This window comes from Lissotriton vulgaris, chromosome 3_1 (assembly GCF_964263255.1).
Source record: "Lissotriton vulgaris chromosome 3_1, aLisVul1.2, whole genome shotgun sequence".
Classification (NCBI taxonomy): domain Eukaryota; kingdom Metazoa; phylum Chordata; class Amphibia; order Caudata; family Salamandridae; genus Lissotriton; species Lissotriton vulgaris.
This window is the reverse complement of record NC_141689.1, coordinates 1,541,896,588-1,541,966,266: the sequence shown is the minus strand read 5'-3', so window position 1 is coordinate 1,541,966,266 and position 69,679 is coordinate 1,541,896,588. Positions and strand designations below refer to the sequence as shown.

Here is a 69,679-nt window from a genome sequence, read left to right as displayed (position 1 = left end):
GAAAACTAGATAAACTCACCAAAGATATCCGCAATTACGACAAAAAAGTTACTTGCCCCTACTTAGCTGACGAGTACTACCAGCAAGACGACCAAGGTTTCTTCACAAACAGAAACAGACAAGGACCAAGAAGGTTTACAACTTTCTCTGACTCATCAGCAGGGAGCTGCTCCGAGTCTGAACAAGAAGGAGCTTCCACCAGCAGGCAAACACCTCAGGCCCAACAACATTTTTTAGATCAGGGCTACCGCCAACCCAACCGAGGTGGTACTGCCAATCAAGGTTGGTCACCAAGAAGACCATGGAACAAGCCCAGAGGAGCAAAGAGGGGGAACACGAGAGTAAGGTTCTACCAACCGGAAGTACATGGCGAAATCTCCACCAGGAAACAAACATACAGATGGTAACACAAACAAGAGAAGAAAACACCATCAATACAGTGGTGGATGGGACACCCCCAGGAGAAAGACAGGATGGGGTCCTTCCAACGATATCAGTAAGCGAAATCGGAGAAGAACCAGCTCTAGTGGCCACTGCACTCCCAACCCTGACGGGAGAAGTCGAACAAGCCAACAGTCTCCCTGCAGACCCCATTATCAACCTCTCCAATCACTCCATGACGGCGGCTGAAAGGAGTGTTCTAAGCAAGGAACTGTCATTTGTTCCCACCAGCAGACCAGATGCCTTCACGACCAAATTAGAACTACAGAAATTCTTCCGAAAAATAAGGTTGAAATATTACTTTGGCAAAAATGACTATACCCCGAAAATGAAGATACGAACAAAAAAGGGGAGAGAGAGAGTCAGTGGATTCAGTCTCCCTTGGTAATGCGAATAAACAAAATGGAATCCACTCAAGGTGGTGGTGGTCCCTAAAGTGATGGGGAACACACAGTGTTGTTTAAATGCCCCTCACACACCAACAGGCCCCTTGGTGTCATGCTTCATCATCGGGGCCTTCGCAACCCTCTACGGGATGCGGCGTGCTGCGACTCACGACTACGTAGGAGCACTAAGTAGTGAACTATGTGAGGGGGTGTGTTTCTAAAGGAAAGTGTGAGTGAGGTGAGGTGGAGGTGAATTACTTAAAAAATACCTGGCATTTAGGGAAAAAAAATATATATATATTTTATTAAATCCTCGGCTGGTATTGTTAAAAAGGTGCAGAGTAGGGTTGTAAGTATACGTGTTAGAGTATTACAACCACTTCAAAGTGTCAACATGTTTCGGAGCGCAGGGGCTCCCTCTTCAGGACAAGGATAAGCACATATCCTCACCTTACTCACATGCAGATGTAAAAGTGTTAAAAAAGAAGAAATTACAACAATGTGTAATGTACCTAACAATGTTTATGTGTAGGTGAGTTCAGTTGCGCCCAATTGGCGTTGAAGAAAACCTGTAAAAAGAAGACACAATAAACACAATGGTCTAAAGTTCAAGAACTAAGGAAAAAACTGTTTCTCTTAGTATATACGGGTAATAGGTAGAACCCAAAAAGAGGTTCAACAAACCCTGTAAAAAAGACATTTAAAAAAAGATTTTTTGAAAATATTATAAGGACAAACACAGCAACATAGAGACATACAATCACAGTGTAGAAACTCTCCCTACTTGGGTGGAAAGAGAGGGAGAGGATGACAAGTTTTTTGGCTTCCTTATTGTTCTCAATCTCATAACCTCATGAGCCTATGCGTGGTATTGGGGGGATCCTTCCATACTGCTCAGTAAAGCAACCTAAAAAGTATTAATTAGTGGGATTTAGTTTGTTTAAGGCATAAACTATCTAAAGCACCAAAGTAGTACTAGTTGTTATAGCCCTACTCACGGTTACTGCAAAGCTAGTCGCCTGCCTTCAACGCTGCTCCGGTGAAGTGAGCGTTTGGTTGTGCCGATGCCCTATTTATACTATCCTAATTGGTAATTAGTGAACGCAATTGAATAATGAGACTCGGAAAGCTGCCCAAATACGGAGTTTTTTGGCCTTTGGATCCGAAATTGCGCACCCGACTGAGTTGGGAGTCGGTAAGAGTCGCGCATGCCTGCATCGAACGGTGTCTTCGATGTTACTGCGCATGCGCGAAGACGGATGTGAACGCGCATGCGCGAGGTTCTTAAACTGATCGGATATGGAGCAAGCGCGAAGCACAATCTGAATGCGCATGTGCAAAAGCTCTTATGCTGATCGAAAGCGATGTTCATAACAAATAGTTGCTTAGAATAAAGAAAACATGAGGAATACTCGCAAGATAGGCACTATGATAAATAAGCAATATTGCGGGCAGGAATGCTTGATGAGTGTGGTTCTCGTAAGTCATATGTAGACACTCGATACAGGGAATTAAATAGACAGATAAGCCTATTAGTTAGTAGGATAATTCTTGAAAAGGGCGATGTCACTAAGGGCAAATGTTGGGGGTTCAGGGTCCCAATGGTAACAGTAATAGGAGGTTTATCAGTGATTACTTCAAAGACATATAGCTAGGACCTTCTCATATATTACAGAAATTCAGTGTTAATAAGAGATGGCCTGGTGATATTCATCTTAACAGGTTCCATGGAATGGAGTCATTGAGGCCTGCGGTATCGGTCCCAAGACGGAACACCCACCGTTGTTCTTTTTCCAGAAGTCCTACCTCTGAAGGCAACTGTTCGATCACCGTCCACTGTAACTCATTGACACAGTGTTGATGTTCAAGAAAGTGGGCTGACATTTTTGTTGTTAACTTTTTGCACCTAATGTTACTCTTGTGCTCGTTAATTCTTACTTTCACTGGTCTTGTTGTCATTCCCACATACTCTTTTGCACATGGACATGTGATCAAATATACAACATTCTTGCTGTTGCAGTTCGTAAATGTGCATTGTTCCCAATTTGTACCAGTGGAAAAAGTAAGAGTTTGGCTTTTTTTGGTAAGATGACAGTTATTGCAGTTGCCACAAGGATGGTGGCCCTGTATCCCTTGTAATCTTGGCTGTTTTTCTCTGATTGGAGGGGGTCTTGTATGAACAAGCATGTCTTTCAAGTTCCTACCCCGTCTGTGTGCAAACAGTGGTTTCTCCAGTGATAGAGTACCACTTGTAAGTATACGCCAATGTTTGTTGACCAGTTTTGCAACCTGGTTGGTTTTTATACCCCGAAAATAGCAGCAACGCCATTTAAGCCACCTTCCACCTTTACCCCTGGTGCTTACTGTATGAGCCAACGCATACTGGCGTTTGAACAAATAGTCATGTACGAAGTGATGAAGAGCCTAGAAGAAAGACACTACATCAAATTTAATATCACGAAGGAAGAGAACCTTGCATTGAAGAACCTCAGCCTCAACACCTCCATCATTGTCAAAGCGGCTGACAAAGGCGGAGCAGTGGTACTACAAAACACTGAGAATTATGTGGCTGAAATCAGACGTCAGCTGGATGTAAAAGAAAGCTACCAACCGACAGCGAGGGATCCGACACCAGGCATCAGAACCCTAATTGAGACCTTGGCAGAAGATGGTGTCAACAAGGGTTTTTTGAGTCCTCCTGAAAGAGATTTCCTGATTAAAAAGGAACCCTGTATTCCCACAATTTACACCTTGCCAAAGGTACACAAGGAGTTAGACAATCCACCAGGAAGACCTATCATTTCTGGATATGGATCCATATTGGAACCTGTGAATCAATTTATTGACCACTTTCTCCAGCCATTGGTAGCGGAAACCAAATCCTATGTGAGAGATTCAATGCACATAATCCAATTACTTGAAAATCAACCCTACGATGAAGCCACCCAACGCATGGTAACACTCGATGTTGCATCTTTATACACATCCATACCCCAAGACGAGGCAATTAACATCATACAGGGTGTACTGGAAAAACGACCATCACCGCTTTGGATACCAACTGACTTCCTCACCAACCTCCTTGAGATTGCGATGAAACGCAATTACTTTGTCTTTCAACAACAATTCTATATTCAATGCAAGGGAGTGGCGATGGGGGCCACGTATGCCCCTAGTCCGGCGAATCTATACATGGACCAATATGAGGAACAACATCTATACTCAGAAGGAAATCCATACATCAATTCAATATCAATATGTAAAAGATATATTGATGACGTGATGATGATATGGACAGGCACAGAAGATGATCTAAAAGACTTCTTCCTCTGGCTGAATTCCAGATGCAATGACATCCAGTTCACAATGAGCTATGATAAAACAAACATTGCTTTCCTTGACCTTCGATTCAAGGCTGAAGATGGCCTAATCATCTGTGATCTTTACAGAAAACCTACAGAGATAAACACCCTCTTAAAATATGACTCTCACCACCCACGTAATTTACGTGACAACTTGCCCTTCGGGCAATACCTACGGATGAGACGCAACTGCACCAAAAAAGCAGACTTCTTCAAGGAGTGTGAGACACTTACCAACCGCCTACGGGAACAAGGCTACCCAATGGGCCTACTCAAACGTGCCAAAAAAAGAGCCTGGTACAGTCCGAGAGAGGAGTTACTTGCCCCAAAAGAGAAGAGAGATACTTGCCCGAATCTGGTCTGTGTCACTATGTTCCATTCCAGGAGCACCATCATGAAGAAGACTATAAAGAAGTACTGGAACCTGGTTGCCTCAGAGCTCAACACCAATGAAAGTCCACTATTTGCCTTCAAAAGAGGACGGAACATAAAGGATACTGTGGTAAAGGCATTCCTAGAACCTCCAAAACCGGTCACCCTCCGTGACCACTTAGGCTTGCCCCCAGTGAAAGGACACTTCAAATGCAGCACATGCAAAGCTTGCCCGTTATCCATTGATGGGCCATCTTTCTCACACAACAATAAAACATATACATTACCTTCCCTGACAAATTGTAACACCTCAAATGTCATATACATCATCCTGTGCCCATGCGACAAACCATATGTGGGCCAAACAACACAGAAAGTTAAGGCACGCATACTACAGCACATGAGCAGAATCCGCTGCAAGGTCCAGGGAGCCCCCATGGTGGATCATTTTGTTTGCCAGAATCATGACCCAAACAGTTTGCGCTGGCGCATACTGGAAAAAATCAACACCAACCCTCGTGGTCGCTCCATTACCTCTGGACTCAATAGAAAGGAGCGTAAATGGATCCACATTCTTAACTCTGTGAGCCAAGGTCTAAATGAACATGAGGAGATATCAAGGCAGATGGGTCTTTTATGAATATGATGCATTTCTCTAACTATGACCCTCTTCCATTCTGTATGACGCTTGTGAATTGTATGTTTAATTAGGCTCACCCATGAAATGCTGGACTTGCCATCTCTTTCCCGCCTCATTATATGAAGCCTTACAATTACATGTTGTAATTTACTTATCTGTGACATGTTGTATGTTTAATTAGGCTCACCCATGAAATGCTGGACTTGCCATCTCTTTCCCACCTCATGATATGAAGCCTTACAATTACATGTTTTAATTTACCTATCTGTGACATGCTGAACTTGACTATTAATATGCTGTTTAATTTAACCACATGACTGCATTAACTTTTTTCAAACATAAGGTTTAATATTATGCTCTTGACTTTGTCTGTACTCTCATGCCAGAAGATTCTTACTATGCCGCCAAATTATCCACCAAGCTGTAGGCGGCCCCAAGCGCATTGCGCCGTCTGTGTAAACCGTCATTTGACGCTGTCCCGAATACTCCACGTGTTGCCTAGCTACCCAGGGGCTCGCCTTTGCTAGCCAATGAGGGTTTAGCACATGGCATCACGCTGTAAGCTACGGCGTTGCCAGGCGACCGACGTGTACAACGTCCTCGCGCCCCGCTCCTCCCGCAATCGAGCCTCCGTGATGCATGCCAGACGGGACTTGGATGTTCGAGAGTGAGCAGCGTGATACTCTCGTTTATTTGACTTGGGATAAGCCATTAAAGTGCACAGAGCCTCACGGTGTGCGGTCTTCGCCCGATCGGTGCCGTTCCTCAATCACGCTCCGGCACCCGTTTTAAACTGCACAACTTCGGCACTACGAGCCCCCATTTTATAACGAGCACCAAGTCTTTTTAAATGCCACACACGCCTGGTGGTCACCTGGGGCAACTCGCCCCCGGGTTCAGCCTTAACCACGAGCGCTGCCCAGGTGGTGTCCATTTTTGCCTTTAAAGTTGTCTAGTCACACCACTTATTTTGTGATCACTTGAGTTCCCAGGTGCATCTGGTATACATTTAGCCACTTAATAACATTCTATTAACTAACTCCCATGATACATGTAGGTAATGCATGACCTATCCCTCTGAGTCATGGCTATATCAACATACTTTTACTAAGGGACTCATTGTACTTCTTTCTCAGATTGACCTCCGGATTTCCATACCAGGGTGTGACTTATTTGCCTCCTGCGAATCCTGAACCCCCCCCGTAAGTATAATGCACTCACCTGATTTTACCAAAAAACTGATGGTTCATCATCCATACCTCTCTGAAACCCACTCTTATTCACTTCCAGGTCCCCCCACCCCCCCTTGTCTTGATAAAGACCCACCGTGACCACCAATTGGGGCACAACAGGGTCGAAACGTCGACGCATAACACTGGTCAAGATACCTCCAGGAACGATCATAGTAACCATCTGTTTCCTTGGAGTTTTAATTAAGAACACTGACCGCCAATTTAAAATTGTTTTTCCTCCCCTTTCCCCATGTATAGTACTGTATATAATTGTAAATAAGTGTCACTCAATATATTGCACTATTCACTTTGTTCACTTACAGTCACTTTTTCACATGTTCTTAGAATTTGTATAAACTGAAATGGAATGAAGTAATTCCTGTGTTTTACAAATGTGACTTTGTTTCCTATATAAATACCTTGAACTATATTTGTTTTCAGAGAGGTTTTATTCAATTTAATTGCACTTGAATTATTACATTGTGTTCCTGAGCTATCCCAGCCTCTTCTTCAAAGCAATTTATCCGGTCACCCGACAGAACCACTTTTGTTGTTAACCACGCCTACCCAGGTTCTGAGGGACACAGGGTTACCCCGTTTTTGTTAAAACATCAATTACATATAGGCAGGTGCATCAAGAAGACCATGGGAAAGGGTGCAGAAGACCTCAGAAAAGTAACAAATCTACTACAGTTTTAGATGAGTATGCGAAATTCTAAAATAATCACTTTGGGTACCAAGTTGCTTCATATCTTGCCTCAGAGACATGCACATTTGGTGATCAGAGTTAGCATGACCAGAAAAAAATCAAAGTTACAGGGCAACTACAGCTGAGCATTTTTTATTTCCTCCTATGCTTTGTTATGTGGTCACATTAGACCCGGGTGAGTTCACCACCATTTTATGGTATTCACCTGTTACAACGCATTTTTTACTCCGCACTACCACTACAACGCAGGCATTACAACGCATACCGTTACAACGCATTGCGCTGGGGGGCGCTCTAGGATAAGAGGTAAGTTTAATTTACTATCCAACACCTTCCCTAGGGTCCACGGGGACTGGAGTTAGAATAGTAAATTATACTTACCACTATCCAGCACCCCAAAGCGCTATGCGTTGTAGCGGTATGCGTTGTAAATACCGCGTTGTAATGGTACGCGGAGTAAAAGTATGCGTTGTAACGACATACATCCCCATTTTATATGTTCACAGTTTAAAGATGATTTTTTTTTCTTCAACATTCCTTTATGGATAATATTGACTTTTGCTTACTTATACATTTCTTCGTAGGCATATAATCAGAGCCTTGACCATTCTATATGAAAGCTAAATTTCACTATGTAAAATGTTGATGTTTGGTATTGTTCGCTCGGTGACAGCTTTATCAGGATAGAATAAATAATGACGGCCTGACTGGAACTTCGGCATGACAACAATGGTGAAGTTTATTATATTAACAACATCACTCCTTCGTTAAGTTAGAGGAGCATTTCGATGACACTGCCGAGGTCGCCTTATGCCGGATTTCCAACCCAGAGGAATCCTGTTTACCTCCTGTCAAGGACGGTGCCCAGTTCTACACCAAGACGGGCTCCTAGATGAAACATACCCACTGGGGAGTTATATCACCTGTGGGGATTCTGGCAGATTCACCCACCCTAGGCACACTAGGATAGGGAGCGCTAAGTGAGAGCACAAATATAATTGTACTTGTATGCAAGCATATAATCTATGTAACAGCACAATGGTTGTATTGTTTATTTTCTTTACCATTCTTGTGATGCTGATTACTCTGTTTGGTTTCCTTCTGTAGATAATTGCAGCACATGTTTTTTACATAAGAATCTTATTGCTTCAATAAATATTTGAAATGCCAATTCGAGTATTTCTTGTGATTCCCTATGGGCATGAATGAGTAACAAAGTGAAAGGGCTTTAGATCTGTTTCCACAATTTCCTTGGGGAGTCACAGTTGTCATACCACCTGTTACCTTGCTAGTTTAAGGGTACAGATGGTACACTATGAGCTAGCCAGGACTAAAGCCAACATATCCTGATGGTGTGCGTGGACTCAGTCTTGCACTGTTTGTTTTGACATTTATGTTGTCCAACAAATGCACAGTTTTATTGAGAAAGTATGACCTGGACAACAGCCTGTCCTTCCTTTTCTACTAAAGCATCATCAACATCATTTGCATTATCATCATTATCCGTTAACGGATAACAAGAGGAAGCTCCCTTGCCTCTTGTATGTCCCTTTATACAGGCGATGCAAACTCAGATAAGAGCATAAATTACTAAAAGGACAAAAACAATGAGGAAGATAACCTTCAGAATCTTCACCTCTCAATTCCCAAGTGCACTTTATATTTTGCCCAAAATGTTCTATCCCTCTATTGATGTTCTATCCCTCTATTTCATCATCAACAGCATGCAAGTCTTTAAAAGCTTCTCATATATTTTTAATCTGCTCTTATATCTTCACCAATGTATCAGGGCTTTCTTTTTTGTATCAACTTTTATAGAGTCAACATTTTCTTACTTTAGCCATTTGGTGCCTGCTGCCTGTATCTGGTCATGTCTAGGGTGGGTGACAGGCTGTCCAAGCCACATGCAATAGGAGCTTATGTGTGGCCTGATGGGCCTTCCTGAGAGGATGGGAGGGAGGAGCTGGACCCAGCCTCACTTACGCCTGAATAGGCTGTGTCCTATCCCCACACAAGGGGTTTCCTAACCCTCCCCTGTAGTGAGTCTAGAGTCAGAGAAGGAAGGGAGGTCCGCTCTGCACTTTAAAGGCATTTCTTTGACGTCTACCCCACTTCAAAGGCAGAGCTGGATATGAGTATTGGAACTCTGACACCACCACTTCAGTGCACTTCTGGACCTGTGAAGACTCTGTCAGGATGACGGACTGCTGTGCTGCTGAAGAACTGCCACTCCGCTGGACTGCTGCTACACTGGACCACTGCCTTGCTTTTTTGCCCTGCTGCATGCTATTCCCTTGGTTGGGTGATAAAGACTGGACCTGCATCAGTTGAACCCATCATGACTCCAAGGGCTAGCTAGGTGGCCTACTGATCTGAAGTCTCAGGGACATAAAAGACTTCCAACCACCCTGCTTCTGCACCTGGACTCTGCCATCTGTAAGTCTGCCCTGCCAAGTGGTGGGCCCAGTCCTGGACCTTTGTAAGTGGGCCTTGGGTGTTTCCTGCAGCAGAACCCATGCATCTTCTGTTGAAATGGTGCATCACCACTGCTGCACAGATCAGATCTGGCCCATTGCCTCTGTTGCTTCGATCAGAGCCCGTGCATCTCCTTTGTTGCATGGCTCAGTACCAATGCATGGCTGCCGTTGCATAGACCAGAACCAGCACATCACCTCTACTACATAGATCGGACTCAATGAATTGCCTTTGGAATCTCCCCTGTGCGATGCTCCTCCCAGTGCAAGGTCTTTGCATGCCTGATAATAGCCGCCTTGACGACGAACCTCTGCATCGCAGCTCACCCTTCATCAGAGCAGAATCATCGCCGCTGCTGGGTGGATCAGAACCGGCGCATCGCCCCGCTATGTGGATTAGGACCTGCAAAATGCCACTGCTGCATGGATCAGCACTGACGCATCTGCGATGTCGACGCAACCAGGATTAAGGTACTTTTGTTCAGCGTGCTTTACTAGGTCCCTGTATCCAGCCTGTGCTCCATCGCGATTGGCCTGAACTTTTTGCTTTGTCCTGGTCCAGTGCGACCAGATATCGCAAATAGGCACTTATTTCTTCAAAGTGCTATTTTACAGTTTATTCTTTACAAATACATATCGCAAATTCTACTTATTGGATTTTTGTTGTTTTGGTCTTATTTCATTTATGAAGCCAAGTTATTTTTTTCTAACCTGGTGTTGAATCTCTTTCTGTGGTCTTTTTACTGTTGTACTGTTTGAAGTGTTGCACAAATACTTTACACATTGCCTTTAAGTTAAGTTTCGCAGCTCTGTGCCAAGCTGACATAGGATGAGCGCTGGTTAATTTAGGGTTTGCCTGTGTCCTACACTGACTAGGATTCTGGCTGCTGCTTGACTAGGGCTCATACTGCAGTCAATCTACAACCCAATTTCTAGCACAGCTCAAGGGATGGGACTTGGCGAAGATCAAAGGGATGCTGTCTAGATACAAAGAGCAGAGGCTGAGATGGACTGATCCGTCTGTTCATAGAATTTTGGAATGCCTAGCTTAAGGATCTCTTTGCTGCTGGCGCGGTGTTTGCGGCTGACAATGTGAATCTTTTGTTATAATTATACTTGGTCAGTTTAGTCAAATCTTGAGTAGATAGATAATGCGTGCTAGTTTGTAAGCACATCCAGATCCCAACACCGGAATATGTCACGTGCTTCACTGAAAGGAATCAGCCAATGGATGGTTGTGGAAGTGAGACTGACGTTGTCCAATCAGCAAATTGAGGCAGGCAGAGAGTATGCCAATGCCTGTTGACAGCTCACTGTAATCAGTTTTGAACCCTTCCAGGGTGTCCATGTGTGCATGTGTACACGAGTGTCATGTGGGCAGCGGATGTGGTGTGAGCAGGATTAACCCCACTGACAGACATGTGCCCACCTCAGTGCAGATGATTCTATCTGATGCTCAGGGCTACTCCTTCACATTGATTAGTATCTACGTATGATAGAAGGCTGCACCATGACGTGTGTATCCGTAGCTCTTGATTGCACGCAGCTGGCATCCCCTCCACTGTAAGTCACTGGCATGGCGATGATGCCTTACATTCAGGGTCAATGTAGGAAAATGGCATAGTAATGTGTATTTCACACTCTTGGGTATCATGGCATTATCAGCATGCGGGCCAGTTATGACTAGGAGACCCCTGGCACTCTGAGAGCGCCCCAGCCTAGCTGAGCATTGGATCTCATCCCTGGCAGACGTGTGTTTGAGCAGAACTCTGGCACCGCAGAGCAGCACCACAGGATGGCTGGCACATTGAGTATCATTTGAGCATCGCCCTAACACTGAGCACAGACCGCTGGAGCTCTGAGAAAGCCTCAGCCTTCCTCAGCATTGGCTCTCCTCCCCGCGAAATTATACTATAAACTTAGGTGACAGAGCTGGGCAGCATCACATGTATGCTGGCACACTGAGTGCGATAGTACCAGCATGTGGGAACTTTTAGCAGACCCCTAGCACCAGGCCTCTGGAACTCTGAGAGCGCCCTGGCCTATCTGAGCATCAGAGCTCATCCCTGGCAGTCTCGTGTTTGTAGCAGAACTCTGGCACCGCAGAGCAGCGCCACAGGACGGCTGGCACATTGAGCATCATTTGAGCATCACCATTGCAGGTTGGGCAGACATCTGGCGCTCTGAGAAAGCCTCAGCCTTCCTCAGCATTGGATCTCCTCACTGGCGGAATCGTACTACGAGCACAGGTGAGAGAGCTGGGCAGCATCACAGGCATGCTGGCACACTGATTGCCATATTAGCAACATCCGAGCACGGTTAGCAGACCCCTAGCTTTGTGAGCAGGCCTCTGGCACTCTAAGAAAGCCCCAGCCTATCTGAGCATCAGTGCTGCTCCCATCATACCATAAACATAGCTGGCACGGCTGGGCAGCATCACATTCATGCTGGCACATGGACCAACATAGTACCAGCATCTGGACACTTTTAGCAGACCCCTAGCATAATGACCAGGCCTTTGGAACTCTGAAAAAACATCAGCTTATCTGAGCACCAGCACTCCTCCCTGGCAGACTTGTGTTTAAGCAGAGCTCCGCACAACTGGCTGGGTGGCATATTGGGCACCATATTAGCAAGACAAAGGGCTATATAATTGGGAGAATAGACTCATTTCTGGTAGAAGGTTTAATGAACAATTACCTGGCAGAGGATCAGTAATGAGCATTCAAAATTGGCGTCATTTCCCAATGGATTTTAAATGGGTATTTTCCAGCAGACACTTTATATCAGATGGATGTATGACGTTACAACGCATACTTTTACTCCGCATACCATTACAACGCGGTATTCACAACGCATACCACTACAACGCATAGCGCTTTGGGGTGCTGGATAGTGGTAAGTATAATTTACTATTCTAACTCCAGTCCCCGTGGACCCTAGGGAAGGTGTTGGATAGTAAATTAAACTTACCTCTTATCCTAGAGCGCCCCCCAGCGCTATGCGTTGTAATGGTATGCGTTGTAATGCCTGCGTTGTAGTGGTAGTGCGTTGTAAAAAATGCGTTGTAACAGGTGAATACCTATCAGATAGTTGTTGCTTCTCTCTTGGTACCAACGAATTTGCCGGTTGGGTGTCCAGTGTTTGCAAATCATATTTCTGACTCATTTATTTTTCAACAGTCTTCTGCCAGGAAACACCCCCTTCCTCAAAATCATAGTCTTGTGGTAGAGACTTGTACAGCTTGACCCAGCACTGGCCAGACACAAGGACCAGATTACGGTTATCTTCAAGTCACTCCATTGGCTCCTGGTCAAAGAGAGATCCCAATTTGATAGCCTTAGTCCTGTCCATATATCTGTCCATGGACAGGCTCCTAGCTATATAACCAAAGTATCCTGAGTAGACATCTGAGATCTGCTAACCAGAAGAGTCCAACCACCCGCTCTCCAAGTTTCAAGGATGTGGCAAAAGATCCGGACACGTGCCAGGCCTGACGCTCTCTAGGCCTCCTACGCCCAAGAAACCCAAGGCATTGACTTCTAATTAGAACTGTTGTCCACCACCCGGCCCAAGCATCTGTCCTATCTTTCTGTTTACCTTTTATCTCATAGCGCCCTGACGCAGCACTAATGGGCTATGTTTAGCTCTTCGAAAACCTAAGTAGTTGTGTTGTCAGTGCTCAGTAATGTGACATGTTCATGCGTCTGCTGACCAGTTATACCGCTTGTTAGAGGGGGGGGGGGGTGTTGAGGTACAGCAGCCCCTGCTCTGAAGTCTCTGCCATCAATGAACATCCCAGACTGCCTCTTTAGACCGAGGTGCTGTCACTTGGGGTTCCAGGTGCTTCATAGACCTGTGGAACCAGCTCTGTGGGAGAGACAGGGAGGAGCTGGTATGATGAAACGTACCCTACACAAGGACACCCCTGAGAGGTGTTTATTGTCTGTAACTACCGGGATTTCTTACCTTCGGAAACAGAGGCAGTGAGTGGAGCTCCCTGCAGGGCTCAGTGGGGGGTTCTACTTGAAGACTGCGCCCACCTCCAGCGCCCCCAAAAGAGATGGAACTTCCTGTCCGGATTCTTAAGGTTATTATAGGGAATTAAAGTTGCAACTTCCTCTCCCAAACTGCTACCCTTACGTTTCTGAGATATGACATCACAGGTTTCTAATGAGAAATTATTTCCTTTTACTGTTAAAAGTCTATTATTAAGAATACATTCCAACCATGGAAAGCACAGAGGAAATATCCGTTTTTTAGTTATTCCTTATAAAAATGATATATCATGCCCTTAAATTATGAGAACGAGGTTTGAGAGAGTTATTTAAAGTCGGGTTGAATGTGTGAATGTAACTGTTCTTTTGTAAACTAAAATCGCCGGTATATTCTAACATGAGAGATGCTTAGAATTGTAGGCACAGAGTCATATAGAGACAGAGATAAAGAATTGCCTACAAACACTTGCACTCACGTAGAGAAATGGCAAATATAAATAACGTATTAAACGGGTGTTCGCATTAACTATTTACTATGTTGGATCCAAATGTGTGAAAGTAAATATTTTATTGTAAATACAAATGGGTGTTTTAAATACATACATGCGCAGATGTATAGGCATACAGTGATACAGAGAAAGATACAGATGCGCCTCGAGACCCTCACCAGTGATTTGCCGCGCTTTTCAAATCCCTTCAATTGATCTGCGCGCGCTCACAAACACTCTTAATGTTACGATTACTAGTATAATCCCAGTTCATCCTTCATTTTAGGAAGAAAGGTACGGGCGACACAGCCACTGGATCAGCCTGGGGTCTCTTCCACGGATTTCCCACGGGCCCCTCTCTCTTTGGTCTGCTCTACGGTATTTCCTCCAGGAATTTCCCAGATGTCTAGGGGTCTTTCCCAGAGGATGACACCTGGCGCTGGTCACTCCTCGCCCGCCCCTTTTAGTGACGTCACTCTCCACCGGGCTCGATCTCATGCGCCTCTTCAGGGTATATAACCTCTGTCAGGAGAGAGACACATCAGCCAGCACCAGAAGCTCACCTGCCCTCAGCACCGGAGAGAGCGGGGCCGAGCGAACCACTGTCGCAGGACAGAGACAAAAGAGACCCCTCTCAGGTCGACAGAGATAGACTGCGGGGCACAGGAGATCCACCTCGAAAGACAGAGACTGCTTGCAGAGACGGGAAACTTCTCTCAGGACAGAGGCAGACACCAGCGCAGAGCATGCTTCAATGCGCCTTCCAGGTGAGCCCACGCTACAGACATCAGGTTTTGGCAGCTTTGATGGTTGGATTTGTTTATTTTTCGTCTGCTTGGGGGGCATAATTTGTTTTCATAGTCCACTTAGATTGGCTGAAAGCCTTTCTCTCTATCTCACTTCGTTTTTATAGAGGGATATCTTCTAAAATACAATAGACAGCGCATTTACTTATTAGAACATGTATGTGGCTATATTACTGCTTTCACGTTTATTTGCTTTTTTCACCTTGGCATTCTGATGCTTTTTATGTACTTTTTATATTCTCATACTTCTCTAGTATTTGTTTGGTTTCTCAATATATGTTTGTGAATAGGAGAGCCCCTTTTATTCTTACCTTGCCACGTGTTTTAATATCACCAGTTCTGAGAACCATTCGCCATGTGTTTCTGTGATGTTCATAATATGGGCGTCTCTGTCTTCCGTGAACATTGCAGAAGCATCCTGGGTAGTTAAGGTCTGTTGTTATAAGATGTTCGCCAATAGAGGCTGTTATCATACAGCATAATCCTCAGAAATACGACAGTAATATTTAAAAGCGTCTTGGGGTTTTGCTGCAGTCCTGTTGTTTGTAGCGCTGCTGCTGTTAACAAGCACAGCCAGTGAAGCATAAACTGCTGGTTAAAATGCAGAATTAGCAGCAAGAGATTGAACCGAAAGGAGTTTGGGACGTTATTGTAAGTATTTGCTTCCCAGAGTAGGAGTAAAAATGCACAAAGCTTGATACATAGTGCCTCGGTGGTGCACTGTGGCCCAAGAGACATTGGGCCTTATTTATGAAGACCTTGCGCTGCCGGTGCGTCACTTTTAAAATGGGAAAAAGTGACGCACCGGTGGCGCAAGGCCTTCATAAATAAGACCCATTGTCTTTCTCGCATCTACGGCAGGAGCAAAGTAAAGTTTTATACTGTGCCAGCTGATATCATGCTTCACACCGCTTCTCTGCCAACATCCAATCAGAATGCTTGCACCATAACAGATACCCCTGTTGTATGTGGTAAGGCGCTGGCATCATATGACAGTCTGTTGGCATCACAGGCCAAAAGACCAGCATCATTGGACATGGTGCTGCGATCAGATGTATGCCAATTTAAGGTGCTGGCATAATACACCAGAATTGTTCCTATAATGCCGGGGTACTTTCATCATATGTCAGTTCCCTGACTTCATATGCCAAGGTGCTGGCATCATTTATCAGAGTCCTACCATCATACGTGTTGCCATGTGCAAGCATCATATGTTAGGGTGGTGCCTATCATACCTGGGCGCTGCCCTGCTTTTGCTCCCCCCCCCTGTGATGGAGTGGCTGTAGTGCCAGTCCTGCAGCTCATATGCGAGTCTATGGCTGTTTATACTCCATGCTCTACCTGCTGATATGTCAGGATATGTGCCATGCTAGGACAGCTCATGTTCCAACCTTGAATTGCTTATATGCCAGGCTGAGAATGCTCATGTGCCAGGCACCAGTCACTCGTTTGCTAGGGTGACCAGATTCTCAAAACAAAAAACGGGGACAGGTCATAGACATAGAAGTAGGACTACTGTTTGCAGTAACCATCGACATAAAAGTAGGACAAGTTCAAAACTGTCATAGACATAGAAAAAGGACTACAATGACAGCTCCCTCCACCGACGGAGATGAAGCATTACAGACGACAAATCAGAGGTCTTTTATTACTACTTGCAAGTCCCTTTGTGACTACCAAAATTCATAAACTTTTGGCCTAAGGTTACATTGTGAATCATGCCCAAAGTACTGACGCTGTTCAGACCAAGTACAAATCAGCTTGAAGTGCATATTGTCACTGCACTCTAGCACTAAGCAGTGAGCCCGCTCGTGTGGACCTCCCCATTCTGCTTGCTTACAAGGCCAAACTCAAGTTGAATTTGGGCAGGAGAGGTGTGGCGAGGCAAACGGAAGGGCTGCCTGTAGATCTTAAGAATGTACAGAATGAGTGATTCCATTGTATTGCCTCTTGGCCACACACACACACACGAGTCACACCCACGCACAGACTTGCACATAGCGGCCATCAGTGAAACGTGCACACAACATGCATGGCACAGCACCTTTCACAGGCCGGCTGATGTAACCTGATTTCTCTGTGCTGGTTAGATACTCACTTGACACTGCTTACTAATGCCACTATACATGATCAATCTTCTCCCACATAATTTCTTATTAGTAGCGTAAGGCTGTCGGCCGCGCGGGATCTGACCAAGTAAGTGTGTGCATAAGCATCACAGGGCCCGAGGCTGGCTTGCCCAAAATGCTAGGGGAGGCGTGCTCCAGTCTGCCCCGGTCAGTTTTCACTTCACTTCACTGTGGCGCGCCAACAGCCCAACTGGGCTTTAGTTGGATGATAGGTAATTAAATTAAGAGCTTACAAGATGCTTGTAGGTGTCTCGCGAAGGTGGTGCCCGTGTATGTGAAGGCGGCTGATACCCAGATGTATACCTGTGGTACATGACTGCTAGCTAAACTGAAGATGAAGTGCATTAAAAACACACTAATTATTGGAGCGTGTGGGTGGGAAATAGAGCAGGACGTTTATTTTGTATATTAACTCATTTGTGCTGAGCGGCCTCAAGTTAAACAGGCCATTCCTTAAAGAACTTTGAAACAAATGTCTAAGTGTTGCGAGAGACTCGTTTTTAAAATTATAAAAACTACAGCGCACTAGCAGTTTGCTATACTTGAGACTTCCCTGCGCCTCCAGGTGCGTTGCTTCAGCTGAAACTTTTTTTGTTTCTCAAATGTAATTTATTGTAATATATTTCCCTCTCTTCATTGCTTGATTTTGCTCACTAAAAAGTGTCACTCATAATTACATTGAAAATATGAAAATGTTACACATAGCAATATAAAACCTTGGCTGCCATGGCTGCTTAGTCCTGCTCGCAAAGGACTACCGTCCGATTTTCGGAAAATTAGTGTTTGCAAAGTCTAATTCGGCCGGGACATTTCAGATGAAGATATTAAACAACATTAGGGCAAGCATTTAACCCTGGTTCAAGTCATTTATACCTTCCTGGATATGCACTTTCCATCACCAAGGTTGATCCTAACACGTAGGTGGCGCTGCGTTGTACAAAGAGAAGGGAAATCCTGGGAGAAAGGCTCTCTCTTCAAAGGATTTCCCTTCCTGCTACAACGCTCAGCTCACCTACGTGACATCACGTTAAGAAAAGAGAGCATGCGAGCGTCTGCTCAACCGAAACACCAATAAAAAACCGGGACATTTCTATGTTTACCCCGGACACGGTTTAAAAACCCGGACATTTCACTGACTTGGAGAAAAGTGTCGGGACACCGGGACATTTCTCCAAAAACGGGGACCGTCCGGGGAAAACCGGGACGTCTGGTCACCCTATCGTTTGCCAGTCGTGGACTGCAGTTTGACAGATTGCACTTGCTAGCTGTGAAAACCCTCAGATCGCTCCTCTGTTATTCCCCCTTCTCTGTCCTCTTCTCCTTCTTGACTCTGTTGCCTTGTGTTCCTCTCTTTTAGCCCCGTCCACTCGCTTCCATGTTCTTAGACAATGAAACAACTTGGCTAATATTGCTTTCTCCCTTCTTCCAGAAACCACACGCCATCCTCAGGCTGTCCAGGCAGGTGCACACAGCGGCGGTGGAAGGTAAGTGTCTGTGTGCGCTCACTGCTCTTGGTTTGAGTTCCCGCTGTATTTTTTGTGCGCAGTTAGTGGTTCTGGTGTCCCTTCTTCTGGTCTGAGACCTCTCTCTATATCTTGGTCCCAGTTACTGGTTCTGGAGTCACTCTCCCTGCTCTGATGCCGCTCAGTATACCCCGGGCCCAGTTACTGGTTCTGATGCCACTCTCCTTGTACCCGGACTGCTCTGTATCCCATGGGCCCAGTTACTGGTTCTGGTATCACTTACTTTGACCTGGGTCCCTAATGCCACTGGTTTGAGTCTGCTATCAGTCTAGAACTCCAAGAGTCCTGGGTAATGATTGTCCCATGTAAACATCATCTGGTTCTGGTCCGGATCAGCTGGATTTGTGCCTGATGCCAGCCCAGAATGCCTGTAGTTCTGATCCTGTCTCTTCTCTTCATTCAGTGCTGGAGGGGAGCCCCCTGGAAAAGGCGGTCACTAGCAGCTTTGCTTCCTTCATACATGGAGTCCAGACAGATCACCTGTCCCAAACCGTGCGGCACCGAAGTAAGCGTATGATCCTGGACAGCGTCGGCGTTGGACTGGTGGGAAGCACGACCCATGTGTTCAACATCGCCCTGGGATACTGCCAGGTAAGAGAAGACATTGAACTCACTAAGCAACGCACCATGCAGAACAATTAAAAACCCTTTTTACGCCAAGAGTGTGACTATACTCCTGTGGTTGTGCCATGCAAAACTGCTTACAGACTTTAGTGGTTCAGGATCACCATAAGATTTTACCAGGATATTCAAATCTTGGATCGAACCAAGCAAATCACCATGAACCCCTTGGCTATTAAATAACCCTCTAGAATAATAGGGTTAAATAACCCTCCAGAATAATAGGTAAGAAGAGAGAAAGACCAAGTCACACCATGAATTACTCATCCACCATGAAATACTCATCCACTAATCACAGCCCAGGCTGCCTTCAGATGCAAAGCAGCTAATGTCTTGAGACACTGGCAGGACTGCGAGCATGGACTAGGGTACCCAAATAAACATTAGGAACTCTGGTCCCCTAAACAACTGTCCTTCAGAAACACTGCATCTACTCGCAGAGACCCCTTGTCTGCTCATGTGTTTCTTCTAATAGATCCCACCACCTGTCAGGTGAATCATCCTGTCTTTAGAGTTGAATAATCCACATTCCCCAAATCTCCGCTGTTTCTTTATTAGGTTTCTAGGTGAACTTTCTATTCCTAACTTAATTCTATTTCCAACAGGACATGTACTCCTTGTCTGCCATCAGCTCTGTGTATGGAAGGAAAGGATTGAGACTCCCACCTACGCTGGCTGCATATGTCAATGGAGTAGCGGTAAGGATTTTGAGAGCGGGCTATCACTTTATCCCTCAAGCATACACTAAGAACAATGAGTTTATGAGAATTTTACTTAAATGCTGTCTCCTCCAATGTTCAATTCTGTCTGTTTCCACTTCTGTAAAGAGTCTGTATTGGGCAATGGCTCAGTCACTCAACCAAATCTTAGAATGTGGATCCTACACTTCTGTAAATTGTTTCCATAGGTCGATGACACAAGCTCTCTGCTTAACATCACTTCTGACACACCCTTCTTTAAGTACCTTCTAATCCTCTACTCCTCTTTTAACAGAGTCACTCCATGGACTTCGATGACACTTGGCACCCTGCCACCCACCCGTCAGGTGCTGTGCTGCCAGCTCTAATGGCTGCCTCCCAGATGTTGCCCGTGGGATTCCGACCCAGCGGCTCAGACTTCCTGTTAGCATTCAACGTGGGCATTGAGGTGCAAGGAAGACTCATGCGTTTCTCCAATGAAGCCAGCAATATCCCTAAAAGGTTTGTATGATACCCACAAAGGGCAGAAACATCCCATGACCAACACTCGATGCCCACAGGGGGCGCAGTATCTCCCGGGCATGGTTATGATGTACGATGTATGAAAAGGGTAGAAATATTCCATGTGTAATGTATGAGAACCCTAAAGAGGGGGTGTGCTATGATATGTGCCGATTGGCACATAGGGCAGAAATATCCCTAAGAGGAACCTATCATGCAAACAAAATCATGTATGTGGATAGCACACAATACAAAGTAAATATGGTAAAGTACATTTTTCTGCTCACTGTAACTAGATTATTTATATCTGTCAAATGATTGATTAGATCCTATTATAGTTTCTCTGTTTCCTTGTACTACATAATAGCATTAATGGCTGATATGCTTTTAGTATATTTCCGTAGTTCGCACTTATTGTTAGAATTTCCCCTCTTTTAAATCAATTTTGGTATTATCCTTATTCCATGTCTGACACCGATCTTTCTATTTCCTTCAGGTTCCACCCTCCTTCTGTTGTTGGCACCATGGGCAGCGCTGCTGCTACAGCAAAACTCCTTTCACTGAATGCAAAACAATGTGCCCATGCTTTGGCGATCGCTGTCTCTCTGGCGGGAGCACCTATGGCCAATGCTGCAACTCTTGCCAAGCCTCTCCATATTGGCAATGCGACCCGCTTTGGGATGGAAGCAGCACTTCTGGCCGCCCGTGGGATGGAAGCCAACCCACTTATCTTGGACGATGTGCCAGGCTGCTCAGGGTTCAGTGCTTTTTATGGTGACTACCAGCCCTCGTCCCTGGCAATGCCAGATCAAGATTACAGCTTTCTCTTGGAGAAGCAAGACATCGCCTTCAAGAGGTTCCCAGCTCACTTGGGCATGCACTGGGTGGCAGACGCTGCCATCTCAGTCAGAAACCGAGTCACCAATATAACGGGCTCCTTTAACCCTGCTTCCATCCGCGCTGTCCTTCTGAGGGTCCCAGTCTCCAAGTATATCAACAGGCCCTTCCCAGAGTCTGAGCACGAGGCACGACACTCCTTCCAGTTCAACGCCTGCACTGCCCTTCTGGATGGCAAGGTGGGCATTTCTTCCTTCAGTGAGGACAGCCTTAGTAGACCAGATCTGATCAACCTGTTGAGGAAGGTGGTGGTGGAGCACCCTGAAGACAATGTGGCCAACTTTGACAAGATGTATGGGGAAGTGGTGCTGCTCCTGGAGAGCGGAGAGATCGTGACTGGCAGATGTGATACCTTCTATGGACACTGGAGGAAGCCCCTCAGCCAAGAATCGCTCCATGAGAAGTTCCTCTCCAATGCTACCCATGTGCTCCACCAGGACCAGGCACAAGAAATTATTGAGGTGGTGAAGGAGATAGAAAGCCTTACAGACTGTTCACAACTGGCATCCTCTCTGCAGTAAACATGTTCAATTAAAATTAATCCCTCTCACAAAGTGGTAGTAAAACTTTAAATGAACTACAGGTGCAATCAACTTTATTGTAACTAGTTTTACAAATATTGAAAATTTACTCAGGGAGAGGGACTTTAGCGATACACTGTATAAAACGACGAGAGTCAATAATGTCCTCTCCTATCATGAAAGGAACTGTTATGTCTCACAGTACAGTGAGGTCCCCTTTTAACCAAAACAATACAGAAGCATCTGGCTGGCAAGAAACAGTATGCTTACGTTTCCCATAACCTCATTAGTACTTTGCAAGAGCTGTAAAATGCAAGTTGTATTTATTGTTATTTAATTTTTGTTTATTTAATATTCAGTGAAATATCATGTCTCTTTTTCCAGTGGCCAAATATAGGAAGAGCGGGATCTGCAGGTTTACTCTAGTACTGAATTGTCCCTCTGCTGCGCTCTCTCATGTGTACTTTTATGTAAAAAAAAGCACAGGACAAAATAAGTCACTCCAAGAACTTTTTATTTCAATCTCTCATGTTTTGTCAGTGAAAAGTATTTTGTGCTTTCTGTGGTTATTTATTTAATTTTGAATAAAGTCTCTGAATTCATTGTACAGTGACTGTAATTTTTGATGTGTGCAGAAGCTGACATTTTAGATGCTGACTTACTGGGTGGCCACGGCTTGATGACAGTGAGACTGGATTCTCTCACATACAGACCTTACATATGAAACTCTATTTTTCAGCTGATGCTCAACATGCTGGCCCTCCTACTAGAGTTTTACAATCTTCCCTGTTTTAGAAACTTCCCTTACATGCGCAAATACTCACATAACAGTCAGAATATACATATTTGGACAAGTACCAAAGAGTGATCCGATCATCGGCACACCTTTTAAATGTTCACATTTTTCATCTGTTGCCATCCAGTTTGCACCACTGTGGAAGTTCTCAATCTCCAGTGTTCAAACTCTGGTGCCATGTGCGCTGGAAGGTGGGGCATATTGTTAATAAACATGTGGGAAATACACAGAAAATCATACATTTTGCCAACCAACTGCGTGACCCACTCCACTCAGTGAAACATACTGACCAATGTTTAGAAACACCATTTTGTAAAAACCTACTTTTGACAAAGAGAGGTGGGAGGTGGAGTTTGTTGCTCCTCTCCCACATGTATTTCTGATGAGATTGCCGCCTTTTTTCTGTATTTAATTCTTCATCTCTATTGAGCTATGTTGGGAAAATACAGGAAGAATTTGGATCCTAAACTGCAGGTGACTCTAGTCAGACAATTATACGTTCTCCTGTATGTGGATGATTTGTTAATTTATTTCTTGTAAGCCAGCATCTCTAATACTACTTTAACTTAAGAAGCATAACATTCTGGGCATTTTATTTACAGGATGTGAAATTTTGAGATGAGTATTATTTGGTGTTTAGCTTGTGGTGAAACTACGGATTATTATTGGAGATCTTCTCAAGCTTTGAATTAAATACTTTAATTTTAAAATATCTGGATATTTGGCATAGACTGATGGTGGATCTACACCCTTACTGCCTCCTATTACAAAGTTTTGCTGTATGTATAAAGGAATAACAAAAGTTAAAACCCTTTTAATTAGTACATAGAGGGCCAGATGTACAACTGTTTTTAGCAGTCGCAAACAGGTAATACGGGCTATGTATTTTACTAACCCTGTTTTGTGAGTCGGTAAACTATTTCCGACTCACAAAATATGGTTTGGAATTTGCTATTTAGGAAGGGGCTTTTGGAGGGTGTCACTTCCTAATAGCTAGTCACCGGGGGATGTACAATTGTTTTGCGACTGGAATGCGGACGCAAAACAATTGTAGTTTACCACCTGCTTCAAGTAAGTGGTTAGCCAGTCTCAAACAGGAAGGGGTCCTCAGGGGACCCCTTCCCCTTTGAAGGTGATTGGTTCCCTGTACCACAGGGATTGCAGAATTACTCCAGCTTTTTGCTCAAGTAAAACTGTGACCATATCTATTGTGGGAAGGGTCAGATTTGAGTTTGTGAATTCTAACAATCTCAGTTGTTAGAAGGGGTTTAAAACGTTTCAAGGCAAACAATGCCGTGGCCCACTTACTCCCACCCTTAGCTTGTGGTTGACTAATGCAGGTTTTTCTGCACTCTTGGTGGAGAAATCTGCAGTAGTAAAAGCTTTTTTCTCTGTCAGGATTCCTTCTGAATCTGAGTAAATTCTTGACAGGTGTAAATAACTTTCTGCCATAAACAAATGTTTACAAAAGAAACAGTCTATGTGCTCATCCTTGTGTACCTATTTAGGTGTCCTGATGAAGGTTGCAGTCATGAGGAGTCTGGGACTGAAACAATATTGTTGTCATCTTTTGAACATACTTTGACAATTTACAACTGTGTAAGCAGCTGTGTGTTAGGATAGATTATAACAATCACTAAATACATTGGGGAACTAGCTAAGAAAACATTAGCTATTTTGAATATGGCTGGTGTGCACCTTAAACGTATCAGAGTTAATGAGGATATTGGATGCAAGTTATTTTCACATTTTGAAATGACTGACATTTTATAATGTAATTTTTCAGAAGTTTATTTTTTGGAAAATGTCTTGAAAAACATGTATATTGTCATTAAATATTGTGAGCTTTGGTAGATTTTACTATTTTTCACACTGGTATTGTGTTTTTGACAATGCTTAATTTACAGTAGTGGTTGCAGGTGGCCCACACCAGCATTCATTTTTGGGGAGTCACACTTACTTTTTCCTCAACATACTTTAACCTATAGCAAGAGAGAGAGATACACAAGGAGGAAAGAAAGAAGATATGAAAGGCTGAAAAACAGTGACAAAAGAAGGAAAGAGGGATAAAAAAGAACTGCAAAAGTGAGATAAAAAGGCAGGAAGTGTCTGGTGGTAGATTAAAGAGATATGATAAGGAATCAAAACAAGACAGCCTTGGTATTTAGCGCCCCAAACGTCTATAGTGCAGATCAAGGCCTTCAGAAAAAAACGTAGGGCTCTAGCACTTATTCTTATACAAATTAACCATTGCTTTTTGGGCTTTCTAAATAGTTACTATATTCCATTCAGAATGAACCCAGAATTGTTATGTAACTTCATTATTTTTTGACCCTAAACATTTGGGATGAATTTTATTTTTTAAGCATTTATAGGTAAGGCTGCCCAAATATGCTACAATCACAAATACATTCAATTATATCAAACCACTGAAGTAGTAGTAAAAACTTTATGCAGCCACGAGACCATAAAAGATGCTTAACACAAAAATCATTTAAAACCTATTACAATGTACAGTACAAACATTTAATGGACTCATTGTCGCACATCTTTCCTGATCTAAAAAGCAGCATAAATATAACATGACAGCATTGCAAACAAATTCCTACGTTAAATACTGTAAAAGTTTGAGGCTCATTTTAGTGGAACAACAAACAAGCAAACGTAAAATTAGGCATACAAATATTTTCCTAGGGACAGAATAAAAACTACACAAAACATAAAATGTAAACACGATTGCTGGCTAGTGCGGTACAGGAGCAGCACAATTGGGATGGGAACCAACTTCCCTGAGAGGGAGGAGCTACCAAAAAATAGACAAGGTTTAACCTAAAACGTGTTAAATAAAAACGGTGCTCAGGGTTAGGTATCCATTCCAGGTAAGATCCTGATCCAACCGGGAGGGCGATCTCCATGTGGTAGCTCACCGTTGCCATACCTGATTACTTTTTTAGAGCGGTTTAAATAACTATTGTAAAAAAAAAAGATTGAGTCAAGGCTTTTGAGTTACTATTAATTTCATTTGGTTAGTAAAAAAGCTGTGGCGCACCCAAGTCTATGAAAGATTTTCTAACATAGGTGAGCCTGGGGATAGTTTGGCCTTGATCTAAGGTAATACAACCAGAAGGGACAAGACAGGAAACATTAGCGTGGGTTGAGCTCCAGATATGAACCCAAAGTAGAAATAGGGCTAATTTAACTGTATACTCAATGTATGGCAAATTTACCTCAGCATGGGTGATATATTTAGAAGTACACATAGGAACTTCAGTTCTAATATTCTGGAAATAAATGTATTTTCTACAATTTGTAGATGGGTAGAATTTGTATACTCCCACCCCATAGGTGCCCAAAGAGAGACACTTGGCTTTATATAAAGTAATTAGGTCTCTTATTGGTTTGTGTTTGAGCTTTCAGGCAAACAAGAAAAGTGCACCAACCACATTACTCATTTTGAGCACCCTTTGAGTCAGTAGCATGTCCCAGTCCAAACTTACATTCATTAGGATCCCTAAGTAACTAAAATGTAGAACTTTTGCAATAGGAATCTCATCCATTATAAATGTGCGTGAGTGTCATGAATCTGCCTACCCCTTCTAATCTGTTCATGCCCCTACACATGACCTCCCCTTCAAATCTGTTCATGCCCCTACACATGACCTCCAAGACACATGTTATACACATGCCCTCTAGGCACATGTAGAATTCCCCATGTTGAAACCGGCCCCTGTCCCGTGCGCCCCGCACGCTTCATAGTCAGTGTGGTTTGGTGTATTTTACATTTATGCTTCGTGCCTTTTTATATTTGTTTTATGTTCAAACATGCCTTCAACTGTTCTTCAAATGTGAACCTTACGCTGGTCTTATGGCCGGGTCTCATTGTGTGCCTTTTATTTCAGGAGTTTTGGACATAGCACTAGTATTAACCTGAGACCTTGTGCTTGAAGGTCTTATCATTCTCTCCCCGCATCCCTCACACGCACCTTTTGGTGCGCATCCAAGGAGATTGAAGTCTCCGTCTTCACGCACGTTCTTGTGCGTAGCAGGGAGCGGCTGGGTGCGGTCCTGTATTTAAACCGCACCCAGCCTTCTGGAAGGCGCTTTGCCTTCAGTTTTCCTCCGGTGAAGGTCGCGTCTAGAGGCAGCTCAGCTGGAACTTACCTGATGGCATTTCGGTATCGGCAGGACTTCACATCTGCTAATCTTCAAGACGGTTCTTCCCTTCACCTCGGAACAAGAATCCTGAAAGACAAAAAGTTGAAAAGCTAAGTACTATAAATATTTAAAGGCGCCCTTCGCAAGAAAGGTCAACTATAATTTTTGGGAACTCTTAAACTTGCAGAAGAGGATGCAAAGAAGAGACTTTGGACATTTCTGATTAATGTAGATTATAGCATTTCGGATTTTGGTTTACAAAAGAATTGTGTGAGTTTGCTGTGAATAATCTTGATTTCTAGGGAAAGAGTGAATCTAGTTTTTGAGCCTAAAGTAAGGTGATGTGAAGAAAGGCATTTAGGATATTGTGCTTTTTGGTTTGTGCTTCTCTTTTATTTTATCACAAGAAAAGACAAGAACCCCCAGGATAAAGAAACAAGAAGTTATGTTCAAGTAAGTGATAGATACTAGTTAGGATAGTTTGCGAAGAGACAGTTAAAGATTTATAGTAATCCTTCCTTTTATTTTTTAGCTTACAACAACAACCTGACTTCACAAGCTGACCAACAATCCTAGAGGACGTCTGACGACTTCATTATCGCTACTTCAAAAAGAAATACTGGACGAAAGCCAACATTACACTGATCGCAGGTAGGGGAATATCCAAACACCCAGACAGACTAAGGTTTCAAGGAAAGTTAGTTAGAATAGTTAAATCATCCAAGAATAGTTAGGAGGATTCCTCTTTGATTAGATAATTAAAGTCTTTTGTGCTTGTTGCTTCGCAGGTCGACAGCAAGAGCAAAATTCTACATCTCAACGTCCAGTACAGGCCCTCCTCCCTAATCCCTAGTTTAAACCTTGCTGTTAAGAAATAGAACCAGTAAGATTTAGTTAGTGGTTTGGGAAGTTGGTCCCTTGCGTCTCTGCGGAATCATCTGCGTCATCCAAGAGGGCTTCTATCAAGGACAAGGTAAGGGACGACGTGGATTGGTCTGACAGAAGGCAAAGCCCACGTTGATAATTTCGCCCAGACGCAATGGACCAAGTCATCCTGCAGGAGTTAGCCACAGTGTTAGACTTAATTAGACAAGATAATGCTGCTTTACACAGAGACTTGTCCGCTCTTCAAGACTCTGTTCAACAGAAGTCAGTTCTGAAACCAGCCACTTTCCAGGGTTCATCCTCCAGTTCTGGTTCTCAAACACAGATCCAAGTTGTAACTCCGGTTCCAACCCCTTTAGCCCCACCTGAGAGATTTTATGGGGATTGTAACAAATTCTCAGTGTTCCTACAACAATGTCATTTACACTTTATAGCTAAAACTTCAGCCTTTCCTGATGATTCCTCCAGAGTAGCGTTTATGTTATCCTACATGGGTGGGGACGCAGCTCTTTGGTCAGTCCCCTTAGTGGAAAACGATGATCAGATTCTGTATAACTTTAAAAACTTTGAAAGGGCTTTGAAAAAGATATTTGCAAAACATCTTTTTGTTCAGTCAGCTGACAATGAGCTTTTAGGATTGAAGCAAGGAACATCAGATTTAGTACATTATATTTCAACTTTTAACCGTTTGGTTTTGGAAGCTGGATGGCCTTACCATAAAAGAGTCTCAATCTTCTACAGAGGATTGAAGGACGAGTTAAAGGATATGATAACTCAAATATTAGAGCCGCCTGAAGACATAAGTGAATTCATCGATTTAGTGGTTAAGTTGAATCATCGTATTTCTGAGAGAAAGGGAGAAAGAGGGAAGTCAGAGCATAAGTTAGTTTTCCTCAAGGAAAGGTCAGTATCAAACCGAGAAACAAGCTCTAAGACTGATACTGTAGAACCTATGCAAATAGGTTCTATCTGTGGTCCTTTATCAAAGGAGGAAAAAGAAATGAGACGGCGTTTAAATCAGTGCCTGTATTGTGGAAAGACAGGACACTTTGTAAAGGAATGCCCCACACGACCAAATAAGTTCAAGACTAAATCATCTGATTTAGCAATCACACAAGAAAAGACGGAAAACTAGAAAACTCGGTAAAGGAAGAGGTCAGTTTATCGGGTTTATTCTCTAGTTTGGCCTCAACTCTTCCTCCCATAGGTTGTAGACACTTTTCTATCCTAATAGAACTTCGAGGTTTGCTCCCTGATTCTCCCACTAGAAAGGTAGAAGCCATAATTGATTCAGGAGCTACAGGAAATTTTATTGATTCTCATTTCTTCCTCCAGTTAGGTTTTCAGTCTCTATTGAAGGACCACCCAGAAACCGTTAGAGCTGTTGATGGCAAGGAATTGACTTCCGGCCCTGTAAATAGACAGACTGAAATATTGGAGATGGATTGTTCTCCTATACATAGAGAAATGATACAATTCGACATCATTGATGCTCCTCAATTTAAAATGATACTAGAAATAGATTGGGTAACCAAGTCAATTACTTTCAAATCTTCTACTTGTACAGATCATTGTTTCCTTCTTAAGAAATCCCAAGATGTGATTCAAGGTTTTCACTTTGGAATTGAGTCACCCAATATTCTAATTTTGGATGGGGTTCCTTCAGTGTATAATGATTTAACTGACGTATTTGACAAAAAGAAAGCTAACACCCTCCCGCCTCATAGAGATTTTGACTGTAGGATTGATTTAGTGTCTGGAGCAACCTTACCCTGCAGTAGGATATATGCCCTTACGAAGACTGAAAATGTTCATCTGAGGGAATACTTAGATGAGTACCTTGCCAACGGATTTATAAGACACTCTAAATCCCCTGTTTCATCAGCTCTTTTTTTCATTCCAAAAAAGGGAGGGGAGTTGCGCACGTGCATTGATTATAGAGCTTTAAACAATGTTACCATTAAGAATAGGTACCCCTACCCTTGATCCCTACACTTTTGGACCAAATGAAGAAGGCTAAGATTTATACTAAACTGGACCTACGAGGAGCTTATCATTTAGTCAGGGTAAGAAAAGGGAACGAATGGAAAACAGCATTCCGTACTAAATTTGGTCTCTTTGAATACCAAGTGATGCCATTTGGTCTTTGTAACGCTCCTGCCGCCTTCCAGTTTTTTATAAACGAGGTGTTACATGAGTTCATTGACATCTGTTGTGTAGTCTATATAGATGATATCCTCATCTATTCCGATTCTGAAGAAGAACATGTACAACAGGTCCGCGCCATTCTTCAAAAACTACTTTCGAACTCTCTCTTTGTGAAATTGGAAAAAAGTCTGTTTCATGTCTCTAAGGTGGACTTTCTGGGCTATATTATCAGTCCAAATGGAATAGAAATGGACCCAAAAAAGGTTGAAGCTGTGACTACTTGGCCAAGCCCCACTTCTGTGAAACAAATTCAAAGTTTCCTTGGATTTGCAAATTTCTATCGCAGATTTATTCAGGACTTTTCTCAAATTATAACACCCATTACCAAGTTATTGAGAAAAGGAGTAAAATTGTTATGGTCCCCAGCTGCTGACGATGCTTTTCAGGAACTAAAGAGGAGATTTACTATGGCCCCAATTTTATGTCATCCAGACCCCAGTCAACCATTTATAGTAGAAGCAGATGCATCTCAATTTGCCTTGGGCGGAATCCTTTCGCAACGAAATTCTGATACCGGCCAAATGCATCCTATTGCTTACTATTCAAGAAAGTTGTCTGAAGCAGAACAAAATTATGCGATTGCCGATAAAGAGTTATTGGCAATAAAAGCTGTGTTTGAAGAATGGCATCACTACTTGTTAGGGGCTCGTTATCCGGTAACGATCTACACTGATCACAGAAATCTTCAAGCTCTAAGATCGGTGAAAGCTCTATGTGCTAGGCAATTACGTTGGTCTATGTTCTTCAATGATTACAATTTTGTAATTACATATCGTCCTGGAAAAGAGAACCTAAAAGCGGATGCTTTATCTAGGATAGGAGATAAGGGCCCAGATCAACCTGAAATTATTCATCCAGTAATCCCTACTTCTTGTTTTCAGGGAAGTTTATCTGTTTGTGACATTATTGAAGACATCAAAGAGGTCTTAAGAGAAAAGGATTCTGAGCAGTGGAAAAAAGATCATCCTTTTCTACAAGAAAAAGACAATTTAATGATGGTTCATGATTTACTTTTTGTTCCTAATGAAAAGATTTGAAAATCCATAATTCATCTTCATCATGATACTATGTTGTCGGCTCACCCTAGCATTTTGAAAACCACGGACCTTATTAAAAGGAGCTTTTGGTGGCCTTCTATGTACAAAGACACTCAACAATTTGTAGAGACTTGCAGCATTTGTATTCAGCACAAAACTTCTCATCAAGCTCCTAGTGGTTTGTTAATGCCACTGCCAATTCCACCTCAATCCTGGCATACTATATCGTTGGATTTTATTGTCGAACTACCTGAAACCAAGAAGGGATTCAATACTATTTTGACAGTTGTAGATCAGTTCACCCGAATGGCCCATTTTATTCCATTAAAAAAGCTTCCTTCAGCTTTGGAACTCGCTCATTTAATCATGACTCATGTAATAAGACTACATGGAATTCCTTCGGTAGTGATTTCAGATAGAGGTTCCCAATTTATCTCAAAGGTTTGGCGAAATCTGAGTTCTTTGCTACATATGGAGGTTCGTTTATCTTCTAGTTATCATCCCCAAACTGATGGTTTAACTGAACGAACTAATCAAACTATTGAACAATATCTCCGTTGTATGTTGCCAAATGTTTCTGAAGAATGGTCTGATCTTTTAAGTCCTTTAGAATTTGCCTACAATAACTCTGAACATTCTTCCATAAAAATGTCTCCTTTCTTTTGTAATTTCGGTTATCATCCAAAAAGTATTCCTAAGGATTCTAACAACAGTGAGTCTGTACCTGCAGTTTCTGACTATGTATCTAAGGTATTCTCCATTCAGGAAGAAGCTAAATTCAACTTGGCTAAAGCCAATGAATCCCAAAAAAAAGCCAAGGATAAACATCGAACTGAACAACCTCAATATGAAGCTGGGGATAAAGTATGGTTGAGTACTAAAAATTTGAGGTTAAAAGGAAACAGGAAATTTAATCCAAGGTTTATTGGCCCCTTTTCTATTGAAAAAGTAATTAACCCAGTTTGTGTAAGGTTGATTCTTCCTCGCAAGTATCTGATACACCCTGTTTTTCATGTCTCTCTGATTAAACCTTTCCATTCTCAAACTCGTATTCCTAAAACTCCAACTCCCATCTTAATTGAAGGTCATCCTGAGTTTGAAGTCAAGACGATTCTTGATTCTAAGAGAATTAGGGGAAGGCTGTTTTACCTCGTAGATTGGAAAGGTTATGGCCCTGAAGAAAGATCGTGGGAACCTTTAGATCATCTTAAAAATGCCCCAAGATTTGTCCGATCTTTCCATTTGAGATATCCTGATAAACCAAAACCCATTTCCACTGTTCTTGGGGGGATCTTGAGGAGGGAGTACTGTCATGAATCTGCCTACCCCTTCTAATCTGTTCATGCCCCTACACATGACCTCCCCTTCTAATCTGTTCATGCCCCTACACATGACCTCCAAGACACATGTTATACACATGCCCTCTAGGCACATGTAGAATTCCCCATGTTGAAACCCGCCCCTGTCCCGTGCGCCCCGCACGCTTCATAGTCAGTGTGGTTTGGTGTATTTTACATTTATGCTTCGTGGCTTTTTATATTTGTTTTATGTTCAAACATGCCTTCAACTGTTCTTCAAATGTGAACCTTACGCTGGTCTTATGGCCGGGTCTCATTGTGTGCCTTTTATTTCAGGAGTTTTGGACATAGCACTAGTATTAACCTGGGACCTTGTGCTTGAAGGTCTTATCATTCTCTCCCCGCATCCCTCGCACGCACCTTTTGGTGCGCATCCAAGGAGATTGAAGTCTCCGTCTTCACGCACGTTCTTGTGCGTAGCAGGGAGCGGCTGGGTGCGGTCCTGTATTTAAACCGCACGCAGCCTTCTGGAAGGCGCTTTGCCTTCAGTTTTCCTCCGGTGAAGGTCGCGTCTAGAGGCAGCTCAGCTGGGAACTTACCTGATGGCATTTCGGTATCGGCAGGACTTCACATCTGCTAATCTTCAAGGCGGTTCTTCCCTTCACCTCGGAACAAGAATCCTGAAAGACAAAAAGTTGAAAAGCTAAGTACTATAAATATTTAAAGGCGCCCTTCGCAAGAAAGGTCAACTATAATTTTTAGGAACTCTTAAACTTGCAGAAGAGGATGCAAAGAAGAGACTTTGGACATTTCTGATTAATGTAGATTGTAGCATTTCGGATTTTGGTTTACAAAAGAATTGTGTGAGTTTGCTGTGAATAATCTTGATTTCTAGGGAAAGAGTGAATCTAGTTTTTGAGCCTAAAGTAAGGTGATGTGAAGAAAGACATTTAGGATATTGTGCTTTTTGGTTTGTGCTTCTCTTTTATTTTATCACAAGAAAAGACAAGAACCCCCACGATAAAGAAACAAGAAGTTATGTTCAAGTAAGTGATAGGAACTAGTTAGGATAGTTTGCGAAGAGACAGTTAAAGATTTATAGTAATCCTTCCTTTTATTTTTTAGCTTACAACAACAACCTGACTTCACAAGCTGACCAACAATCCTAGAGGACGTCTGACGACTTCATTATAGCTACTTCAAAAAGAAATACTGGACGAAAGCCAACATTAAACTGATCGCAGGTAGGGGAATATCCGAACACCCAGACTGACTAAGGTTTCAAGGAAAGTTAGTTAGAATAGTTAAATCATCCAAGAATAGTTAGGAGGATTCCTCTTTGATTAGATAATTAAAGTCTTTTGTGCTTGTTGCTTCGCAGGTCGACCGCAAGAGCAAAATTCTACATCTCAACGTCCAGTACCGGCCCTCCTCCCTAATCCCTAGTTTAAACCTTGCTGTTAAGAAATAGAACCAGTAAGATTTAGTTAGTGGTTTGGGAAGTTGGTCCCTTGCGTCTCTGCAGAATCATCTGCGTCATCCAAGAGGGCTTCTATCAAGGACAAGGTAAGGGACGACGTGGATTGGTCTGACAGTGAGTGAGTATTCCTGGGGCCTCAAGGCATGATAAAAGATTGAGCATGATTAAACTCCAAACCTAAATTGGTCATGAAAGAATTAAAAGCATTCATGAAAAGTTGCAACCCATTTGCAGTACGAGACAACAGCACCCTGTTGTCAGCGTACAATAACATTGCCCCAAACCTATCTCCTATTTTAGGCAAATCTTTGACATTTGAATGTAAAACCCCTCCAGGGAGTTAATGTAAAAAAGAAACAAAAAAGGGCCAAAATTCACCCCAGCTTACCCCCTTGGTAACCTTAAAAGTAGAAGTGCAGTCCCCAGATGGGGGTATACCAAACCTGTGCCTAAGTGTCCTAATGCAGGCGTTTTAAAAGTTTGGCGCTTTAAAAGTTTGATTATGTCTCTGTCAAACACATCATTGGTCATCAGAGCCCACAAACTTCCCATGTCCACAAGATCAAAAGCACTAGACAAGTCCAAAAAGGTCAGGTGCAGAGCACCACCCCTGTCCATTATGTACTTATTATTATTATTATTATTATTACAGGATTTATAATGCGCATGGCTGCCTCAGCGACGAGGCGTCCCAGCGCAACCAGAGACCTAACCGGAGCAAGCAAGCGCAGCTATTATCAAGAGCAGGTTGAGTGACCATTCAACCGTGCCCACCTCTTGGCAGATACCATATATCATATACTCTGACAGAAAACTTTTGTCATCTGCCCAATCCTCTATCCTGGAGAATCACCCAACCCAGGATCTTATCAGAAGAGACCAGAAGAGAGATCGTACAGTAACATATGGGGTTTCCCCTGTCGCCCTTCTTAAAGACAGGGACAATGGTGGAAAACCTCCAAGTTTTAGGCAATCCTGCAGGGGGAATGGCCCAGAACAGATTTGCCAATAAGAGGGGCCCACAATGGTATGTTCTGTTTACAAATATCAAGTGGCACCCTGTCCGGGCCAAGGGCCTTCCTGGGTATGCTATTCAAAATAGCAACAGTTACTTCAGATACATCAATATGTGTCATGGTGAAAACACCAGCCGACCCTTGGTTGGCGGTATAATTTGCCTTGCAACGAGGATTAGTTAGAAAGCTAGAATCAGCAGAGCTGAAAATCGTGGGGAAGTAAATCAGACACTCCTCTGGCAAAATGTGGCAGGATATTTTAGAGTTACCCTCTGCTAAAAAATATGGGTGATTCTTTACATTCCAAAATGCATTCGAGTATCTAGATTTAGCAGCAAACTGTACTTTTTCCCATGCCATCTCTCTGATTTCCTTTCTTCTTGCCCCAAGGGGTCGACCTGTAAGCCCACCTTGCATACCTAATGGCTACTAAGTCTTTAGGCAACAGCATGAATAATCTGGCATTAAAGGGTCCCACTGGGAGTGAGATTTAATAGAAAGGTAAAGAGGGGTAATAGAGAACATAGAGCAGGTTGAATTTAGCAGACACATTGAGGATGGCAGTGGCAAGTCTATTAGAGAGTCTTATGAAGCGTCCATTCTGCAACAGTGTAAAAGCATTTTTCCAAGCTGCCTCCCAGACTTACCTTCTATGCCCTTGCAGGGGGTAAACATCATACAAGGCACGCAAAGTCTCCAAGCTGAGGCATCGGGCCAACTTCGGGGCCAGCAACTGCAAGTACTGTCTTCAATGTCCTACAGGGTCAGTTGGGGGGACCCGATCATTAGGGGGATCTTAGCGGGTGTGCTCTGCAAAGTAGATAGCAATGTGTCCTTGATGCCCCCGGTCACCAATCAGATAATGTTCTGTACAATAATCCAAATATGGAACCTATTCTTATTCAGGGGCGCAGTCAGCTTCTAGCCCAGCGCAAGTCAAGACAAACCAGGAAAAAGTCTACAGACCTGGCTAAGTCTTACCAACAGCCCAAACCCACAAAACAGAGTCAGGCTGGTAAGACAAGTGTTCAAGTGGCTTAGAGCAGCCCGCTTAGCAAGTGGGTAACATCAAAGGGAGAAGTGAAAACACTCATCTCTTGCTTATCTGCCACACTTACATGGACAGAGGTGGTCAAGCAGTGCACAGAACAACATGCTCCAAACTGAGCTCCAGTCTTACCTCTGAAATATCTTCTGATACTCTGTCTGATCACTCTCCCCCACTTACTACCAAAGAGGGTCCCCCTGAGGTACAAGAGCCATCATTAAGAGTAATCATATTGTCTCTTCAGGCCCAGTGTGCAGAGGCTCAGGTATATTACACTTAGGCGAGGGCAGACAATCTGAAAATGTAACAATCCCTGGATGACGTCTCAGAGCACATCACAAATCTTACAATGTAGCTCACAGAGCAGCAGTAGAGAGTGGCTCACACAAGGAGACAGTGACTGCAAGCAAGGCTATTGGGAATCATGATGATAAGCTAAAACTCCTCCTAATCAAAATTGAAGATATGGAAAACTGTCAGAGAAGAAACAATGTCAGGATTTTTAGGATACCACAGGGAAAAGAGGTCTTTGATTCTTGGCAACATATAGTGCAATTGTTCAGGAGGGCCTTCCCTGATCAGATGGACTGGGACTCTCAAATTCAGTTTGCCCACTGTCTCCCATTCAATCATAATTCCTTAATGCTAGCACAGCTCATCCTCGCCCAATGCTAATATATGTTGGAAATTTCCTTTTGAGGCAGGCAATCTCCCTTAAAGAATGGCCAACAACCCAATGTCAATTCTTGCCCAGTCTGACTTCTGCAGATCTACAATGGACTGCAGATGGAAGCTGCACCAACTCATTGACCCATTGAAGGTTGTGGGGGCACAAGTTTTCTTGCAGGAGCCAGCTCACTCAAAATTATTAGGGAAGGACGTCCCAGATGTGCTTCTCTGAGACAGTAAATACGACGCATCCATGGTGTTGCAAGGAGGGTGCAGTGGAAAGTGTTGCATTGCTGTTTTATCGCAGCGATGCAACACTTTTCATAAATGAGATTCAGAGGTGTTATGGCTAAGATTAATTGTATGTGCTGGAACGAGTCAGGGATCAATGCGCGGAGCAAGCGATAATTAGTTCGGGAGGGGATCAGATTGCGTAAACCCGAATTGGTGGCTGTGACTGAGACCCATCTGGTATACAAGGATAGGTCTTTACTTAAGAAGTCGCCTGAACATGGCAAACTGTCTTAATCCGTGGGGTGGCTGTGCTTTCTGCTAAGAACTATCAAGGTCAAGTATTAAAAACTGCGGTCGGCCCCAGGAGAAGGTGGGCACTTGTATAATGAATACTACATTCAATAAAATTTGTGTTATGAGTGGTTTACGGGCCCAATACTGATGATCCAGAAATGCTGGATATGCTATACCTGGAAATAGTGGTTTGTGCTGAAGAATTGATTTAATGGATGATTTTAATTGTAAATTGAGCAACAACCGCCCACCCACCCTGCACAAGCCTAGAACTAGGGCTTCCCTCAAAGATCTGATCCAGCTACATGGGCTTGGCGATGTGAGGCAGACTCTCTATCCAAGGGAGCCCGGTTATACTTATTATTCATGTCCGCATATGCACTACTCTAGGATCAATATGATCTTTATTAAGTGGTCTTTGCTGGATAGGATGGAAATGAATGTATGCGCCAGGGTTGTGTCAGATCACAACCCGATTGTGTTTTCATAAGAACAACTGTTCCAAGTTCTCTTTTCATTGCCATCTGCTGGCTAATAACGAGTATAGAACGCATGTTTCAGGGTTACTCAGGGAGTTTCTTTCTATTATAATTGGTACAGCATCACTTCGAATAATTTGTGATAGAATGAAAGCATACATTCGGGGTATAACATTACAGTACATGGGTGAGCAAAATAGAGCCATTGCTGAAGAGGCCCACTCTCTTTGCTAAGCCTTTCTCCAACTTGAAATGTTACATGCCTTTAAAATCACTCAAGGAATGGCAGAGTGACAGGTGGCATTTTTTCAGTTATTAGAAACATGGTCTTGTCTAGTATGCAGATTGAAAGATCAGGTAGCTGCCAGATACATCAAACATAGAATGCTATAATATGAATATGGGGAAATGGTAGGCAAGTTTTAGCACATCAGATAACAGATTGACGGTCCAAGGGTACAATTCATGTAATCTAGAGTTTGGATGGTAATGTCTAGACCACCACTACATATATTTTGGAACAGTTCTCCTATTTTACAGGAAGTTATAATGTCAGCCACCGGTATTAGATCAGGGCAAATGTATGGAATGCATTCAGTAGTGTGATCTACCTCATCTCAGAGAGGATAAGGCTGATGATCGTCAGGCAGAATTTTTCATTTCAGAAATTGAGGCTGCTATAATGGACTTCCCTACTGGCAAGGCAGCCGGTGGAAATTCTATACCTATTGAATTCTACAAGTCATTCAAAGATCTAATAGTTGTCGAATTTCTTATGGTCATTCAATTTATCCAGAAATTTGGAACACAACCAATATCGTGGTATTTCTTAAAAAGGACAAGCCTGCAGAGGACATGAGGTCATATAGTCCCATTTCTCTGATTAATACAGATATAAAATGGTTTGCCAAATTTGGAGCTTACCGTCTTGCTCCTGTAATCTCGTTCTTAGTCTCCCCACAACAACACAGGCTTGTCCGAGGCAGGGATACTACCAAGCAGTGTCGGATCACAGAGGGAGTGCTGCTGGCGGTGGGACGGGGAAGGGGATGGGACAGGGAGGGGGGATAGGGGTGTCGGTAACTCGGCGATGAAGCGCGCACAAGGTAAATTGTTTTATTTATTTATTAAGTTACCATAGTCCTGTCCATCGTATGTCGGACTCCACTACTCCACCAACCATGCCCCTCCCAATCCCAATGCCCCACAGCACTCCCTCGGTGAGCCACCACTGCTACCAGGCATACTAACACTGCAATTGTGACTTTTCATGTTGCTGGGATATCTAACATCAACATGGGTATGATCAAATTTGAGGAGGCCTACGCGAAGAGGATAGGGGTGGTGCAGAGATTTGGGATGACATGGGAGAGCTATGCTGTAACAACGCATGCAAATTATACTATGTAATTTATTTAAAGGATATTTTGTATAAAGTTAACATCAGCGAATATTAACCTCTGTATGGTACAGTAACAGTTAAAAGGAGGGTAAACCCCAGAAGGGAGCTTAGGATCCAGAATCACACTTATTATGAAGTACAACTTTTCGAAGGAAAGACTGTAATCATATAGGTCATCATGGTAGGGGTCACATGTTATCACTGAGCTGCTATTTAGAATGCTGGAATCGCATACCATGTAAAATGGGATATGAATTTGCGCTTTTTATTAGTGTACATTATAAATATGAGACTCAATATTTTGTAGGTTTTATCTTTCTTTTTCTGTATATCTTGTGTATCATAGTTATCATGTACAAATGGATTATGAAATTTGTTCTACTTATTGTCTATTTATAATATGAGATTGGAGAGTTTGCAAATTTGTCTGCTTTATGTACCTCGATTAACATGTCTACTATGTGTTTTATGCTCAATATAAAATTTCAAAATGACTTAAAAAAAAAACATGGGTATTATCCTACTAGACACAGAGAAGGCTCTTGATTGTGGTTCGTGAGGCTGTATGCGGGCTAAACTGCATGCCTTATGTATAGGCGAAAGATTAATCAAACTGACTCCGGCTCTATATAAGGCCCTATGGGCTTGGGTAGCCCGTCCAGGGACTTATTCAAATCTATTCCCATTCATCGAGGTACACGACAGGGGTACCTGCTCTTCCCCCTTTTATTTGCCTTATATATAGAGCCCTATTTACAGTCGCTCCTTAAGAATGCAGTCATCCAACCTCTGTTTCTTGGTGGTAAACTATTGATGATGGGATCTTCTAACCCACTAACAGCGATCAGACAGATTGCCCATGAGGCTACCAGGTTTGGCAAGTTCTTGGGATACAAACCTAACTTATCTAACACTCAGGCTCCTATTCCAGCGGTAACTGCTTTGGTGGTCTATTTAGGCATTAGACTATGCTCTGAGGTTTTTAGTATTATCAAATTGAACTACAAACCTCTTGTATCTGCAGTAATTTAGAAACTAAATTTGTGAAATAAGCCACCACTTACCATTGTTGGACGAGTCAATATCATAAAAATTAATATCCTTCCAAAATGTCTTTATTTGTGTAGGGCAATCCCATTGAGGGTTCCCGACTCTTTCTTTAGACACCTGGAGAGCGATATTGGAAGTTTCATATGAGGTTACAGGCATGCATGGCGAGCCATTGGATTAATGAAACTCCCCTATGAGAAAGAAGGGCTCTCACTCCCAGATTTTAAGCTCTATTTCTGGGCAGCATTTACTGGCCGCCTGCGCGGCTTATTAACCTCAGATAATTCAGATTCATCATCCTTTGGCTACCAGGTAGCTTTCGGGCTGAGCTCAGTTTTTTTTTCTATCGGTTTGGGGACCCCAACTACTACATCAGAGAACACTTCAAAGTATTAAGGGATATTATCTGTATTTGAAAGGAGATCTGTAAAAAATATTCAAATGCTTTTATAAATAAGGATACGCCAGTATGGGACAATCCTACTTTCCCCTCCATTTTTCAGGATTCAACTTGTAGGGTCTGAGCACGTTGCAGGGTTGTAACAATGGGTCAGCTGTTTTACCTAAATGGCTTTCGGTCTGTCTAAGGATTGCAAGACTCCTATAAGCTCCCTCGACATTCTTTCTTTAAATACTTACAAATCAGGGACTATATTCAGACAAGCTGTGAATATACGCTTGATATTGAAGGCTCAGAGCTTTTGTTGTACTATTTTAAACCTGGTGTGAAACCCTCAACCAGTATGACCTATCACGGGCTCTCTCCTCTTGTTACAGAGGATACATCGTTATTAGCTGCTAAGTGGAGTAGGCTCCTCTCATCCAATGTTTCAGAGATTCAGATGGGTTTAGAACTATCAGACCATTCTGTACACTCTGCTACAACAGTTGAGTACTATATGCCTCCTATATTATACTTTGGATAAAATGTCTAGATGGGAAACAAATGCTACCACTGATAAAACTTGATGTCCTGAGTGTAATCTCTTGGCCGCAGATATTGTACATGTGGCCTTCTGCCCCTGCTTACAAAAATGATGGGAGGGGTTGATGAAATTTACGTCCTCAGGTATGGGACATCCAGTCCTATTATCTATTAACCACATCGATGCTACAGCAATTCTCCCTCTGTGCTGAGAAGTCTTTGATTTCCATTATTCATGACGAGCTCAGCTCATCATGAGCACACGAGCAGTGTACTGCATGACGAGCTGAGCTCGTCATGAGCATGGAAGGGGTTAAAGAGAGAACGATGGGGGTTAAATATGAGTACGAGGCAGGCGCTCAGGGAATAATAACAATTATGCTTGTGTGTGCATTAGGAGGTCCTGGGTTTCTCTGAATCCCCCTAAGGATTTTGAATGGTGTGTCCTTATCCATGCCAATGTTAGAGGGCCCTCTTCCTTGTTAAAGCTGAAGAAGATCTGGAATAATCTCTGCTGGGATTTCATGAATGTCAATCATGATTAATTATAATTTATATATGATGATGTATTGCTCTCACTTTTTTTTATCTTGATCTGTTATTTATACTTTGTATACTGTGATTATTATATATCTGTGACTAACTCTGTCTTGGGAAAATAGAGGAAGGTTCAGGATCACAACCCTTTATGAAGGATGACACAATAATCTCAAAACTAAGACTTTGTTGACATTTTTCAACAGGAAACCAAAGAGCTAGGAAATTGTAAACGTTAGCAAAAGTTTCAACGGACTTAGAAGCACACACTGGTTCAGCAACATTTTTATCTCTTCTCAAGCCTCACTACCTTGTTGCTGATTCTGCTCACTTACATCCACCTCACCCCTGCATGCTCTACTTTCACCTCTTCTGTTGCCCAGCCTATTACTTACTCTTCCTGCTTTAACCCCCTTTGATATCCACTTTGCCCTGCATTATTTCCTGTTCACTTATCTCTCACCAAGCAACTCGTTTTCTCTCTTTGATTCTGCCACTCTCACACCCATCTTTCCCCTCAATGCTCTACTCCTTTCCTTTCATCATCTCACCCAGCCTCTCACCTTCTTTTGTCTCAACTTGTCTGCTGGTTATACCCCCTTTACATATTTATCTCCTTTTTCCCCAGTCTCTTCTTCCTGATTCTGCCTCTCTTACATCCACACCTTCCCTTCATTTGTTTCTCTTTGCCACTCTTCTCCCCTTAGCCTCTTACTTTATTTCAGCTGTCCTCTTCCTTCATACCCATCTCTCCTCTTCCAGACTCACACTCTCAAAATGTTTTTAAAATGTTTGCATGGATTCTGCCCTTCCTAACATTACCCTGTGGCACTGAAAAACTGAGTCAGGGGCCTGGCTTTGCTCAGCTCAGGATCCTCTTAAACCCATGAGCCCAAATTGAGTTAAGGTTTTCACAGGAGGCGACATGGCCTAGTGGCTACAACTGCCCACCATGGACCTTGGGGGGCCAGGCTAAATGGGCCTTGTAACTCTGACGTTTTTTGAATAGCAGTGAGAGGCACCTTTGTTGTGAGCAGGAGTGGGGCCATGTGCAGCGGCCCACCCTGCCCATGACTAGCGCCGGCCCTGAGTACAGCATCCTCCCTCACACCAGGAAAGGCTTTTCAATACCATGGTTCCCGTTCTTAGATGTCCTCCTTTCAAGTGTAAAATGAGTAATAAACTTCAAGTTCAATTGTTTAAGTTCCTGTCTTCAAGGGGTGTAAAAGACTCCAAGAGTTTTCCATCCTGTGACACAACATAGTCAAATTGTTTTCAAGCAGGTTCTTCGTCCCTCAAGTCTTGAATTTTGTCTGATGTGTTCTTCTAGTTCTGGTACCTTGCCCTATTCTTCAGACCTCTTTCTACCTCATCTTTCTTGAGCCTTTTTCGAAACTTGGATTTGAATAGTGCTTTCTTCGTCAGAAGATTGACATTCAGGAGAGTTTTTTTTCTGCCATTTAGCTTACTTTGCAGACACCTGCTCCTTTCATGAGGGGTGCTGTGTGCAAGGTTATAGTGACTACCAGAAGGCCCTACCAAGCAACCACAAACATAATAAAGTTCAGCACTCAACAGTTTGTTACAACCTATGTTATAATTATTGAGTGAACCTCTAGGGTAAAATATCTCCAACCAGAAAAGGTTTAGTACTGGAGATGTTTTTCAGTACTATTTAGTGATGTGAAAGTTCCCTACATTCCTAGTGTTATCAGGTGCGGCCAGTGTAGGTAAGATCGATGGGGTGGGGTGGGGTGGGGGAGAGTTCACAGATGACAATGATGTAAATTTAAATTAAAAAAATTAAAACCACTTACCTTGTGCTCGCCGCACCGCCAACTCACCCCACTTCCTGCCCCACTGCTCTTACCTGCACGGGCCACAACTGAGTCTGTTGGCCCACCCACCACATGAGATCAAAAGATGTTGGACTTTATGAATGTCTTGTACCATTTCATAAAACACAATGCAGGTTTTCCTCAAAATTAGTTTCTTGACCATCTGAAAATTATTGCAAATACCAATCGATCTGTGGAACAGACATTAAAAAACAAGGGATCCCTCTAGCATCTGCAATGGAGAAAAGCTGCCTGAGGCAAACCTCACATGTGTAACCTATTGCAGAATATTCTAGTATCAATTACATGACTAAGTTATCAATTACATATAGGCAGGTGCATCAAGAAGACCATGGGAAAGGGTGCAGAAGACCTCAGAAAAGTAACAAATCTACTACAGTTTTAGGTGAGAATGCGAAATTCTAAAATCCTCACTTTGGGTACCAAGTTGCTTCATATCTTGCCTCAGAGACATGCACATTTGGTGATCAGAGTTAGCATGACTAGAGAAAAATCAGGGCAACTACAGCTGAGCATTTTGAATTTCCTCCTATGCTTTGTTATGTGGTCACATTAGACTCGGGTGAGTTCACCACCATTTTATATGTTCACAGTTTAAAGATGATTTTTTTTTCTTCAACATTCCTTTATGGATAATGTTGACTTTTGCTTACTTATAAATTTCTTCGTAGGCATATAATCAGAGCTTTGACCATTCTATATGAAAGCTAAATTTCACTATGTAAAATGTTGATGTTTGGTATTGTTCGCTCGGTGACAGCTTTGTCAGGATAGAATAAATAATGACGGCCTGACTGGAACTTCGGCATGACAACATGGGTGAAGTTTATTATATTAACAACATCACTCCTTCGTTAAGTTAGAAGAGCATTTCGATGACACTGCTGAGGTCGCCTTATGCCGGATTTCCAACCCAGATGAATCCTGTTTACCTCCTGTCAAGGACGGTGCCAAGTTCTACACCAAGACGGGCTCCAAACATACCCACTGGGGAGCTATATCACCTGTGGGGGGTCTGGCAGATTCACCCACCCTAGGCACACTAGGATAGGGAGCACTAAGTGAGAGCACAAATATAATTGTACTTATATGCAAGCATATAATCTATGTAACAGCACACTGGTTGGATTGTACATTTTCTTTACCATTCTTGTGTAAAATGTAAATTGATACTTGTATAGCGCACTACTCACCCGCAAGGGTCTCAAGGCGCTTGTACGAATACCACTGTGGAACCCATCCGGGCTTTCCCTGAGAGGCGTCCACTCCTGGGCACCCCCAAGGTGGAGGCCAGGCATTCTTTTTAGGGTTGTGGGGGCCGTTGTGGAGATTAAGCAAGCTATTGCCCAGAGTTGCAAAGTGGGACTCCATGATTGGAATAGGCACTGAGGCGAGAATTATCAGGTCCGTGGAATTTTGAGCCCAAGACCCGCCGAGGCGGAGAATTGAACCCTGGTCCCGGGTTAGACCTCTGCATCAGGGTCTGCCGCTCTAATCATTGAGCCACACTTGTGATGCTGATTACTCTGTTTGGTTTCCTTCTGTAGATAATTGCAGCACATGTATTTTCCATAAGAGTCTTATTACTTCAATAAATATTTGAAATGCCAATTCGAGTATTGCTTGTGATTCCCTGTGGACATGAATGAGTAACCAAGTGAAAGGGCTTTGATCTGTTTCCACAATTTCCTTGGGGAGTCACAGTTGTCATACCACCTGTTACCTTGCAAGTTTAAGGGTACAGATGGTACACTATGAGCTAGCCAGGACTAAAGCTAACATATCCTGATGGTGTGCGTGGACTCAGTCTTGCACTGTTTTGACATTTATGGTGTCCAATAAATGCACAGTTTTTCTGAGAAAGTATGACCTGGACAACAGCCTGTCCTTCCTTTTCTACTAAAGCATCATCAACATCATTTGCATCATCAACATTATCCGTTAACGGATAACAAGAGGAAGCTCCCTTGCCTCCAGTATGTCGCTTTATACAGGCGATGCAAACTCAGATAAGAGCATAAAACACTAAAAGGACAACAACAATGAGGAAGATAACATTCAGAATCTTCACCTCTCAATTCCCAAGTGCACTTTATATTGTGGCCAAGATGTTCTATCCCTCTATTGATGTTATATCCCTCTATTGCATCATCAATGGCATGTAAGTCTTTAAAAGCTTCGCATATATTTTTAATCTGCTCTTATATCTTCACCAATTTATCAGAATTATAAGCACACACTCCAGCCCCTACTCTGCTGCAGGCTCTTTTCTGATAGCCAAAATGAGGCTCAGAACATCCCGTTTTGCAGAATAATATATCTGTGAGCAATTAATTGGGTACTTATACATTTAGGAGGACTACCAGTCAAATTAGCCACTTTCTCTCACACTCTGGCAACTTTTACCTCTGTGATAAATAAGTCTGTCCCATAATTTGGAAATAAAATAGCAGAGAATCATGCAGTCTTGCAAATTTCTCTTTTCTTTTTTCAACTTATAGCAGAAAGAGGGGGCTGAATCTCTAATAGCAAGTACTACATAACCAGGGCAGCATAAACTAGACCAGTTTTTCTGGAGCCACAAATGTGCTCTCTTACCACAATTGTAATATGGTTCTTTTTGCTCAATGACATGTCTTTGATTAAGTAAAACACTAGATGGAAAGACAGGTCTTGGAATATCAATGTGGGTACAATCAGATTAGATATTGGGTCTGTACTCTGACTTGCAATCACATTGCATTCACTGGATCTTATGAATATGCTACAATTTCCTTCTTCCCAAACCAGTCTTCACAGCAACAGCCAGGTGGGTAACAAAATATTTTGACTAGGCAAATATTGCCTAATCAATAGGCAATATGCCATGTGCCTGCTATGAAAACATGAGCAGGCACATGGACACCAAGCCTGCCACTTGACTGTGACCTCCAATTCCTGCTTGTTCCAGCCTGATCCAATGGCGCTGCCACTGACTGAGTTTTCTCGCCCAGGTTTTCCTGCTCACCATTCTTCCCACCAACTGAAGTCCTGACCACCCCAGGACCTACTTAATACAGGCACAGTGCAACCGTGCAGTGGGCATGTGCAGCAGGCACACCAAAGGCAAGCCTTCCTGTGTCTGGACCATATCCAGCATCACAACCCCCTTGCTCTCCCACCCCGTAGATATACTACCCGAGCTGTACATCTTCAACCTCGTTTGCCGCAACAAGCACTGCCACCACGCCACTCCCTGCTCCACGGTAGGACCTTTCACCTGCAGCCAGTACCACATCACCTGCCACAGCACGCACCCCAGCCCACTGACAGCTCCACCCCAATCCCACGACAGACACCAGCTGAACAAAAACACCATTTTGCATGCACCCTCCTCAACAGAAGCTCGCTATGCTAACACACGACTAAGATTTGGTACTCCATCTCCACCCTTACACCCAACATCATCTTCCTTGAGACCTGGCTCAACAACACTTCTGCGCCTGACACCACAATGCCCGAAGGATACATGATTACCCAAGTGACCGCATCAACAAACCTGGCAAAGGGATTGCAATCATGCACAAGGAACTCATTGAATGCACCACCACAAATGACAACATCACCCCAGCTATGGAACACCTCAACTTCAGACTCCAAACAGTTAGCAAAACCACCATCAGGAGCACCCTCACTGACTATCCTCCAGGACCATGTCCTGCCTTCTGAAACTTCATCGCCCCACCTTCCACAGACTCCAACAACTACATTTTCCTTGGTGACCTCAACTTCCATCTCGATGGCCACAATGACATCAACACTACGGACCTCCTCAACAGCACAAACAATATCAGACACACCCAACTCATCCATGACCCCCACGCACAACTCAGACCACATGCTAAACTCCATCTTTACCTCCAGTAACTACATCACAGTAAATGCTTGACGTTGATTCAGCATTTTCTTCTGCCAATGTTTTTTACTGTATTTCCGAAAGACACTTGCCTGATCATATTGATTTTGGTACCTAAAACATATATAAAACTACTTGCTATTTTTCTATAAATTGGTGTGGATCTCCTTCTTGAATCATGTTGTTATTTATTAATCAGTGTGTATCTGCAAATGTCTTCCACTCCTCTGTGTTAAGCCTAAGTCTGCTCGACCACACTATCCCCTAATAGAGCACTTTGGGATTGCATAGAAAGCCTTGCCCACTCATACGGGAGCCCCTGGGCTCTTTACACAGTGTATCAGATTATTGATATATCACATAAAGAACCAGCTTCCTGCACTACCCTTTCCTGAAAAAGCCACATGATGACCCAACCAAACATGCTTGCAGCAAAAGTACCAGCCTAAGCCAATGATGGGCAACATAGCTGGGAGACTTCCTACTAACAGGTCCCAAGCCAAAGACATGGACAAGAAGGACTGCGTCTCAAAGATATCAAGAGCTCCTCTATTAGCAGGAACAGCTTCTTTTGGTTCTGTTGTCCGTTTGCTAAGCGATATGTGGTGGATCCATTTACAACTAACAGCAGAATTAGTGATGAATTTTACTTTGCTACCTAGTTCAAAGCACTGGCTTTCACTGGTTGCAGTTCATGGCAGGCTTGAGATGGGCTGTAGAGTAGAGCTACTTGCATCTTGGAACAGAAGATGTTGAGACAGCCAATCAGTTTTTTGCAATAGTCAATCATCATACAGAAAAATCTAACTAAGCTGGAGTTCCTGGATAGGAGTTCGAGACATAAGCATCCTAAGGCCAGACTCTATTTTGAGCAGTCCTAGACCCCATCCTATACTGATCACTGGCATGTATACCTTTGACATAGGTGCGGTATGTCTTTGTATTTCCAAGAATCTATGAAGTTGTCATGTCATCCAAACAGTAACATTGATAAGACACCTAATGAAACTGTCAGTCTGAAACAAGCCTCTTGTTGCCTATATTTCAAGGCCAGCTAACAATAATAATAGTATACAATGCAGTCTGAATTATTGGCATATGTTCACCATATTTGTTTATAACAATGCCTTTAACGCCTTAACCGCGGCGATTTTTCCGCCGCAGTGCGGGCGTTCTAAAGGGTGGGCGGGGCTCCGTCGGCCGACGGCAGCACTAGGGAGGTAGTGCTCCCGTTGGCCAACGGCCGACGGGAGCACGCAAGGGGTTAAGACCAGCATATTGATGAGCATAGGTTATATCAGAAATGTATCAAAAATTCCCCATATCATACCCAGTTCAGTGATCAACATTATGAAAAGCTCAACAAGTGGCCACCTAGTTAAAGAGGTCCTTCTCCCCAGATTATTGCACAAGATCCTGAAAGAGACTGTCACAGCCTTCTGTTTTACATAGAGAGCGGATACTGAGCCAAGACCGAGCCCTGCTGATGTTTGTTTTCCCTTCGAGGGAACACTCTCGCCTGGCTATTGATAACTACAACTTCTTGCTGTAAATAGGTATGCAGTGAGCTGATTCCTCATAGGAAACTCTAGGTGCAAGTTAAGTTATTCCACACTCTCATAGTATAGTGCATGTAAAAATGATTTTGGGCGTTAGGTCACCAGATGATATTTTCGCTGTGGTAGAAATGTTCAGAATATTTTCTTTGTTACCAACATTCAGTAACGTTGCTTTAATAATAATCCGTGTGTTTTTTTACATGTGCTAAGCAACAGGGTGAGACTGTTGAAAATAACGCTCTTTTAAACAGAAAGTGCCTTTTCCTGAATGCAGTTCTTGCGTGTGATATTAGAAAGAAAGGACGAATGTGGTTTTGAATTACCAACTTTGTAAGGAACTGTTAGTAACCCAGAAAGCAAGGGCACCACACCAACTATGTAATGAGTGGTGTTGTTTGGGATCACAATAACTTGTTCTTTCATATTCAAGCTTTGGTGTACTTAACTAAGGTCAGGCATCCGTGAGTGTAAAAACAAACCTTGTAGAGTAAAGTCAGAGGCATAGTTTACTTAATAAATAGATCTAAACTTAATGATCCAGTTCCATGATGATGAATGGCTCTCGTCAAAATAAGGTAAAGTGCAGGCTATTTGAGTCCAGCCTATGTGTATATCTTCGATATTTTATTTTTCAAGTCCTGTAACAGCGCTCCTCCCTCTGTGAAGATTCAGTATGGTAAGCACAGGGAAAATGCTGTTGGATGCTAGAGCGTTCCTTGCTTCCTGGAATATTGATGACATAAAATTAGTTTATTCGTAGTTTGTGATCTTAAGTTAAATGTCTACCTTGAGGACACGATCTTAAATCAGTTTTTTGACATTGTGACAGCTCCAGCCCAGTAAAATGGGCAGGATTTGACCCATCCTAAAAAAACATGCAGACCATAAGTAAAATATATACTTCAGAATAGCAATGAGGTGTCTGAATAAAGTACATTTGCACACACATGAATGGCCTTTAAGGGGCACAGTGGGGGTCACAGGTTTATTTATACATTCTTACCAATGTTATAGGTTTGACAAATGACACATGAGTGGCAGTATTGCTGATCAATAGAGGAGAAATAAAGTGCAAAACAGTCATTGTCTGAGACATGGATCACACCATCTCTGCTGACAAGAGCAATACTATAATATAGTGACACAAAGTTGGATGATTGTATTCTAGAAGCAACCATTCTACCATCCCTGTCACACCTCAACCCATTCAAATGCTTGAGACACCACTGTTTTCTCAAAATTTTCTTTAAGCCTTCAAGTGCTTGTTCGTGTACATTAGCAAGGTCCCCACTCAAAGTAGGCATGAGGGATTCAGTAGCCTGAGACAAGTGCATCATTACATCAGAATCAGGAGACAAAACACCACTCTTACTAGCACTGTCAGTAAAGGCATTACCCCAGGACACCTCTTCCTGACTAGATTGAAGTGCAGTAACTTTGACTATTGCTACCTCACATGGGTGTTGAAGGGTGTGAGGCAAGCCTTTAGCATATTTCCCATTTTTTAGAGGAGTTTTTGAAGGAGTAAGGAAGCCCCTCTTGAAACAAAGAAGCCCAAAATCATGTGCAACACCAAAGGCAGACCTTGGCTCTGTGAATTATGTGTCAGTGGTAAGCATGCAATTGTGAGGGTGGTCATCATGTGTAATTGATGGTGTTGCTGTACTGCTATATTTTGATAGAGGTAATGAGCTGTCTGCATGTTGCACCGAGGCACTTCAATAATATGAGCTAATCTGGAGTTGTGTTTATTCTATTTTCTTTCCTGCCTGGAAATGGATAATTTACTGTCAGCATGGTCTATAGAGTACAAGGGTGCTTACGGCTTTGGTTTGCCCTTCTGTGTTTTGATTGGGACTTGCATGTTCGCATACTTTTCAAAAAAACTGTTGAAATTGTTTAGAAGGGTGTTGGTGTCGGAAATGGAGTTTATAGGGTGAGAGAAGCGCTCAAGCTTTAGGTTGTTTATTGAAAAGTCGTGAAGGATCCAAAGGTTTGGTGTTCTCTTTTTTTCACATGGACTTGTACCCTGAACCTAGGTTGTAATCCGTGGACTGTTGCACATATTATGCTTCACTGTACTACTCCCCGATTGCTCTCTAGTTTGATGATCTGCCTCTTTCAGATTATGGTTTTGCTTTGAAAATGTCATCTGGACTTTGATATCAGGATTGTTACGAGACGTAGTATCTAGGCACCATAATCAGTGCCTTTCTCATGAGGCCTGTTGCTGGATATTGGTTTTATTTTGAATAGCATGCCTTTCCTGTCTAGAACCAGGGACAACCTTACGAGCGATGCGTTACTGTTATTTTCTGTCTGTACACAGAGTTTAACGCTGCGGCCTATGACGAAGGGGTGGACTTCTGGAGTTTACTTCTACTTCCTCACCTACTTGTCTACTTACCAGCTTACAAGGTGAGGGAGTTATACCTGCTTTGGGAATAGTTACCCTATGGAAGAAGATCTGTGTTAGTAGTAGCATTACTATTTTATCTTTAGGTATTTTCCTTTGTAACTCTCACTTCGTTTGCACCTTCTCTGTACTTTTTTACACTTTTCTAGAGATTTTTTGGCCTTTCTGCTTTACTCTGAATAGGGATTTACACTTATAAAATATATCTTTTTGGTCTATAAGCCTCATTTCCTAGAAGTGTCCTCTTGACAATAGATTACCATACTGTATATAAGAAATTTCTCCCCGTTGAACAAAAATCTGTAGGAAGTGACTTATAGGAACTATATTGCATAACTTGTTATATATCTGTTTCCAGACAGCTATATTATATGTATTTATTATCTCTGGTTTTACTTGTTTTGTGAATGTATTCTTGTGATTGTATTTATACGTGATTTCTATGTACATATTGGTATTGTAATTCTGTTTTAAGTGTTTTTTGTTCTTGCCATTTTTTGTTTTAGTGTCTTCCTATAATTTTGTAAATATCTTTGTAGTTTGTACTTAATATTTAATTTGTGATTGTCAATATTGAGTTTGTTGATGTTTTAACTCGTTTCAGCCGTGAAGAAGTTCCGATTGGGAACGAAACGCGTCGGCTGAAGCCTTTTAAAGATTTTTGAACACAATAAAAGAACTTTCCTTGAAAATTTTGAGCTCTCTGGACTGAATTTATAGTGCACCGTTTCCGTTTTGAATAAATTCTCTTGTTATTTTGCTAGATACGGATGGTAAATTGGTCGATCCAGTCCAGGAATGAGGGTGGTGCATTGGACCTTTGGTGATGTTGAGAAGACAAGGATGAGGATGTAGCCTTTAAAGTGAGTTGGTTATATGACATGCTGTACCATGTTGAGTGTGTCAATGAGTTGGAGGAGGGTTTTGCTTGTTTTTTTAGACTGTGTTGTCTGGAGATTGAGTCACCCAAAAGGGTGGGGGTAAACATGTCAGATGGATGAGGTGGCAAGCATATATAGGAATGTATTAGTGAAGCCCTTGTTCTGTCCAAGAGGCCTGTAGATGAGATGGAAGGCGGTAGCTGAGTTTCAGAGAGTGAAAAATGGCATGCCAGCAGCTACATGGAGTCGTGTGTTACCTGCTTGCCTAGGATGCAGAACCATGAGTACTTATGAATGACAGCGAGGCCTCTTCCCCTCTTATGTGGGAGGGCCACACTATAGAAGTTATAGTCCATTGGAAGAAGGACATCTAGGATGTACGAGGATATAGGGGTAAACAAAGTTTCCTTGATGAAGAGAGGATCGAGTTTGTGATAGATGATGAGGTCTGCAGTGTCTGGTATGTGGGGTACCGCAGAGAAAGCGGCACAGTAGTGTGACGGTGTATGGTAGTTAGTGGGATGTGTACAAGATATTCTCTATGTTTCATGTGAATACTATTTGAACATTTAAGTAATTTAGGTCTGATTGTGATTGTGTGGATTGGCAGTATGGGGGGTGGTTAAGAACATTATAAAATCTTACCATGTAAGTTTCAGTGGAGCAGGTGTTCTGGCTGGGAACCCTTCCTGCCATTAACGGGCCCAAACTGCAAATGCACTTGTCTGTGTCCACCAATAACAGTCCCAAACAGCTGATGCGCATCTCTGTGGTTGCCTTATGTCAGGGATGTTGGGGTGATGGGACGCTCTGAAGAGTTGATTGAAGTAGGTAGAAGGCCAGAAGTGTTGTCAATTTTTGTGGAAATAGATGATGGGTTATTGGGTCCCAATACCTGGCTACTTCTTTTAAAGATGGTTTTGGTGGGAAACCAGTAATGTTGCATCAAAAGCAAAGAAACAAACAGCAATCAGTTTCTTTCCCTCACCATGATATGTCAAAACGCTGAGGGTAAAGTATCCCTTGTATGATAATGTAAAGTAAATGGTTTCATAAAATCAAGCTGCCCTAAAGCAGGAGCAGAAAACAATCAATGTTCTGCTTTTTTTCTGTGGACCAGAGTAAAAGTTTGAGGGTGTCTTTCCAAGTGTGAACATGAAGAGGTTTTACAATATTAGCATTACGTAAAATCTATTTTCGACAATGGTCTGCTATCACTTGAAGAGTATACATTTGAGCTATTGTGACTGAATGTTGTAACTTATGGATATCTTGGGGGCACTGTAACGTATGAATAGGTTGGATGAGATTTCATGACCCAAATATTGAAAACGGGGTAAAGAGAACTGTAATTTATCCCCAGAGGCTTTGTGCAGATGCTTTGCTAGTAAACGGGCAGATATAGTGAGTAATGTTTGCATTAGCACATAGAATCCGAGGTTTCCAGCAAATCATTAATTTTTAAACAGGGGTAGAACTACAAGAAAATACCAGAGTGTCTAAATCTTTCTTGAAAGATTGTGAACATACAAAAGGAGGCTCTGTACACCCTTATGTTAACTGGGTCCATATCATTTGAGAGCCACCAAATGAAAATATATAAAGGAACTGGTTTTCAGGGTATGTACAACTAGTAAAGTTAGAACATAGATCGACAACAGTGAAACACGTTGCTGTAGGTGTTCTACAAGTACAATAGATAGCTGTGTTTGTTACACCAAAGAAGCTTGGAATGTTCCTTTAACACCAATACTGATGTAAAAGTTTGCTTACGAGATGGGTCTGGCATTTTTATAGCATGTTAAAGCTTCCATTTGGTCCAAACATGCCAGCAATGCAGGATGTATTTTAACTTTATACCTTGTGAATACATTCAAGTCAAAGTCAAAAAGTTTTATTGTATGATTAATTAAAATCTTTTCAATCTTCCCATTATAAAATAACTATAGAAAAACAATCCATATCAATTCATATCAAACAGCCTTAAAATTGCAACATTTAAAATTTGGCAATAGTCAGCTTCTGCCAGCTAACTGGGCTTTTAGTCGACTATGGATTCAGACCATGTGTACCGTTGGGGATCCTTAGGAAGCAGGTAAAGGGCAGCTTTCTCCTGTGTTTTGTACCTGCTCCACTTGCCCTAACTGTTTTCTTACCTCTACCAAGAGTTTTACTCCTCGGCAGGCCAGAATTATGGAAGAACCCCCCAGCCAGCTTATCACTGCCTGTCTACAAGTACAAATTTTCAGTTCATTAAAAATGGGCTTCAAGTACCATCTCCTCAAAGCCATGAGTGCTGGGAAAGCACATAGAAAGTGAGATAAGGATTCCGTTTTGTGTCCACATAGCCGACATTGCTCTGTTTGGTAGTTGTATTTCCAGGATGGTAATAAATCTTTTGCAACGTGCTGTCCCATTCGGTACTCTATATAGTTCTTTTTTTAAGTGTCAGCTAAAATGAGATAATAAATATGCTTGCGGCTTAAGCGATTTAAAAGAGTTAATGATTGTCCACCCGTGTTGACGTTTAGAGGTGGTGTTTCTGTCCACCAAGAGGATTTACTTTTTGCAGCCTTGTTGGCTGTTCTACTAATAATTACTTTATCTGCCCTGGTATCCCAAACTGTCTGTAGATCAAACTCACTCAAGCTGATTTCCAAATACCTTCTCCAGGAGTTCGGTGCTCCGTTTTCCACCTGTTTTTTAATTTCTTCTCAGCATAAACTGTCCATGGTTTCTGGGTCGGTTGAGTGAAATTTTTGGCAAAGTTTCACGAAGCCGCTCATGCTCCGGAATTTCTGGTTTTGAAGGCCAAATTCGAGCCGCACTTGCGAGGGCGAAGCAGATTGTGGCAGATTAAAACAGCTTTATAGATCTTTGTCTGCAGGTCATTTAGCAGATCAGCCTCCTTGCTGCACCAAGTAACAAGGCTGTAAGACAGGGTGGGCAGAATTTGAGCGGCCATAACCTTTAGGAGATGATTCTAATTTGGCCAATCCAATTTTGCTTTTAATAGACGATATGCAAAAGTTAACAATTGCGCTTTGGCTTTTAATGCCAATTTATGCTCCTTATGTGTTAATCCTTGCCCTATTATGATACCAAGGTATTTGTATGACCGTTGCTCTTCCACCACTGCACCATTAGTCATCCATTTGTACTTGATTTATTTTTATTCCACTAGGCGGACGACTATTGTTTTTGCTTTGTTTAATTCCAGCTTTTTCTTGTGCCAAGTAAGCTGTTAGTATATTTATAGCTCTTCGTAGGCCTATTGGTGTCTGACTTAGCACTACTATGTCATCCGCATACTGCACTATATTAATCGGTTCGTTGGCCAAAGACGGTGGGTGACATTCAGCGGCCTCCATAACGTTGCCTATGTCTGAGAGGAAAAGATTGAATAAACTAGGGGCTAGCACGCAACCTTGTTTTAAGCATTGTTGTGTTGTAATACTCCAGGTTGTACTGCCTCCATTTCCTAGTTTCACTCTGGCCCATGTATTATTGTGCAGGGCGACTATTGCATTTAATATTTGACTCAGTAGTCCCCAGCTGTTTAGTTTTGACCACATGCGCTCTCTGCTTACTCGGTCAAAAGCAGATTTTATGTCCACGAAACATGCATAGAACGAGATCCCATTTTAACTGCTTTTTCTGTTAAGAGTGCCAGAATAGCTACATTTGTTATGGTTCCTATCCCTTGCCTGAAGCCTGTTTGGAACTTAGGGATTATTTTCATGTCACCTTGTTGTGATCATATCTAGGACCCTAATTAAATAATCCCGATTTATGCCCTTATGTGGTTATAACAAATCATACCCTTATAAAGGCATAAGAATCAAATCCATATTTAGTAATAGCCAATGCAAACCAAATACTGCAAGGCTACTTCCTTAGACTCCTAGAAAGTACAACAAGTTCTTTCAACAAACCAAACCTCCAGCAACCTGGGAATTCCCCATGCTTTTGTTTTGATTTGTCCTAGAACTCCTGCGAGCACTGAAAGAACGGCCAGTTCTTAGTGACATGTTTTATTGACGTCTTATGTCCAACCTTACGTCAAACAAGGCACCTTCCATATATAATTATACCAGCGTTCGCCTTAAGTAACACACGGTGGTGTGGAGCAGAACGACTATCTACTTATCCGAAGCCCAGCTGATGCGAGTGCCGAAGGAAGCCGTCCCTCCCATTTGACGCACTGAGAAAGATGCTGTCTTTTTCTCCTGCTGAGAAAATCCAGTTCCAGTGTTTCCAGTCACCCTTGCGGGTTACTGGGAGATCGAGTCCTGAAGAGCGAGATACAAGACCTCCTTCATTCTAAAACCAAGGTACGGAGCTGATTAGATCCTTAGAGAATTTGTGAGTCAAATTCTCGGCAAAACTAACTTAACTTAAAAACTCCTTTACTCCTTCCCACGTACTAGGCTTAGGTTAGGTACATCGGGGTAGGCGTATTTAGAAGCACCAGTTGAGTACGTTTAGTCAAACCTTTATCATTGTATGTAACTGTATATATTTTATACCTTTTAGGTATCATATGGCTTAGAAACTATATCAATGCTTTTACAGTATTATTTCATAATACTCCTTTTACTGTACGCACTTTACTTTATAACAAGTATTGCAATTGTGGCAATTCATTTCTGTTGCATGAGAAAGAAGACTGCTCAATAAATAACCCCTTTTATTGAAAACGCCCGTCTCTCTATTTCTCTGCACTCTGGTGAAACTAAGTATGCACGATTGACTGAGTGAAATAGCTATCTATTGTTTTCACACGACTCTGGAGATATACTCCTTATTCTGGTGAAACTAAGTATGCACGATTGACTGAGTGAAATAGCTATCTATTGTTGTCACACGACTCTGGAGATATACTCCTTATTCTGGGGGAGCAAAGTTGTCATGTTTATGCGGTTGTCAGAAGCTGAATCCCTTCTTGTCTAATCAGGGAAGTTCACTCCTCCCTGTTCATTCGAGAAAGTTTCTAGTGACCTCTGAGCTAGCTGGCAAACCTAAATTAAGTCTAACATATTCAATAGAGACCTAGTCGACCTCAGTCCTACGTCTAAACTATCGTTTATGTTATTCCAATGCGCAGAGCCTATTGGGAAAATAGGAACTACACTACATGGCGCCCAACGTTTGGTAAGGCGATAATCTAACGCAAGATACTAGGGTAACTCAGTCGTGCTTTTTCACACAGACCCCTTTTCCTGTAAAAATTCCAATAGACGTCTGGAGTGGGCGAAAGGTTAATATCGGTCGAAACTTAGTAGGATGAGAATCCTATGTATTAGTTTACGGTATAGTCAACGTTGAAGGATACAGTGTTCCAAAATATTGTGCACCTAATCTTTGTTTCCTCAAAAACTTGCTCTGCAAGAAACTTTCAATAAACAATGTCAAATCATGGCAACAACAACGAAACCGATGAAGCCGCAGTAAATGCAAATCAACCGGGTGCAGACCTTACAGGGTTTAATGAAGACGACCATGATGCAATAATCATCCCGGTCAATATAAGAAAAACCATAACTATAAAACTTATAGAAAATGGAGTATCATCAAGAGGTGGTACAGTCATATTTGTGGTAGAGGCACATGAATTTCGGCAGACAAAGGTATTCTATTCCTGGATACATTTTCTAGCAGTAAATGCTATAACACATGAATTCCACTACTAAAAAATAGCGGAACCTCCAGAGGAATTCTCTCCTTTTGAGGAAGTTGAAATTCCACTAACATACCAAGAGCACCTGCTCTTGTTTAATGGCGCCCTAAAACATCAAAATCACATTACCAGTCTCGGTCCACTAGGTAGACCAGGAGCCACATGGCCGGTTCTAGCCAGCTACACACCAAATCCCGACATTGATAAAATGTCAAATGAAGAACTCTTACTAAAAATAAAAGAATTAACAAGAGCATATAGGGATTTAGTTCAATTAACATTAGACGGTACAACATACCGACTAAAACCCCAACTAATTAAAAATCCTGAAAAAACTTTTATTAAAAATAATCTCAATTCTCAAAAGAAGAAGTGGGAGGGTAACAAACAAACCACTCCCAGAGAAAAACAGTTTCAGACCAGAGGAAGCTATTCCCAACGAAGAGATAAATCTCAGGAATGGGGGGAGGGGGGGCAAGTCTCCCCAAAGGGAGCCCTCTGTAAAAAAAAAAAAACATTAGAAATACGGACAATTTGAGAAAACCTGACAGATATCAAGATATTGATACACGTTCCTCTCGATCTTTTTAGACTTCCTCAAAGAAATCGGAAAGAAGAGGACGGTCAGAACATAAAGAAGAGCACGTCAAGTCCAAAGACAGAGAACCTGCTCATCAGAGTAAAAAATCACAATTTCCAAGAAAGAAGGTAGCCAGTATTAAAATAAAACATTCCGAGAATCTTGAGGACACAATTGAAAAACGGAGAGTGGGCCCAGACAATGCTAGACAGCGCAGCAGAAGTGACCATAGCTCGCAAGATCCTGATTAATCTTCTGGAGGCAGTGGACCCGAATGAATACATTCAAGTCGAAACTGCAGACACCCGAGTGAGCGTGCCCCATAAACTATATGAAATAACATTACGTATAGAGGGAGATAAAACTAGGAAAATAAAAGGTCTCTTTTGGGAGAATCTATCTAAAGGCTATGATATCCTTCTAGCAGAAAAGGACTGGCCACCAGAGTTTGTCAGGGAGTGCCCACATGGCGAAGAAATGATTATGCCTGCCTTCTCAAATCACATTCCAATTCATAAAAAATACACACTTGCTAGAAAATGGGCAGTGGCCCAAGCCCCTGGATTATATACAAATCATGTAGGATGGGATGAGGATTCTCCTCACCATAAAATCCAGTTAAAAAATCAACCTACTGCACAGAGGCAGTATCCTGTTAAGCAAGAAGCTAAAAAACAAGTAAAAGAAATTTTAGATCAACTTGAATATCAGGGGGTGATTGAAACATGCACCTCACAAATGAAGAATCCTTTGTTTCCTGTCTCCAAGCCAGATGATTCATATCGTCTAATTTTGGACTACAGACATCTAAACTCCTGCGGTAAAACTTTTGCAGTGCAAAACTCACACAGTGCAGCACTGATGAATAACATTGTGCGCAAAAAATATAAAACGACATTAGATATTTCAAATGGTTTCTTCTGTCAAAACATAGCACCTGAAAGTAGATATTTAACCGCTTTCTCCAGTATGGGGACCCAAAAACAATGTTGTCGTCACCCACAGGGATTCAAGAACAGCCCAGGATTATTTTCAGCCAGGGTAACAGAGTTACTACAAATGTATGATGATGAGGCATTATCCTATGTCGATGACATCTATCTTACAGACGATGACCTGGAGACTCACTTGAAAAGAGTGAACACCATAATACTTGGGTTTGCTTCTGAAGGGTACAAATGTAACTTTAAAAAATCAAGAATTGCCCATCTAACTGTCCTATTTTTAGGATATGAATTATCAAGTGAGGGCAAAGCCTGGCATACAACTTCTTAGAGAAGTGTGCAGTACTCCAAGCTCCGAAAACACTGAAAAACATACAATCAATACTAGGTTTCCTGAATTTCGAAAGAACATACATTCTAAATTATGCAGAGAGGCTTAAACCTCTCTACGAACTAATAAAACCTGATTTTAAACCAATTAATTGGACTAAAAAACACACAGAAGTTTTAAGATTATTACAGACAGATATATTAACTAAAACAAAACTGCAAACATGCGCAAATGAACGCAACCTTGTAATCCAAGTCATCCCAGGAAGATGCGGATTCACATACCTGACCTCTAATGAGGGAGAAACGGTACCAATAGCTTACAAATCACATTTGTACACACAAGCTGAAATGAAATTCAGTTCAACTGAAAAAATTCTAACTGCGGTTCAAACCTCTGTAGTAAAAGAAAGAGCCCTAGCCCAGGGAAAAATGATATCTGTTTTAACAGCTGTATCAGCCCTTGAGGCAGTAACAATACCAGGCAATCCTAATGCTAAAGCTCTAGATCCAAAATGGATAAAATGGGAAACTTCTCTTGCAACAGAAGACGTGACACACGCATTTGATCCGAAAATGAAAAAACTAGAATATCTGGAATATGAAAATGAATGTCCTCTGCCGATCGAAATTCTGCCCCTCGAACAATACACCTGTGTAATATACACGGACAGATTTGCACAACACTACGTTGTGGAGAAACAGATTTACAATGCAGCATGTGCGATTGTTAAAGGTCGCTGGCGCTTAGGTAAATTCAGATCGATGGTCACTAAAACTGAATTTCTCAGAAACTGTACAGCTTAGCGAGCTGAAATAAGATCTCTAAAGATGGCGCTTGAAAATGCTGATCGTGAATTCCCGACACTAATAGTGTGCGATTCGCATTACTGCGTCCGATCTTAAAATAATTCCATGCAGACCTGGATAAAAAACGGTTACAAAGATGAGACAGGTGCCACAATAAAGCATAAAAAACTATGGGAACAAGTAGTTATTTTGCAGAAAGAACTACAAAAGACTCACGTGATACATACGCAGAGTCTTCAACGTGATGGCGTTCATGTTGCAGGGAATTCATTGGCTGACAGAGCCAAAGCGGCAGCTGATCACTCGGCTTCCGTAGCCACAAAAAAGCGTACGAAAAAACAAATAGATGGCGAAACGCTGCTTGCGGTAAAAGCCTCAATGGAAGGCAATTATGCGGCGTTACCTCTAAACTATCCCCTCGGCAATACATACATAATTGATGCGAACTCCGTTCCGTTTGCTCAAATCCCTGGAATGGGGGATAGAGTAATACCAAACACGAATCCGGAGAGTCTTCTTGATACAAGAAGCACACATGGGATTGGGTCTGAGGCACCAAGAGATCCTGAAATCTCTAATAGAATTACAATCACAATACTGGTGGCCGGGGATGAGCGTAGAAATTAATAACTTTTCAATGAATTGTGAGGACTGCAACAGAGATCGCAGTTGTGAACCGGACCAGACATCAGCCCAGACACCACTATTAGACAGCATCAGGCTATCTATGCGCAGACGTCCGACCGGACAAATGCGGTCCCATAAATATTAAGAAGAGATTCATTTAGATGAGACCCCCAGCGCTCGGCTGACGCCAGAACTGTTATAAATGATTTGCGAGTCTTTATCGGCACATACGCAATTGGCATGCTACATTCTGACCAGGGTCCTGCGTTTAGCTCTCGGGCTTACAAGGAGGCCATGGCCAGCATGGGCATTGCATTGCGGTATTCTAGTCCATTCCATCCCGAGGGAAATGCGGTAGTGGAGAGAAAAAAACGGGACATAATGCAATCTATAACAGCGAGGGTATTAGGTTTGGGTGATGGGTGGGTCAAACATCTAATAAGTGTCCAACGTAGTCTTAATAATATGCCAAGAAATTCTCTAGGAGGTATCAGTCCGTATGAACTTTTATTTCGTACCAGAATGATCACTCAGGACTTGGATTGTCAGACTTCAGTGGTGCAACAAAAAGCCTTTGATATCAAAGATCGTTTGGCTGTTTTACAGGACTTAAATGAAACAAGAAAAAGTCTGAGTACTAAAAATATAAAGCCAACTACCACTGAAGAAAAAACAACTGTCCCAGCAAGACCTGTCTGGATTCCAAAGATTGGGGGTTTGGTCAGAGAAAAGATCGCGGTGAAGAAGGAATTTGGGCCTTCTTACAGAAAAGTAGTACCTGTCTTAGCTGTCAGTGGAACAAGAACAGTTGTACTACCGCCCCTTGCTGGAAAAAAGGAGAACCGAGTTGTATCAATCGACCTGGTGAAACCACAATCATGTGGCCAATAATAAGTAGTAGGCCCAGTGGACTCCCAAGAAATAGCAGAAGACCAAATCTTGCTACATCTAAGAGGTTCAAACTGAGAGACTAATCACATTTGACAAACCTGCAGTGATTAAAAAAGGACTATGCAACAAAGCCATGGAACTTGTGCCTCTTGAAACCCAAATTGCAACAGTTCAACAAGAAACACCAGTCTACAACGATGTAGCCTCGGACTATACAAATGTAACAAAAGAAAATGCAAAGATCAATGGAAATCCAGAGGCAATCCCACCAATTGACAGAACTGCATCTGTCTACTTTATCAACTTTGATGATTTTTCCGATGATCCAAGTGAACATGGAGACAAGCCAGCAACAAAAACATTCAAAGAAAAACTCACAGAACTCTTTCATCACCTCAGCGAAACGTATCTAAACTTACAATGGATTAAATTATGGATTGTGTTAGGCGTACTTTTCCTCCGACTATGGCTCATCTTGGTTTTAAGTTTGGGTAGATTTATTGATGGAAAATATAGTACAATGGACACAGCAAGTCAGAACATCACCTTGGTCCTGAATCCACACAGATCATCACACATCGAAAAAAGAGAACTTTCATCAGTGAACATCACAGCCATCCCTATACCTGGTGGTATAGCATGGGACAAAACTGACTATGAAATTTATGGCCCGGTTGAGCTCTTGAAATATCCACACAAATTTAAGATTTCTTTAAGTGACTTTGTATCACCTAGTAGTTTCTCTGATGATTGGGACTTTGAAAATATTAATAATATGATGTCAGATTTAGAAATGTCAGCAAAATTTACAGCACATGATTATTTACAGGGTTCGTCGAATTATGAGGAAATGTACTGTTTCAACCACTTTGGGCACCATTATCTGCATAAATCTGCAAATCCTAGAAATATTTTCAGTTATAATCAATGGGAACATTGTCCAACCCCGCCAAAAGGCACCTCAAAAACATTTTAGGAGAAATTCCCATACTTCTCGGGGTTTAATGTCACTGATCCTGAAACATTCTATTTCAAAATGTTAAATAAGACAGGAGTGAAAAACATGTTGACAAACACTAAACTGATTTATTCTGAAAATTTTTATGAAAAAATGTCTACATTTGGTTTTGAATTTTGGAAAAACAACATTGAGACAAAAACCATCTGGGGTACAAAAGAATGGCAGGTACAAGGTGTAGAAGCATTATTCAGAGCCTGTATGATCCCTGAACAAATAATGTTCCTGCATGACACAATTCAGCAAACAACCTGTCTTGGTTTAGCCAAGATAAAAGATTTAAACAACTCGTCTATACCAAAGCCAATGCCTGATAGAAACAACACTACAGATGAGGGGTTGGACGTGGCCTATATTTTAAAACAAAATAGAACACTTCCTGACTGGAACAAATGATTGATCTGGCCCACAGACACTAATAACTGTCATGATAGATTCCTGAACAAAATACAGGGGTTCAAACAGAACAGGCCAGACCAAGATATTCCCAGAGACAACATCCAGGGATAGTTACAACATACAGTGTAGGAAAACTATGCCTCGACTGTCTACAGAGATCCACGCTTCCCGAAATTAAGCAACACTTAACTTTACTTAAAGAAGGTGCTGACTTGCGAGATTTCATACTGGGACCTCGCAAACAGCGTCAAAAACGTTTCATATATGCCGGTATATACGCAGCATACAATGAAGCTTGGAAATTAAATCAAATTGAAACTGCTGAAAAAATACGAGAAATTGATCGTATTAATTTGGAAAAAACACTTTCTGTAGTGGACAATGGATTAACGACTCTGTCCTCCAGAATCTATTCACTGGACAGCATTGTATCATCTGCTATTGATATAATAGAACAGGATATGATAATGTTACAACATGGTCAGTCCTAATTGCGTTCTATTGTACAGCTAGGCTGGACATTCCAAAACCTCCGTTCATGTCACGTGCCATGGCGTCTAATCAACATAACGTCATTATTTTCTATCTTTAACCTTACTGATAGACAAATCTCGTTGGCACAGAAAGGAGCAGACTATACGGTGCTGAGTATTGAAAATCTTGAGAGATTACCATTGACAATGTCAGAAAGACCTGTCATTGAATGGATACTACATGGCACCATTACAATCCCGATAACGACTTTCCAGTTTCAATACTGCCAAAAGTATATACCAGCAGGCCTGTATGAAAAGTTGGGTAAAGGATACATCAAATCAACCTGGAATTTACCTTTTACACATAGATGTTGGAGTGGGGGCAAGAAAGAGGTATTTCTTAGTGGTACTAATTGTAAAACATCACTGAGTGGTACACTCCTATGCGAAGGTATAAACCTGCATGGATCTTGTAAAGGATCATCAAACAACCTCTCATGTCATCTGCATGGTACCCCGGCAACACAGATAGAGCCATTTTTCAGACATCTTTCCAACGGTAGCTACGTTATATTAAGTGACCACAGCTGTTGTGGCATGATGCCAGGAAAACCCTAACTTGTGAGCCTTACTTCCAGGGTCATTTGTTGTATGCAAGTATTGTATCCAAACAGCAATCCAGACATGGAGGCGGCATTGTGGCCTTCTGTGAATATCTCTTCTATTCGTATTGATACTTTAAGCAGAATGAAGTCTATTCTTTTACAGAGAACTGTGCCTTTAACCTTGTCCAAAGAGACGTATGACCTGCAGGCTGCAAGGACAGCAGCAGAGATACATACCCTATTATCAACAAACTGCCCCGTGCATTTCGTAGAAATGTTAAGCCAAATTTTAAACATGTCAGATACCAGTGGCATCGCACATGTATTTAAGACAATTTTTTCAGGACTGTTAACACCTTTTGAAACAGTTCTGGGCATCTTCCCAAATTTTGTGCACTCTCTTTTCGTGGCCTGCCTCTTATTTTGGGACTGATAGCAGGAATTTCATTTTCATTCCTTCTGCTCCGATATGGCAAACCAAGTCACAGACAAAACCCAGGCTTCGATGGAAGAAACGATCCTAGCAATACGATACCGAGACCGTATCACTAAGGTCCTCGGATTGGCCCGGCTAAGACATCTGAATACTACCTGGTTTCTTTCATTCAGACCGATCTGGCAAAATTGCATCTTACCTGTGCTTCGATGTCTGCTATGCGGAGAAGAATGCGTCTGTCTGTCTGTCTTACACTACCATCAACAGTACCAATGGATGTCGACGCTTTGCTTTGTCCGGTAACGAGTCACGCAACGTGTTGTCCCCAGCGGCTACCAATTCTGATGATGGCATTCGTTGAGACTTCACCATTACGATCAGGTGGCGGTGAAGTACAAGATGAAAGCGGCAGCACACAGGTACAACCTTCTGTGAACATTGCTGATCTAGACACCGATGATGGCAATGCATCTCATATATGCACTATTTCAACTTTTTTGGAGTTGGCTCAACTTTCACCTACTAAGGTAGACACGTTTTTTGCTGGTCTATCTGAGGTATTGTTCTCTCCTAACAACGAGAATAACAATTGAAATAGCGAGCACACAGCGTTCCCTGAACTCTGAATTCGGCCTTCAGTTTTTATAAACAGCACTGCTGAAAACACTTGGAACTATTTTTTTCCCTTGAAAGAGAAATTATTTTTCCCAAATTCCAAAATATTTACTTTTTTTGGCAAAAGGTACTCTGCTTAAAGAAGAACTATTCTTAGAGAACCGAGCTTCTATTCCTAGAGACTCTAGAGACAATATTTTGAATCAGCCTCTAGCACACTTACAATCTTGTATAAATATTTGATGAAATGGTCTCGACCTTCTCTTCTGTAATAAGAGACATTTCATAAATGTAATGTTTGCAATTCATTCAGCTGATATTTATATTTGCATTATCTGAATGATACCACTGCTTGAATGCGTACAGTATAATACTCATTTTCGTGTATCTATACCATTTCAAATGCATTTTATGTATTTTGGTGTGGGCTGGAAAACACATGCATACCTATATGTTTATATATTGCTTAGTATTTAGTAATGATGGACATTATACGTGGAGTGGGTGTTGTGATCATATCTAGGACCCTAATTAAATAATCCCGGTTTATGCCCTTATGTGTTTATAACAAATTATACCCTTATAAAGGCATAAGAATCAAATCCATATTTAGTAATAGCCAATGCAAACCAAATACCACAAGGCTACTTCCTTAGACTCCTAGAAAGTACAACAAGTTCTTTCAACAAACCAAACCTCCAGCAACCTGGGAATTCCCCATGCTTTTGTTTTGATTTGTCCTAGAACTCCTGCGAGCACTGAAAGAACAGCCAGTTCTTAGTGACATCTTTCATTGATGTCTTATTTCCAACCTTACGTCAAACACGGCACCTTCCAGGTATAAATATACCAGTGTTTGCCTTAAGCAACACACGGTGGTGTGGAGCAGAGCGGCTATCTACTCATCCGAAGCCCAGCTGATGCGAGTGCAGAAGGAAGCCACCCCTCCCATTTCACGCACTGAGAAAGACGCTGTCTTTTTCTCCTGCCGAGAAAATCCAGCTCCAGTGTTTCCAGTCACCCTTGCGGGTTACTGGGAGATCGAGTTCTGAAGAGCGAGCTACAAGACCACCTTCATTTTAAAACCAAGGTACGGAGCTGATTAGATCCTTAGAGAATCAGATTCTTGGCAAAACTAACATAACTTAAAAACTCCTTTACTCCTTCCCACGTACTAGGCTTAGGTTAGGTACATCGGGGTAGGCGTATTTAGAAGCACCAGTTGAGTACGTTTAGTCAAACTTTTATCATTGTATGTAACTGTATATATGTTATACCTTTTAAGAATCATATGGCTTAGAAACTATATCAATGCTTTTACAGTATTATTTCATAATACTCCTTTTACTGTACGCACTTTACTTTATAACAAGTATTGCAATTGTGGCAATTCATTTCTCTTGCATGAGAAAGAAGACTTCTCAATAAATAACCCCTTTTATTGAAAACGCCCATCTCTCTATTTCTCTGCACTCTGGTGAAACTAAGTATGCACGATTGACTGAGTGAAATAGCTATCTATTGTTTTCACACGACTCTGGAGATATACTCCTTATTCTAGGGGAGCAAAGTTGTCATGTTTATGCGGTTGTCAGAAGCTGAATCCCTTCTTGTCTAATCAGGGAAGTTCACTCCTCCCTGTTCATTCGAGAAAGTTTCTAGTGACCTCTGAGCTAGCTGGCAAACCTAAATTAAGTCTAACATATTCAATAGAGACCTAGTCGACCTCAGTCCTACGTCTAAACTATTGTTTATGTTATTCCAATGCACAGAGCCTATTGGGAAAATAGGAACTACACTACAACCTATCCAGTCTTGTAGCTGTACTAGGATGCAAGATGCATAAACTTTTGCCTCCACGTCAAGTAATGATATCAACCTATAGTTTGCAGGGTTGTGGTGATCACCCTGTTTCAATATTGGGTGAATTATACCCCCTTTCCAAGTGGCGGGGACGTCTGTATGTTGGAATATATAGTTAAACAGAGGCGTTAAGGTCTCAGACCAGAAGTCTGGGTCGTTCTTAAACAGGGCGTTAGGGAGCCCATTTGGACCTGCTGCTCCTTCGGTCTTTAGTTTTAGTATTATGCCCCTCAATTGTTTTTTAGAAATTAGAGGGTTCATTTCGTTGCCACTTTTTCCTTTGGCCCACTCTTGGTTTTCTTTATTTTCCAGACCCATGTTACCAGTTCTCTTCCCCACTTCTGACTCCATCACCCATGGAGTATCCTCGTGCCTCATGAACATCTCAAAATGGATGAGTGAATCTCTCCTCAAACTTAATGGGGAGAAATAAGAGGTCTTCCTGCTGGGCAATCTATCCAAACTCCCCACCAAGCTCCTGTGGCCACCCTGCATGGGAACAACCCCCACCCCAAAGAGGAAATAAAGAGCCTAGGTGTCTGGCTCGACCAGGACCTCAATTTTAAGACACAAGCTAGGAAAAACGCTGGAACCTGCTTTGGCCTCCTGCGCTCTGCACGCAAGATTCTCCCCCTCATACCCTCTCCGTCCAGAAAACTTTACATTCAGGGCCTCATCATATCAAGGTTGGACTATGGAAACGCCTTATACCTGGGCGCTCCAAAATCGGTCATCAATAAACTCCAACTGGTCCAGAACGCAGCAGCCAGGCTGCTTACTGGCACAACACACCGATGCTCTGCAAAACCCGCTCTTAACTCGTTACACTGGCTCCCAATCCAGGAAAGAATCTCCTTTAAAACCCTATGCATCATTCACAAAATCCTCCATAAGAAAAGACCCCCTATTTTGAGACCCCTGGTCAAACCACATAAAGCCAATAGGGAGTTGAGATCCAACCTTCTCGCCTGGGCTAGCGTTCCCAGAATCAGAAGAGCACGCTCAGGGAGACATCTCTTCTCATACATTGCCCCCAGGCTATTGAACACTCTACCCCTTAACATCTGGAGGGAAACTAATCTGTTAGTTTTCCGGAAGCTATTGAAAACCTGGTTGTTCCCCTGAATCACTCTGGTTCAGATATAGCCTAACGAGTCCAGCGCTGGGACGCCCACGGGTAGCGACGCGCTTTAGAAATCCACTTCAAATCAAATCAAAAATCATGTTTACCGCGCTCTGTGTTGCAGTATAGATTTTGCACATGTTGAGCCCAGGTTTCCTCTCCAATCCCTGCCTCTTGTTGGAAATGTGCTCCTTTATTCAGGTTGTTTAATATACCCCAGAAGTCCCTACTGTTTGGCAGTTTTCCCACAGACAATAATTTATTCCAGATCTTCTTCTTGTAAACTCTCCTTGCTTCCCTTAATTTACTCTTATCTGACGTTTTCCCCATTCTTTTTGCCTGCACCTGTAATCTGACCTCTTTTGCGACCCTTATCTTTTGAGCTCTTAGGTCCGTGTTCATCCATGGCTCCTTCTTGGTGTTATAACTTCTTCGGTTCCCCCACTCTGCTGGGAATTTATAGATAAGGTCCCTAGTCAACTGCTCCCAGTTGGGCACTCGATCTTCCTCTAGCTAAGACCCTAGCTTTGTTGTAAAATCATTTGCTGTCTCCAGGATATTTTTCAACCCCCCCTTACTTTAATTTTTTTAGATTGAACTTTTCGGCATGTGTATTAGAGAATTCATTCTTTGTGCCAAGGTTAGCGAGATGTTCATTCTTGTTATTTGGGGGAAGTGATCGCTTTCGATGCGTTGATTAAATTGAAATATTTCAATGCTGGGGAGTAAGACCTTGCTCATGATTGTATAATCTATTATTGAGTGGACCTTGCCGCTCAGGTATGTACGACTGCTGGTATATCGCCCTTTGTATTGCCATTCAATATTAACAGTCCCAAGTCTCCTAGTATAGCTGTTATTTTGTGCCCACCAGAGTCTCTTTCCTCTTCTCTTTCACGCGATCTTTAACTATGAGATTGCAGTTGAAGTTACCCGATATGAACACTGGGCATTGTACATAGGTTCTTTGCATCGCTTTTATCAAGGTTATTAAATGTGCATGTTTTTCTTTCTGGGTCCTCTTCTCGGGATGAATATAAACATTAATCACTAGTAGTTGCCATTGTTGAGACTCTGGTGGGGACTGGTCACCAATTCTGATTACTTGGGCCCAGTTAACCCCCATGTCCAACTCTTCTGTTACCCAATCATATTTTTGGGCTATGTATGTTGATAATCCGCCTCGCGGATGCCCGAATGGCGAAAATCTTTCAGCAAGGATATGATGTTCTTTGAAACCTGTAATTAAAGTTGGTATCAATGTCCAAGATTCCTGGATCAGAATTATATCTTGTTGCTGAAAGAATGCTAAGGATTCGTGGTCCTGCGCCATTTCTTGAAAGCCGTGGACATTTCAGGAA

At 42.3% G+C, this 69,679-nt stretch overlaps 1 protein-coding gene across 1 annotated transcript; it reads left to right on the top strand.

The window, feature by feature from the left end:
- Positions 1-14,848: 14,848 nt before the first annotated feature.
- On the top strand, positions 14,849-21,798 carry LOC147728153 (cis-aconitate decarboxylase-like). Its single transcript, XM_086963232.1, has 6 exons — positions 14,849-14,869; positions 18,467-18,521; positions 18,964-19,151; positions 19,787-19,879; positions 20,175-20,380; positions 20,877-21,798. Exons 1-6 carry the CDS (start codon positions 14,849-14,851, stop codon positions 21,796-21,798), a joined length of 1,485 nt encoding a protein of 494 aa, XP_086819358.1.
- The last annotated feature ends 47,881 nt before the right edge of the window (positions 21,799-69,679 follow it).

What these genes read in the sequence shown, in the direction of transcription:
- LOC147728153 (XM_086963232.1), top strand. Translation starts at nt 14,849, where the DNA reads ATGCTTCAATGCGCCTTCCAG. An exon ending in GCACACAGCGGCGGTGGAAG is followed by an intron (nt 18,522 to 18,963) that starts GTAAGTGTCTGT and finishes CTCTTCATTCAG; the next exon opens with TGCTGGAGGGGAGCCCCCTG. An exon ending in GCCAGCAATATCCCTAAAAG is followed by an intron (nt 20,381 to 20,876) that starts GTTTGTATGATA and finishes TATTTCCTTCAG; the next exon opens with GTTCCACCCTCCTTCTGTTG.